Raw genomic sequence first — 72,089 nt, 5'->3', positions numbered from 1 at the left:
AAACTGACCATGTTGTTATGCCTAGTTTCTTGCAGACGGGTGTCTGATGTTCATGCATTGGATTTGGCAGGTCGCACTTTTACCCCTGAGGGTGTCTCTTTTCGTCTTTCCCGACGTACCAAAACAAATACTTCCTTGATTACCTATCCTTCTTTTCCTAACCATCCCAACCTTTGTGTGGTCCAATGCGTCAAGGATTATGAGGTATGTACTGCTCCTTTACGTTCAGATATGCAGGGTCAACTGTTGATTGCTTTGCAGAAGCCTTTTCGCCCTGTTACCCCAGCTACTTTAGCTCTTTGGGTTCGCTGGCTTATATCTGAAGCCGGCATTGATGTTTCCATTTTTGGTGCTCATTCTGCACGGGGAGCTATGGCTTCTAAAGCATTCTCGATGGGTGTTACTTTGTTTGACATTATGAAGGCCGCAGATTGGTCTTCTGATTCTATGTTGATCATGTTGCTTCTGTAGTGGTGGATAAGCTTTGAACAAGCATAATCGGAGCCTCCTGTCCTGACATAGAATTCAAAATTTGCGAACATACGTGACAAGAATTTTCAATTCTATTAAGGACAAGGAGGCGAGGATTATCCCACCCATTGTTTTCTGATGTACATGTTTTGCATTTATACTGTTGTTTTTCAATATGCATTATATTTCTGATAATTCATTGTTCTCTAATACCCCCCTTTTGTATTTTACTATATATTGGATGTGTATTACGGCAGTCTGTCTCTTTTCAGGTTCTGACCCGAAGTGACGGTGTTACTGTTCCATCTGGTTTCTTCTGCATCCGAGGTTCTTCTGTTTCCAGGGTCCTGTGGCCTTCCAGTGCTGCGTTTTTCCATATGGTCTTCTGTCGTTGCTGATGGTTGTTCTCCCTGATGGTCATCGTGGTTCTTGAACTTTTATTTTATTTTTGAACTGTTCTCCTCACCAAAGAAAGAGGATTTTGTACTTTCTACATGACCTTTTATACTATGGTCTCTATGGTTGTTCATGTCATACCCTTGTGCTTATGGGTATTGTCGTTTTTCTTTGCATATACTGTGTTTTTATTGGCTGCTGAGCATTTCTAGTAAAGAAATAAGAAAGCATAATCCTCGCCTCCTTGTCCTTAATAGAATTGAAAATTCTTGTCACGTATGTTCGCAAATTTTGAATTCTACGCCAATCCTGGGATGTTAAATTGTAGTCCTTCTTCTATTTTTACAAAATGTCCTGGTTTTTGAAGTTTCCACACATTGTTCCTCATTAATCTCTATCTTGCAGGAATGAAATTATTACCAACTTACGTGACAGCACTTGCCAAAACGATTGAGTTACTGTACAGGTCGACCTTCTCTTGATTGCTTCCATAATTAGCCCCAATATTTTGTTTCAGTAATCATCCAATGAAGCTTGCCCTTCATCTTTCAGGGTTTTTTGCCCTTTCGCAAGCATTCAACGGGTAAAATTGATCGAACCATATATTTTGCCTTATGTTTCAATTCCTTTCTTAAAAAGATTACAACATTAGCCCTAACTAAATGCTTGCTTATTCTGTATACAATCCATCATGATTCCCACAACACTTATGCATCCTTGTGTCTTTCTCTGTATCAGCAGTGTAAGTTGTTTGGTTACACATAGTTCCAACCACACTTCTTCCAACCCTCTATCTCATTCTCAATACTAGCATATTATTACATTGCAGAGAGGTAAATCTCCAGTGCTTCCTCCCAATGCCTACATTGATCAACAAAACAAGACTGAAGGGCTCTCTGTTAAGGGAGTTGGTAGAATTATTGCCAATTCCTAACCATGTCTAAACCTATGTGATAGGTTTTTTAGATAGATGGTTTTATTCACCTTTCTCTCCGATTTCCTAAAAAACATAAAGACGGATCTCCTCATGCACACTAGGTGGCACACTTCATCATTGTGCCTTTTTCATCAGCACTACGGTGGGGCAAGGTGGGTTCATCCTGAGCACTTGTTGGAGAAGGATGGTAATCTGTGATGAAGTATGGATGGAGGCATGTTGAAAGTTAAAAATTATATTAGGGCAGGACATTTTCAGTAACTTTATTTTATCACGCTTGTGCATACAAAGTTAAAAACAGAATAAGGTAGTGGAGTGAAATCTAACTGTTAGGGTTCCTCCCTCACCACCTGTTACAATAACATGTTTTCCTATTTTGTTGATTATCATCTTTCATGGTGAGTAAAGTGAAAGTCTCACTTTTTGGGTACCAATGACATGGGTGAGGCAATGAGATCCTAAAATTGTGAATAGTCAAATGACCTTTCCAAATTTTATTCCCACAATTCTGTCAAGAACTTATTTGCCAGCCATTATGGCCCTTCCCTTACGGACCAGAAATGTTGCGGACATCTCACTTTTCGGGAGCTCTAGCCATATCCTTGAAATAGACACCTCGTATGCAAAGCAATGAGCAATTTGATTATGTTCCCCTGTATATATCCCTTGAATGTCCTGCAGTGGAAAGCCATTGGCTGTTTAAGTTTGCAAACGCAGATGTCAAGGGATTCCAAATGACTGATGGGAGGTCTGGTACAAAAAAAGTGAAGAACAATTGGTAATGCATATTTGAGCAGGTACTGTCCCAGCTCAACAGTAGATAACTATAATAGTAGTCATAGGGAGGCTCTCAAAGTCAAGTTGCTTTGTATGTTGTTTATAGATGGAGTACTTTAATACTAAAGCTTGCCATCACTAAACAACTCACACTACAAACTGTGGTGTACATGTTTCACAAGCCGTGAGCTGAAATGAGGCATCAAATGAGGAGGAGCATGCATTCTGAATGCTGGAACTGACTACTGTAGACCAAACCCGCCGATAGAACCCCATCTAATGACACTCTCCAAGCTAGCTTGTATGAACCAATTGTACTCTCAGAGGAGCAACTGTACCTGCTTACCTGATAACCCTCTACACTTCATCAACAGTCTTGGTGTGCACCATTTCCCATTTTAGTTTTCCTACTGAACTGTCTATTTTGTTATGTAGAGGCCAGAACTTCCTTTGGAATACATCAGAAAGATTTGTATCGTAATAGGCTGGCGAATAGTATCTCTTGCTTTCGCTCATCTTTGCCACTGACTGATATGCAACCTACTATTGTGTCAGGGAGCTAAGGCAGGGATGCATAATTTCAGAGGTAAGACTCAGCAAGGTGAGTGGACAAGAAATATACCTGGCTACTCAAAGTATAACTGTGGTCACAGAACTACAGAGGAATGGAGACAGCTGTAAACAGGGACAAGGAAAGACAGGAGACAAGAAAGAGCAAGAAAAAGCAAGGTTTGATCTGAGACTGTGGACTGAGACTGACAACACTGAGACAGGTAAGACTCCAAAGGACTTGGGCACAACATCAGACATCTTTCCTTTAGCTGATCAGAATGGAGATTAAGCCAGAGGTCACGCTGTAAACTTTATAAGGACTTCAAAAGGCAGAGGGCCGAATTTGGAATGGGGCAGAAAACCAGAATTGAAATAATAACCAGAATACAGGATGGACAAGACTGCAAGGAGACAGGGAGAACACCAAGACAAAGGATTATGAACAGGGTTTTAAAAATCAAGGAGAGCAATACTGGGATCAACAGCAGGCTGTACCCAACAGGCACTGGGACAACTAATACCCTGTTGGTACAGGAAACTGGAACTAGGATTCAGAACAAGGAACTCTGGGATGCACCCAATAGGCACTGAACAAGTAAAGTCCTGGTGGTACATGGAATAACACAGGCATTCAGAAACGTGTCAAAACAGTAAAGTAGAACAAGTAAATAAAGGGAACCAGAGCCAGTTCAGTAAATACATAGTCAGAAGCCCAAGTGTGAAAACAGAAATTCGGAGTATGAGAGTGGAAAAGGAAAGCCAGAAATAAGCGGAGACTGAATCAAGGGAAAACAGGTAAAGCACAGTGTTGCACAGAGCAGCCACAGGAAAGCAGAACACTGCAAAAATCAGTAGCAGGACACAAGACAATTCAGCAGTACAGACAACTGAATAAGAAAGCAGGAGCTCCCAGTAATGGCAGTTGTAACACCAATTCTGAATGCAGAAGCAAGTCTTAAGTCCCTTCTCCCAGCTCGAGAGGGTGATTGGAACTGATAACTGGTGGGAGCTAGCTGCAGCACAGTTCAAGTGAGATGAGTTAAAGTCCCTCCTTCAGCTCTCTGCTCACTGAAGTTCCTGGATTCAAATAGTAGGCAGAATGAAACTTCAGAGTGGAATAATGATCAGATCTTGTTTGAACATAGCAGGAATTCATGCAGGGGATGGCATGGGCATGCTAGAAGTTTTCAAAGTATGATAAGATTCACAAAAAAACTTTTCTGCAGCTATCAGACTTGGGGAAGACTTGCAAGTGCATTAGGAGGAAATGGTAAGTAAACCTTGGAATGAAATTAACAATGGAAGCAGGCTCACAGAAGGTCTTCAAGTAGTGCCACCCGGTGGCAGGATCGAAGGATCATGACATCTTGTGTCTAACAAAGAACATGAGAAAGTATTGGCTTACCCAGGGACTGCAGGCATCTCGGTGGACTTCAGAGGGGAACAACAAGAGCATCTTCCTGCCACTGGAACCTTTTTGCCTGTTCTTGCCAAGGACCTAAGCCAAATATTCCATCCTTATTTATTGTTGGACTAACTAAAGTGGAAGATATTGTTTTTTTAAAGCCATCAATGCTGAAAATGTTGGTACCACTTCAAGCACAAGGTTATACTTAAGAAAAAAATCAAATACAACTAAAAGAGTTTAACTGAGGAGGTACAACTTTCTTCACCAAATTCAAAATTAGACCCTTAATCATTGCTGAAATCTGGGGACCCCCATTGAATCGTGATTTGAATCTGGGGACCCTTCACTGAGTCATTTGGCATGCAGAATCCCGGCCTAGGTAATATTTTATTTAGTTCACAAGGAAATAATTAAAAAATCACAGTTTTAATTTTAATGGGAAGGTTGAGACCTTGCTAAATTTGATTGAGGCAATCTGTCAGACATTAGATATTAAATTGTATTTAATGTACTTGCACTACTCCCACAAATAAATCTGAGGATGCAAACTTAAAGTTAAGCTTCAAATTTCTAATTCCTTTAAATTTACAGAACATATTAACATTTTCAATTTTATATTTTCTTCATTTAGATACACTTATTAATCTGTTAATATCATGTCATTTTCTAAGTAGTCGCAGACCCACTGAGTATGCATTGAAGACCCCTGGGGTCCCCAAACCACAGATTAAGAACTGCTGTTCTATGGCAATGAGGGTTATTAAGGTGTTCAGACAAAATATCAGAAATAAAATATCGTCAGACAGAAATATCGAGTATGAAATAACGTCAGACAGCAATATCGCATGCAAGAATATTGTTGTCAAGAATACTGATTTTAAGGTAAGTGATATCGATATTAAAGATATCGAAATCATCAACATAGTTTACAAAAATATAGTTGTTAAGTATAACATTTTAATTTACGTTATGTTTTTTAGTATGTATTTTAATTGTACATGTTATAAGATGTTTGTTTAATTATTTCTAATGTTTATTTAATCGATAATAATTATGTTAATTGTGTAATACGATTTTTATAATTACATTTCAGGTGCGGGTTGTGTGTTTTTTAGGGGTATAGGGTAGGAAGTAAATTAATTATACTTCATTAATTGTTAATTAATAATAATTGAATTGATAATTATGTAGATTGTGTAATACAATAATTAGATTTTTGTGGGTGTGTGTTGTTTTTGTATGGGTAAAGAGTGTGTAGTTAATTAATTATGATAATCAATAATGTGTATATATATAATTATTGAAATTATGAATAATTATTTAAAATAGGTAGTTAAGATATTATTAACGTTATAGATTAGGTGTGAGTTGTGGCATTGGTAGGAGTAAAGGGTGGGAAGTTAATTAAATATAATAAGAATTTTTATAGTTAATTATTAATATTAATTGTTTAATTGACAAGTAATCATGACAATCATGCACATAATATCTTCAATTTATATATTAGGTGTGGGTTGTTTGTTTTATATGCATAAAGGGTGAGGAGGTAATTAAAAATAATTAATTTAGTGATAGTTAATTATTATGAAATGTTTAGTAAATATTTAATTATGGAACATATGTAAATAATATCATTTAAAGAATTAATTTTAGATATGTATTGTGTACTGTGTGGAAATATAGGGCAGAAAGTTATTTAAGTAATAATACTTTTATAAATAGTAAACTAATATTTTCTAATGATGCTATTTATTAATGTATGTGTTAATTGTGTTGTGCTTTTTAAATGTAAATAACATTGTATTCTTTGGTTAATAATATTATGAGAATATAGTTTTGCATTTTAACTATAATAATATTTGTAGTAATTTAAAACATGTATTAAACATTGTAATACATATTTAGTTTATTCAAATTTATAAAAAAAATATTTTTTAATATTTATATATTTATATTTTTGTGATTTAGTATGTTTTTGAAATTATTTAATTTAATTTAACTTAATTAGTCTATTTCTAATGTTGCACTAACTGGAGTGGGAATAGTACATGTTACCCCTCCGTAATCCAACACTTTCCCTACTCTTGCACTGACTGGAGTAGGAATAGTAAATTTGACCCCTCTGCAATCCAACACTTTCGATAAACTTGCACTGGCTGGAGCGGGAATAGAAAATTTTAACCCCTTCATAATACAACACCTTCCCTAATGTGGCTAACTAACTGCAGTGGGAATAGGAATTGTAACCCCTCTGTAATCCAACACTTTCTCTACTGTTGCGCTGACTGGAGTGGGAATAATAAATCTCCACTCTCCCCCCGCAATTCAACACTTTCCCTTATCTTGCACTGGTTGGATTGGGAATAGGAAATATTTACCCCTCCACAATCCAACACTTTCTCTACTGTTGGACTGACTGGAGTGGGAATAGTACATTTTGCCCCTGTGCAATCAAACACTTTCCTATTGTTTAACAGACTGAAGTGTGAATAGTAAATATTACCCCTCATAATTCAACATTTTTCCTACTGTTGCACTGATTGGAGTGGGAAAAGTAAATTTTACCCCTCTTGAGTCCAACACTTTGTCTACTCATGTATAAATTGTAGTGGGAATAGTATATGTATTAATTGTAAAATGTTATTGTTTACTTTTATTGTTTAAATATATATTATTATGTTTTGTTTATTTAACCAATTATAATATTTATTAATATTAATGTTTTTAATATGTTATTTGTTTTTAGTAAGTTGCACACTCTGGTGTTTAGTTTGTAATTGAAATGGTTTGTTTTTTAACTTTTTTATGCTATTGAATGTATGTATATATTTAGTATATGTAACACCTTAATGCCAATTACATCGAGATGCATGAAGTATTTCTCTGCATTTGTAGAAGCTGATGGAGTAAAGTGGCCTTCACCCTACAATTTAAATCACGGAGGAAAAATACATATGTTGCCATTCGAAACATGAGAAATGAACATTGTGCCAACAGGGCGGATATCAAAACGGACATTCACAATAAGAAGTTGCATTTAATTGAGGAACATTGAAAAGGGCATCTCTGCTGAAACACATCCGTTTAATTTAAATCAGAACTCAACATGCCCGTGAGCTCCGTGTGTTCTTTGAGCAGTGTATATCTTGTGATTCTCAACCTCACATTATGGTAGCATTTACTGAGAGTTTGGCACCTTTGGTGTGTGTGTGTGTGTATGTATATATATATATATATACACATACATATGTATATATGTATATATATTTGTATATATATATATATATATACATAATTACATGTAAAAACATTAAATTATAATATTAATAAAGATTATTCATTTTATTATAATTGTAATTAGCAATATATATAATATATATATATATATATATATATATATATATATATATATATATATATATATATATATATATTCACTGAAAAAACCATAGGTTTCAGGGGTGTTATAGTTAGCTGGACTTTTCACTTGTACAAAACCATTGAAATTCCCCCGTTATAGTTAGTTCAGCTAACTATAACTCGCGCGCCCGCAATGCACTGCTGATGACGTCACATATTACATCACTCATGACATGGTCAGTGACATCACTCATGACATCACTGATGACATCTCAAATGACATCACTGATGACATCATCCAGTGAATGTGTGTTTTTCTGAAAATTAAATATGTTTTATATATGTATATCTCAAGGTCGATGGAAGAATAAATGGGTATATAAGTGTCTAAATGGATGATTTGTTTTTGAAAAATTGATTGTGTAACTGACTGATTAAGTGTATCATAGTGAATACATGGCTTAGTGTTTAAATATGTAAATATCTGTATCAGTCTCTCACTTTGTGTATAAGTGGCTGCATGGGTTGGTGAGTAGCTACATGGGTGTCTATATAGGTTATTAGTTGTTTTTTTGAGTATCAGTCTGAGTGTCTGCATGGTTCGGTGGGGGGTATTACGTAGTGCATAGGTGCATGAATGAGTGACTCACTGTTTGTATGTGTTGAACACAGCATGAGTGCAGGACTGTATGGGTGGATGAGTGTGTGTATGGGTGTGTTAGTGAGTGAATGACTGTCTCAATAGTGTCTTTATGAGTAACTACCTATGTTTTAAACTAGTATATGTGACTATTGGTGTATATATGTGAGTATATGTGAGAGTGAGAGATTGAAAGAGTTCCTGTATGAATAAGTATGTGTTTCTATAAGTGATTGTTTAAAAGACTAAGTATGTGTAAGTTTCCGTAGAAGTAAGTATGGTGGTGTGTGTATAACTGTATATGCAAGTAAATGTATGTTTGATTCTTTATTAGCATGAGTGACTATGTGTGTGAGTAACTCTATGGATGAGTGGCATTGTGTAACAGGATGTATAGGTGTATGAGTACATATGATGAGTGAGTACATGTATGAGTGACTGTATAGGACTGTTGGTGAATGAGTGGATGTGTATGTGGATCTTAGAATTACTGAAGAGGTTGTTGTAACTGGTATTGGTATGTCCATTGTTTTGAAAATTGTATTCTCTATTTTTGAATGTGTGTATCAAAGGTTATATTAGGGTGAGAGGAGGTCTGCCACCCTATCACAAGGATGATGTCATCAGTGATGTCATCAGTGATGTCATCAGTGATGTCATTTGAGATGTCATCAGTGATGTCATGAGTGATGTCACTGACCATGTCATGAGTGATGTAATATGTGACGTCATCAGCAGTGCATTGCGGGCGCGCGAGTTATAGTTAGCTGAACTAACTATAACGGGGGAATTTCAATGGTTTTGTACAAGTGAAAAGTCCAGCTAACTATAACACCCCTGAAACCTATGGTTTTTTCAGTGAATTTCTGAGGTTTTTTAAATGCTAATTCCTAACTATAACGTGCCTGAAACCTATGGTTTTTTCTGTGAATTTCAAAGGTTTTTTAAATGCTAATTTCTAACTATGCCTACAGAGATAGGACATGTGAAGAAAGAAGAAAAAATGCACAGAAAGAAACAAAAGAAGTGCAGAAAGAAGCAACAGAAGTCCTCATATACGAAGATAAGTGCAGGAAGAAGGATAACGTGCAGAAAGAACAAAAAGAAGAGCAGAAAGAAGCCTTGTTGCAAAATCATCCTGTACCCTCAACTTTTTCAGACGGATACTGGTGGTAACTGAGTCTGACTAACCAGTCCTAGAGCCAGTGCTATGTTAAAAGACACTTAGAATACAGTGAAAACACCTACATACACTAGGGAACATTATGCGTTGGGGTCCCCCTGTGATTAGCATGACCTCCTCTGTAAGCCCCTAGTGTATAATAGGGCATGGGGATTAAAACTACCTCTTAAAACAGGCCACAGGGCGTTTTTGCACACGTTAACTCAGGCCCCGTCCCCTCCCTTCACCACTGTGTAAACACGCCCTGTGTCCATTTTTAGTTGGGAGATTAAGTTCATTTGAATCCTGAGGGTCCCTAGGGTCCAACTAGCCCACTAGGTACCTCCAGTAAGTGCAACAGAGCTGCGTTGCAGAGAGGTGTAAAAAGTGGCACGGCCTGGACCACCTCTCTGCAATGCAGCTCAGTGGCGCTTACTGGAAGCACTTGGTGGGCTAGTTAGCCCCCAGGGGCCCTCAGTATTGAAGGGAAATTATATCCCCAATTTAAAACGTGCCATAGTGCGTGTTTGCACACGTCACCTCAGGCCCCGTCCCCTCCCTTCACCACTGTGTAAACGCGCCCTGTGGCTGTTCTAAGTTGAGAGATTAAGTCCCCCTGAATCCTAAGGGTCCCTAGGGTCAAACTAGACCACTAGGTACCTCCAGTAAGCGCCACAGAGCTGCGTTGCAGAGAGGTGTAAAAAGGGGCTTGGCCTCAGAACACCTGGCTGCAGCGCAGCTCCCTGGCGCATACTGGAGATGCCTGTTGGGGGCGCGTTTGCAGAGTGCTGCACGGAGGGGGCATGGCCTCCGGCACGATGCCAGTCTTTTATTTATTTTAGTTTTTTAAGAAGGGGGGCTGTTTGGTTCCCCTTCTTATTCTAATTTATTGGCCCTGATGACCCCATCCCCCAGGGCCAGTCTCCTAATTATATTTTTTTGACCCCAATCCCCAGGGCCGGCCACTGTTTTTTATTATTTTTAAAAAATATATATTTATAGACACACCTAGGACATGCTGGACAAACCGTACGTACCTATCACCATGACGATTTGCGTGATATTCATTAAAAGGCGACTATGCATGCAATGAATCCACGTGGAATGTATTTACACCACTAGTGAAGCTCTGACATGTCTGATGCCCTACCGTGCCTAATCCTGGTAGACACCCTTGTCGTTTATTTATACAAACATGGGTAGCTATTGACGGGCACATTTAATACACATGCACACCAAGCCATTCAAAGGGGATTCGACAAAAATTCGACCAAAACTATGCAAGAAACCCCCCTCACGGTTAATAAAACACACATCCACTGCCGGATGTGTAATACTTTTTATTTTACTCTCTGGAAAGGGGACGAACATCACTTGAGAGTCACAGCGTGCTCCTGACAGAGCCCAATGCTGTGTTACACCCACCATTGCCTGCCGAGTGCCACACACCTCTGTGTTGTATTCCACTAGCTAGTGCATATGCTATGACACTCTCTAGCCCATGTGCACTGTAACACCACCCCGTGAATATGTCATGCCACACTTGTCTTCGCACGGGTTATATTGCCCCATCTAACGTGCCTTTCTCGATGCCTATGTTATAACGCACAGTGCTATGCCATACATATTACAATCTGGGATCCATATCTTTGTCACAGTGCATATGCAACGTTACACTCCCCAGCACATATTTTATATTACAACTTTAGAGACTAGTTAGGTTACACAACACTGCCCTGTGCATATTACACTCCAAGGCGCATATCGCATAGCACGCGCTAGTGCCTGTGCTATCTCGCGCTCTCCAATGAATCTGTCATTGCGCACAATGTATTGCATATTATATTTCACGCCCGGTTCATCTTATATCACACTTTTTGGTGCATAGTTTATACCATACACTATATCTAGTTTTCATTTTCAATCGTGCTCTCAGGACTATGTTCTATATAACATTGTGTTCACCTACCCTTTTCACGGGCATTACATTTTGCGATAGGGGGTGGAGGGTCAGGGGGTGTTTCTGCCAAGTGAGCCCGGAGTCACAGTCACAAACGTCCTCTTCTTCCTGAATAAAAGTGAGATTATGCTGCATACTTGTTCATATTTTAAGTAGTTCGCACAGACACAATGTTTTAAAAACAATAAAGTTCCTAATACCCGCCTTCTCTGAACAGTTAGCTTGCTGCCCCATCCCCTTCCTCCCTATCCTCTGTTGTGTGAATCCATGGACTAGCCTCCTCCCTCCTGCCATGCATGGTCTGATGTGCTGCCACTGCCCTCAATTTAGTATGATGTACCAGTCCACTCCTCCTGCCCTCCATTGCCCAATTCTATGCCCCATCATTGACCTCCTGCTTAAACTCTGTGCTTAGCTTGCTGCCCCTATTCTCCTTCCCCCTGCCCTCCGATGTCTTTGTGCATGCCCCTGCTCCATCCTTTTTGCCCACCATGTCCCATGGACCTGCCACTCCTATCTACTCTGAGTGTTCTGTTGAGCTGCCACTCCCCTCCCACCTGCCTAGCATTGTCAGATGACTGTAACCTGTCCCTGCCACCTCCACCCTGCCTGTCCACATGCCATGCCCCTATCCTCTTCCTCCTGTCCTACATGGTCCATTGTACTGCCACACCCTTCTGCCCTCCCTGGTCTGTTGTGCTGCAACTGCTCCTCCTGCCTGCCCCGTGTGGTCTGTTGTGAGGTCCCTTCCCCTGAACTTTCTTGTCTGTGCACAGGTCCTGACCCTCCCTTCTATCCTCCATCGTCCTTTGTGCATGCCCCTCCACCCTCCTTCTTGCCCATCATAGCCATTGTGCTGCCACTAACCCTCCCACTTGCCATGCATGGTCTTCTGTGCTGCCATGGCCCCTCCCACCTTCCCTGTGTGGTCAGTTAGTTGCCCCTGACCCCCTCCCACCTTCCCTCCATGGTCTGTGTGTATGCCATCACAGTCTCACTGTTGCTCTTCATGGTGTGTCTTGCTTCTAGTGCCCATCCTGCCTGACCTCCATGGCTATCTTGCTGCTCCTGCCCTGCCCCCTTGCCCCCAGCCCTACTCCCTCCCTCCTGGCTTGTCTGTTCCATTGTAATGCCCCTGATCCGTCCCTCCTGCCCTTTATGGTCTGTTATGCTGCAGCTTTCTCTCCTGTCTGTCCATTATGGTCAGCTAGCTACCATTGCCTCTTGCCCCTCTGTTCTCTGTTGTCCATGTGCATGGTCCTGTCCCCTCCCTCTTGCTTTCTATGGATTGTTGTGCTGCACTCCCGTCCTGCATGCCCTGTGTGGTGTATTGTGCTGCTGCAAACCCTGATGCCTGCCCTGCAGGGTCAGTTTGGTGCACCTCTCCATGTCCCTCCTGTCCTCTGTTATCCAAGTCCATGTCCCTATCCCATTTCCTTCCATGATCCAATGTACCATACTTGCGAACATTTTGAACTTGGTAAGAGGGAGATTTTGAAAAAAAACTGGGGTATTGATTTTCCCCTTTGAGTTACATTGAAAAAGAGGATATTGTAGACAGGAGACAGATCAAATAAAGCCCATTTGAGCTTAAAAACATTGGACGTTTCCTGGCTGAATCGGGTCTGTTGGCATGTATGGTTGTACTACCATTGCCTCTTCCTTCTGCCCACAATGGTCTATTACATTGCCACAGCCTTGAAGGAGGGTAGATTTTGTATCACAGGGGGCCCCTGACCCGCTCTGTCCACACCTGAAGTATGAGACCCTTGTCCTTGCCCTGCCAGCTGCATTTGTAGGCCGTATTAAATTGACCAGCGGGTCCTGTGTTGCTATATAATTATCCTGAGACATCCTTACCACTCAGCCAGCATAAAACCCCTGTGTAGGCCCTTCTGTTCAATATGTAGGCCTCTTTGTTAAATTGACCATAGCTCTGCAATTTTAGTGTATAGCAGTCTGAAGGCAGGTCTGCGAGGCCTTCTGATCCAAACTAGTAGCCCCCACCCTACCCGAGTGCTCCGTGCTCGGTATCAAAGTTCAACATCCCCCTGAAGCTGTCGACATACAGTAGGCTGCATCCTGGACTGGTACTTGCTTCCTGGGCAGGTTTCCCGCTTTTAAGGAAGTGGCAACCGCAGAGCGTCAAGTTAGGAGAACTGAGGAGATTTTATACATGAATATATTGAATTCCCGTACAATACCCATTATTTTCTGCTTGCTCTATGGAACTTACGATAAGCGATTGGCCTGAGAGACTGACCTTTTCACCCAGTCCATTGTCAGCATTAAGTGGGTAAATGACGAAATGTCTGGTAAAATCTGCAGACGAAGCTTTTGGGTAGCATACGTAGGTAGATGTAGCGTGCAAAGGAGCCCACAAAATGATATAAAAAGGGAGCACCCACAGATATCGACGGACTACCTCGCCGTCTGTATGTAGGTTAACAGGCAGTGCAGGTTTTCCCCAAGAGCTGGGAGCTCTTGTCTTCCTTTGCTTAAAATGTCTTGCTCTGCTTTGCTTGAAGTATCTTATTCTATTTTACCTATATGAAATGTCATGTTATGTTTAACCATTGTTCTCTTTACTTTTGCATTTAAAAGATTTTGTATTGTAATTGCAGGAATGCTTGCTCTAAGAGTAAACGTGAGTGTTCCTAGGTAACATTTTCCTTGGTGTAACTTGTTTCTCATGATGCATTTATAGATGTGTTTTCTCTCTCTCTCTGTCAGTACATTAATTGAGATACAGAGAATATTATGACAGCTGTATGATTATCTGGATTCTGTATTTTGTACTTTATGTCTCTATTCTGCGGTTTCTTTGAAGTTGCATCTTCTCATTAAACTGCCATTGTATTCTGCCTCCAATTCCATGTCTCATATGTCTGTTTTCTTCATTTTTGGAGCAAGCGTTCCTAGGCACCCCGGCTCAAATTAAGGTGCCCCTTTTGTCCCTGACTCACTCTCCTGCTTAGTTCTGTGGTGGCTCCCGGGGATCTGGGGACCGCCCCTAGCTTCCTTGACCCGTAATAGATCTTCCCTCCAACAGCCTCTCTTGCAAGTCCTGTATTGTTGGTTTGTTGCCCCTGCCCCCCTTTCCACTGCCCTCCATAGTCTGTTGTGCTTCCACGGCCCTTCCTGCCTGCTCAGTGTGGTTAAATTGTTGCCTTTGCACCCTCCTACCTGCCTTCAATTTTCAGAGTCCGTGCCCCTGGCCTCTGCCTCTCAACAGTATCCTAATGAACAACTAGATTGCTAACATTCTATATTTATTACAAAAGTGTGGAACGCCTGACATCACCTTGATGTAATCAAAACTGTAATACCTAGAGCATTTCCTTTAGAAATTACATATATGAGAGGGTCTTATTGGCATCAAAATTATGGTTAGTGCTCTAAAAGACTAAAATAAGGACATATTTTCTGAGTTTTCAAATAGCGACAAAGCACTTTTAAATTATTTGTTATCTTTATGTTTTTTTATCCAGTTGACCACTTGATTAAATGTTGCACTTAGGGGAGAGGATGTGGTGTTACTTCCAGAACTGCAGACTTTGCAACTGGGGAACCAGGTTGAAGTTTCTGCTTCAGCTCGACATTCTGTGATTCTTGTCAAATCACTTAGTCTCCCCATGTCTACAACCAAAATGAATTTGTTCTTGTGTGATGTAATCAATGCTCATGTAAAGCACTCCAATACCTGACAAGTCTGCACTATATAACACTGCAAAAACACAAAATAATAAGTGTTTTGCACACTTCTGTCATTGGGCTATATTTGGGCTACATCTGGGTGATTTTGGGCTACATTTGGGCTCTTTTGTCTCCGGTGGCCATCTTGGGAGATTTATTTGTTATGAAGTTTCCTAATTTCCTCATGTACTGCAGTCTCCTCAGTAGGAAACGCTTTCAGTTTTTTACTTTGATTCCATCATGAAGGTATTCAGATATGTCACACATTTGCCATAAATTCTGAATGTTAGCACTCTAGTTGCTCATTAGATCACTGTAGTAAAACTACTGCACCATGGAAGTCTGCTCCTGGTATTAAAAGTGCATGTTTCAGTCTGCATGTCAGAATTTTTTAATGAAATAGAAGAGGATTTGAGAAGTCACTCAAAATGTGCTCTCATTTTCTTTCTTCAGCATTAATCATAATTTCTATGGCAAAATGAACCTCCTCATTGTGTTCCTTTTTAAATTAAATGTTTTAAGTGTTACCAGTTTCTTCCAATCAAGATGGCTTCAGGTGTGCCATACTTTTGTCATAATGAAGACAGTAAGCGCTCTAGTTGTTTTTAAGAACATTCTGGGACATTCTGTCATTGGGCTATACTTGGGCTACATCTGGGTGATATTTGGGCTACATTTGGGCTCTTTTGTCTCTGGTGGCCATCTTGGGAGACTTATTTGTTATGAAGTTTCTAATTTCCTCATTTACTGCAGTCTCCTCAGTAGGAAATACTTTCAGTTTTTTACTTTGATTCCATCAAGAAGGCATTCAGATGTGTCACACATTTGCCATAAATTCAGAATGTTAGAACTCTTTTTGCTCATTAGATCACTGTAGTAAAGCTACTGCTCACCAGGGAAAACTGCTGCTGGTATTGAAAGTGCATGTTTCAGTCTGCATGTCAGAATTTTTTAATGAAATAGAAGAGGATTTGAGAAGTCACTCAAAATGTGCCCTAATTTTTCTTTCTGCAGCACTAATCATACTTTTTATGGAAAAATGAACCCCCTCATTTTGTTCCTTTTTAAATTAAATGTTTTAAGAGTTACCACTTTAATCCAAGCAAGATGGCTTCAGGTGTGCCATACGTTTATCATAAGTAGGACTGTTAGCGCTCTAGTAGTTCTTTGGAACACTCTGGGAAGCTGCAGTAGAACACAAAGGAATCAACTGACAGTCTCTGCCCTTGTTGGATGTACATGTTTTACTGAGAATGTCAGACTTCATTCTCACATGACTGAGAAAGATAATGTGAATTTACAGAAAATTGGCTCTCAGTTTAGCCTATAGATCACCTTCCAAACCTCTGTGGTAAAAGCATGAGAAAATATTTTTCTCTCAATCATGATATCCCAGCAGAAGGCTTTTTCACATGGTGAAATCACCTTAGAACATACCACAATTCCTAAAATGAGTATGGTACCATCAACAAATGATTTATAATGTAACTAAAGTCTTAAAACCTTCTATTAACTGCAATGCTTTTTAATGAGGTGCTATCATGTATATTGGTCCCAAGATGGCTGCCAACACTTCTTGGATGAAGTGCTGACAGCCAATCAGATCTCAGGATGAGATGTGTGGTTAGGCTCCGCCCACATATATATATGCTTTTAAATGGTATTTTCTCAGGAAATACTGAACAGATTTACACCAGACCTGCAAAAGGCACTTCCTTGACCTTATGGCTACCTCTCTGCCAAATTTCAAGTAATTCTGTTCAGCCGTTCGGGCTGTAGCTGTGTCTAAAGGTCCTATGGAAAAATGCATGGGGAAAACGCGTTTTGGGACCCCCCTTTTTTCTCGGCCCCTGCTTGACGAATCCCCCCGAGACTTTCAGGGTAGGAGCGGAGCGTAGCGCCCCACCTATTTTGAAAATTTTGCGAGGATTCGTCGACCGGCGCCAAAGTTATTCCAAATAGAATGTTGCGGATTTCCTATGGAAACAGGGTCCTAACTATAACTACCTACTGGCGACTGCCAGTAGGTAATATATATATATATATATATATATTCACTGAAAAAACCATAGGTTTCACACATGTTATAGTTAGCTGGACATTTTACTGATAAAAAACCAATGAAATTCCCCCGTTATAGTTACTGCAGGCAACTATAACTCACGCGACCGCAATCCTCTGCTGATGCTAATACTGTATTTAGACACTTATTTGCCCATGTCTTCTTCCATTAAATTTTAGCTTTACATATATTACAAATATTTTTTTTTCATAAAGACACATATGTCATCAGCAGAAGATTGCGGTCGCGTGAGTTATAGTTGCCTGCAGTAACTATAACGGGGGAATTTCATTGGTTTTTTATCAGTAAAATGTCCAGCTAACTATAACATGTGTGAAACCTATGGTTTTTTCAGTGAATTTGCAAGGTTTTTTAAATGCTAAGTTACTTTACGCCATTCGTGGCGTGCGCGCCCAGTTAACGCAGTTCGTTCCATGCGCGCACGGTGCGCTTCGCGCACCGTGCGCGCACAGTGAGCACGCGGTGCGCTTCGCGCACCGCGCGCCCACTTTACGCAGTTAGTGCCGTGCATGCACAGTGGTCACGCGGTGCGCTGCGCGCACCGCGTGCCCACGTTAAGCGGGATGGGCCATGTACGCACGATGCGCTTCGCGCACCGTGCGCACATGGGTGGACATATTTTGCGCATCTTTGTGAAATGTATTCTTTGTTAACTTCTTAGATGTTATATGCCATGCACAAATGGTGCACTTCGGGCACCATTTGCACACGGGGTGGGGAGAATGTGGATAATTTTTTTTTTTTTACAATTTTTTAACGTACGCGTACTGTAAGCGTAATCGGCGATTTTCCGAAAAAATTTTGGGCTTGGGGGTGGTTTGGGGACCCCTGTATCAATGCTGGGTGGTTAGGATCTCATGAAACTGCCTCTTTACACATTTTTGGGGTTCGTTTTTGCTGCCCAACTCAGGAAGCGAGAGAGAAAATGGCGGCCGCCGCTTCCTGGTTTCGACCGATTCGAATGTTTACTAAGATCTAAGAGCCAATCAGAATCGCGCTCGCGCACGCCACCGTACGCGTACGGTAAGCTTACGGTAAGCGCACGGTAAGCGCACCGTAAGCTGCCACAGATATATATATTGATTTAAAGGCTATTTTCTCAGAATCTACTGAACAGATTTACACCAAACCTACAAAAGGCACTTCCTTGACCTGGGGACTACCTCTCTGCCAAATTTCATTAAATTCTGTTCAGCCGTTCGGGCTGTAGCCCTGTCTAAAGGTCCTATGGAAAAATGCATGGGAAAAACGCGTTTTGGGACCCTCCTTTTATCTCAGCCCCCGCTTGACGAATCCCCCCGAGACTTTCAGGGTAGGAGCGGAGCGTAGCGCGCCACCTATTTAGAAAAATTCGCGAGGATTCGTCGACCGGCGCCAAAGTTATTCCAAATAGAATGTTGCGGATTTCCTATGGAAACGTGGTCCTAACTATAACTACCTACTGGCGACCGCCAGTAGGTAATATATATATATATATATATATATATATATATATATATATATATATATATATATTTATATGTTAATACATATCAAACAAAGCAAAATACCCCTTTCGAAACGCTAGGCCCTCAGAGAGGTGGTGCGCTGTGCCGGCGGGCATGCCGGACATGGAAATCCAATCAACCAAGTCAAATGAGCACACACTCGGGAAGACTGTAAACAAGACTGTCCTCAGTTGAACCTCATACCAGGAACTATTAAAATTATTTCTAGATTGTCGATATTCCAGAGTGTGCGCTCATTTGACTTGGTTGGTTGGATGTTAATATATGTGTGTGTTTTACTTTTGGAAAATTATAATTTCAATATTTTTTTTAAAACCTTTAAATATATTTTACTTTAATATTTGTGTGTTATTATTTAATATATTTAGGGATTTATTACGATGCTGGTTGGAGTTTCCTCTGACCAACACCATCGCAGTCTCGGGATCGACCGACCTCCAGGCCGACTGCCTGATTACGATGCGACCAAACACTGTTCGGTCTTGTGTTACGGCCGTAAACCGGACATAATACAGGCTCCCATAATGAAATGGGGGTGTCTGTAAAACCCTGAATCCTGTGACAGGCACCCCCTCGGCCCCCAACCACGGAGGGAAGGGAGCCCTGCTAGTGCACCCAAAGTCGCTTTTCGAAAGCTTTCCCATATCCAAAGGCCGGCAGGGAAAGGCTGTCAGAAACGGTCATCGTAATCCCGACGGCAGAAACGCTGTCCATAGGGGATTACGGTGCGGGTCCAATGAGCAGGAAGGCTCCAAGAGCCGGTCAGAACCGCGTCAAAATGACCGCCAACATCATAATTCAGCGGACGGATCGCAAACCGACATCATAATCGGCCCCTAAAGTTTACTTTTTAAACTTATATTTTAAAAAACAATATTTTAGACAACTATATTAATGAGAAAGATATTTTTTGAAATATTTTTGTAATTTTTATAATAAGTATAGGATGACGATATTTTTGACATTGACATTTATGTCTTTTTGTATCTGAATATTTTGAGAATTGTTATTTTGTCAGTGAACCATTATAAACATAACCTCTTCTGTATAGCTATTCAAAATATAGTTCAAAGCTCTTCTGCTTGAAGGTCCCTCATTGTAGTGAAGTGACCCCTTGCCTGAAATACATTGTAATTTAACACTGTTATTTCTAAACTTAGGGCCCGATTACGACTTTGGCAGTGTAATGCCGGGTCCAACCTGCCGCTGCACTGCCAAAGCCATGGTCAGACCATCTGCCAGATTAGGAGTTTTCTCCTGTCTGGCAGGCTTTGTTTTTGACTTTCCCACAGCAGTGCCCTGAAAACGGGCATCGCAATGGAAATGCCAAAAACAGTTCTTGCACAGCATGGACCGCAAAGTCCATGCAGTGCAGGAACTGGTGTGCATGCACGCTGGAGGGCAAATGTTGTGCAAGAACTGTTTTTGGCATTTCCATTGCGATGCAGTGTGCATCCACAATGCATGAGACACCGGGGGACCCTGCTTCCTCTACACCACCGTTTTAATGATGGTGGATCTGCCATAAAAACTGTGGCAGAGAGGAAACTTGTAATATGCTTGGTGGGACCACAGTGGCCCCGCCAAGCATAATACTGCCTCCTGACCGCCGCAACACTGCCAGGGAATGGCGTTTCCCTGGCGACTGCGGCGGGGCTGTGGCAGTCCCACCACCTAACTCATAATAGAGCAGTCGGAGGCTGCCAATGCCGCGCCCCCATGAGTCTGGCGGTCCGTGGACCACCAGACTCGTAATTGGGGCCCTAATCTCTTACTTTACTGTCCAAAATCAGGCAGGCTATTACCACCCACAAATGCACCTTGCAGCTACACGGATATGAATCATCATGTTTGGAACTATATACAGAAACATACAAACTATGGGCCTGATTACGATGCTGGCCGGACGAGTGTCCAACCGGCATCGTTGTGGTAAAAGGACCAGCAGACAGGTAGTCGGTGGTTCCGACCACCAAATTAGGATCCATCCCCCGTGGAGGCAGTCGGAAACATGCCTCTTTGCATTGATGCTTGTCCTGCGACCCGGAAAAGGGTCGCAGCACAAGTACAAATGCCAAAAGGCATGTTTTTAAACATACCTGCAGCCTGTGTGCCACACAATGCAGGTACGTTTAAGGGGGCATCACAGGTACAGGGGGCCTGCTACGGGGCCCCATTACAGCCTTTCAACCTGCCTTTTTATGTCGAAAGAACCAACATGAAATGGCTGGCAAAAAGGTGGATTGTGATCCCCAAGGCCTCCATTGTGTGGAAGGCGATCTGACCCCCCGCCCAATGCAGATGTAGATGTCGATGGGACCAACAGCATGTCAGTCCTACTGACATCATGATCGGCCCCTTTGTGTTTGAGTTGCTAAATCAGAAAAAAATTACAAAGGTGAAATTAATTCAAAGTATTCTTCTGAAGTAATTGCTTGTAAAAATATGCAATATTTTCCTAACTCAGAACATCTTAAAAGAAAAGATGCAAGATATTTATGCTTTACAGCCTAACACAAAATCTAGATAACCTAATAGCTAATCAAGGGCTTATGTACTAATGTACAAAACACTGCTCAGAAATTATGACCTGTGTTTTTGTGACCAGTGTGGAGTTATATAAACTGACCTAGGTACTTTTATGTTGGATTGTAAAATTCCTATGTGATATGGGCCAAAATCCAACCTACCTCATGAATATTGATGAGGTAGGTCACAAATAATCACTTTTTCCAATTGGATGCCATCAAACGGATAGTGGCCTTCTAGGGTCATCAGACCACCATGCCTGTGATCGCACTTAACAGAAGTAAACATTTTAAATGTAACCAATATTCCTTAAAGGAAAGGGGAATGTGTTTAAAAACAATATTTACTTTATTTAAAAAAAGTTTATTTGAGAGTTGACAATGGTCCTCTGAACCACTAATATACCCCAACAATCTTTTCTTTAAATTCACAAAGGCGAAGTGTCAATTTTCCAAACTGCTTACCACCCCAATATGGGAGTCATTACACACACACATGTAAAAAATGGCAGTCATACATACACAGAACCGGATTTCGATCACAAAACTTTGGTACATCTTCAAAGAACTTGCTATTTGGAAGGGATGCCTACAACACTCCTCCTCCAAACAGTTATTCCTTATGGAGTCGCAAAACCATTTTAGGAGTTGTTAATAATTTACAGAGTCCTATAATTGATTTTGTACATATTAAAAAGTATTTAAACTGTTGCAAACAACGAAGATCGCTGTTTGCAACTGTAAAACATTTTTTTATCAGCCACCAGTTTCAGGCAAAAATCCAGTAGAGACTGCCTGACACGTGCAGTAATTATGTGTTAAGAACACATATGGGTTTTAAATAAAATGCTACTGTACGGTTACTGCTACACTTTGTCCACATTTTATATAATGAATGCCTGAAAAAGTACCAGATGTACAAAGGTTTTTTTAGGGTGCAAATGCCCCAATTCGCAGAATCGATCCATTTGCAGCAACAAAAAAGGTACTTAAATGTAGACAAGGCAAAATGAGATTCTGTAACTTGCATTAGCTATTCTGGATTTAGAAGGGGCATGTTCAGAGCGTCCCTTCCAAATACCGACTACCAGTAGTATGTATTAATGTTTTGCGACCAAATTCGAGTCTCAAAACATTAATACTCTACCACCAATTGAAAAGCAGTTATAACCCTTTCGCAACTGGGAAGGAGTCCCAAGGGGACCTTTTCCCTTTCAGAATGTTAAAAAATATACTTTTAAGAGTAGGCAGTGGTTCCATGGACCGGTGCCTACTCTTAAAAAATGAAAGCTACATTTTTTATTTTTACTTTTTGAACGTATCTCGTTGTCCTATTAGAAAAACAGGTTACATTTTTGGGAAGAAAATGATGACTTTATTTAAAAAGCAATCACAGACATGGTGGTCTGCTGACCTCAGCAGGCCACCATCGCAGCAAAGCTCCTCATTTCTACTGGGTCGCAAATTGCAACCTAGATCATCAATATTAATGAGGAAGGTTGATTTGTGACCCACTGGGAATACCTAAGAAATAAAACTTTCATACAATTAGAATAGCGATTACGATTACCAAAGAGCGATTCAGAAAAATTCGAAATCCCAGAGCTGGAAGGAAAGACAGCAGTTTTGTTATTTAGCTAGTTATTTATGCAACACATTCAGTGATACACAAACCCTTACGATAAAGTGCTGATATTCCTACTTTATCCACTCAAGCGTTAGTAGCACTTATGAGCCACAACTCGTACCAACGATTCATTATTGTATTTTATAGTAAAAAAATAAAACCCATTCGAGATGTATTGTTCTTAATACATCACCACATAGTACGTCCCTTTTTCTTGTATTGTGTCTGTTTAAAGTTCGATTTAATGTAAACAATTTCCTCTGATGTAAAATTAGTTGCTACTCGTTGTTGTTTCTTTGCCTGAAAGAACAAAGGGGCATATCACCAAGGGCCGGTGATAATTATCGCTAAGTGCACTTAGCGCGAGGATAATTATCGCCGGCCAACTCTGAATTTTATCGCGGAGATAGCATGCTATCAGCAACGCTTATCTCCAAAGCGATAAAATTCAGAGCGCAAGCTGCCAACTGTGCGATTATCGCTGGAAATCAAGCAATAATCGCACAACTTTTGGCGCAAGCTTGCTGATAGGGCAAGGCAGACTTAGCCATGATATCCACCTTCCATAGGATATCATGGCTAAGTCAGTTTCAAAGCAGGTGTAAGGAAAGTAGCGATAACAGAGGTTATCGCTACTTTTCTTGTCGCTATGCTTCTTTGCGTAAGGCTTGATAATAGGAGAAATGTCGCTTAGCGACATTTCTCCCGTTATTCTGGGGAGGAACGCCCACTTTGCATCTCATGCAAAGCTGAGCGTTAAGGGAAAGGGCAAAGAAGCATGGATTCACGCGTTAGCGTGTCCTTGCTGATAGGGGGCGTTAAAATTATTGCCGCTTTTCGTCCGAAAACGGACGCTAAAGCGGCGATACTTTTTGCTCAGGCCCTTGCTGATATGCCCCAAAAATATTATACATTGGCCTTAGCTGCCTGCAGGACCCAGTTGCCTTTCTTGGACTAACTACATTTTACTTACCAAAAATGGAAGTTGTGAGGTGTCGAAGGTAATGCACAGTACAGAGCATATTTTACATTGTTCTAAGTCAGATCAAGAAAAGGTATAACCGCGTGCCTAGGAGCATTTTTTTTTAGCTTTCTTGAAAGAAAGCAACACTGCATGCAGATCCGAAACGTTTTCTTGCGGATGAATTCATTTGTCATTTGAAAGTTGTGAAACTAATATACACAAGGCACTCTTAATCTCACTCTTATGTCAAAAAGGTAATAATGAAAGTCAAAGTCCCTTAAAATCACTTTCCAGCCCTTGCTGAATTTGAAATCAGAGAACCATCAAGTAGCCAAGCACAACAGATATGCCACGGTTTATATTATCTAGGGTGTGAGGCCTGTGACGGGAAATGCAAGCAGATTCAGTCTGCTTCATACAATATTGTTACAGATCCGAAGCAGAATCCTGAACTCAGTGTTCAGTAGAAAAATGTGTTGAAAGCCTTTTCTCGGGAAGTGGTGACACACTTCAAACATCTGCTCATTTTGTTTCAGTTTGTGAGGGAACTGCTAATTGCTTAAACATCCTTCCACGGGTGCAGCGAGGTCTTTGCCTGTGTTATCCCTTCCAATGACCCTCAGCAGCAGCCAGAACCAGAATGAGGCAAGGTCATGAGTCCAATCACAACATAGCAAGTGTGCCTGTTTGCACTTCACATTACAGGGGAGGGGCCTAGGGTGTTCCCAGTAGTGGGAGCGGATCATCTGGGGCCTTTTTAACTTTTTCAGCAGACAATATGATCTAAATTCTTTTTCACAGAACCTATGCACTTTTATTATATGTTGTGATTTTTGGATTTGTGCTTTTATGGATATTCTTCGTATCCGAAGAGAATTCCCAGAACATGGGCTTCTATTGGAATTCTCTGCGGCATATTATCAAACCCATTATCGCCGCTTTAGCGGCAGTTTTCTGCCGCTAAACTGGCGATAATGTTAACGCCGTCCTTGATAATATGCCCCCAAGTTTTTTTCTTGCGAAGTCTTCTAATTCTCACAAATATTACGATTACTATTTGGGAATTAGCTCAGTTTTCTGTGAGGTAGTTCCACATCAAAACTGGATGTCTGCACCCGTTTCAAGTTATTTTGAGAAAAAGAAAAAAATGGGCAACATCCATCCAGTTTCAGAAATCCAAGGAAATGGTTTACAAATGCGAGAAAGTCACATCCATTTTCATGGCCAAACAGCACTTGTGAGGAGCTGTTTCTAGTCCGCGGCGAAAATCAAAGCCAGGACATCAGAAAAGCAGGAAACTCCCCACAGCTACAGGTAGATCAAAAAACAGGTTCTGTGCAAGATTTTGCTTGCGTAATAAACACTTTGTACACCCCTACTTCAATGATTAGACCAAAAACAACTGGCACTTCATGTCTCGAGTCAAATTCAGTTTAGTATTAAGATGGTATCAACATAAACCTCATGTTTTGGTTTCCTTTAAATATTACTGTTCTTCGTTCCATGACCTAAAAAATATTTCTGGATGATTCTCAAACAAGAATTTCTTTATCACAAGCGATCTCGGGAATTCAAAGGCAGGTGAGAAGTGTTAGAGAATACAAATGTTTATTAAACTCCAAACAGGGTTTCTCCCCTATTCACCTATTCACAAACAGAGATAAACCATTCACTCTCTGTGGTACCCTTGACTTATCCCTTTGTATCTGGGCTATACTTAAGGACTAACCTTGTAAAGCATGGTTGTAGATTCAGAAAGCAAGCAAGCATATATCAAAACAGTTGCGAGTTAAGCACGTTAAAATCAGAGCCAATGTAAATATACTGATATTTATTTAAAAACAAGAATGTAGTCAGAGCTTAGATCCAGAAAACCAGTTGCTCGTTTCAATTTAGCTGCACAAATGACATAGATTATGATTCTAGAATTCACAAATATTCATGTACACTGGCAAACTGATTTTTTTTGCCATGTACAATGGTGTTTTTATGGTGTTTTTACTTAAGTAGATATGCCTCCAGCATATGGATGGTATCAAACGTTAATGAGAGAATGGTCTTGGTGCCCGCAAGATGGTGGCTCCTCTGAAAAGCTCAGGGAAGTCTATGGTCGTACAAGGATTTGTGGGTGTCCTACTGGGCGCCACATTCACCATGCTCAAGTGGAGTTTGTTGGGCAACCTGATCGAAACAGATAGTGGAATTCCAAATGGAGCTGTGGAGTGCATGAACTGAGATGGTGAGAAAAAAATGCATTGCAAATGTGTCACATCTCAGAACCAAGTGGGCATGATGTTGTGCTGCACCGAGAGGCGGAGTAAGTGATGCAGTGATTTCTTACTGACAAAGAGATGTGAGATCTCAGCAATACAGCTGAGCAGGATTTTTGTCCTGAAGGGACTGCATAAATCTCACATGGGTTCTGTTTGGACCAGGATAAAAACAGTACATGGGACTCGGTGCACCCACCTGCTGCTTCATCAGAGACATCTTTTCTCTTCTGCCTTTCAGCTGACCAGCAGCTGTCTCGGCACTGTGGTGGCTTTAGCCATCATGGTCCGTGTTCCTATTTGCTGCTGAGCACAATAGTTTCAAATGGTGAACAAAGAATACAAAATCAAAACTGAAACAAACAGGAAGTGTCTGTATTTGCAACTGGCATCCCTACCCAATTTAGGCTTCAGGCTTATCTACATACTGTGAGGTGGGGTTCCTGCTCAGCCAACAAACCAGGCCTTGCTATCAAAATGTGAGCTATACCCACCACTGGCGCAATATCAGAACTTAATTGTACTCGAGCGTCATATTCTATCTAGCAGTGCTCCCTGTCTTTGTACTCTGCATTAGAAGAAATTGCACTGTTGACAGCAATGTGTGGTAACCATAGCCACAATGTGAAAAGCTCAAGAGTGGTGAAAATTTAAAAACGTGTAATCTTTGCCTCAACGGGGTGCTGCGTAGTGTGGTTTCACAGGGTTAGCTTACCCTTCATATCTCACATGCAACAATGGACCACTTCCTGCATACGTCGGGGTGGGAAAAGATGATGGATGTGATAGTGAAAAAGCACACTAAATGCGACTTACTAGGAACTGAATCAACAAAGCTCAAAGACTCCTGTATCTGAAAAAAATGGTAGAAGATTGTATGTTATTAACCCATTTTAAATATATTAAACAACTATAAGTGGAGCTGCAAAGACTCAACTTACTTAGGTCAGCACATAGGTGTCTGATGTTATGCAGATTTGTAGAGTGCACTATCAGCCAGGAGGGTATCCTCACTCTGAGCAGGTGTGGGTCTAGGCACACCTAGGGCCTAATGGGACTACTCGAAAAGCCAGGTCTTCAGTTTATTACACAATTCAAGAAGTAAGGAGAAGTCTCTTATGTGAAGCAGCAGCTCGTTCCATGTTTTAGGAGCAATGTAGGAGAAGGCTCTACTGCTGGATCTGGTTTTCCGTATGCGTGGCATTTGTGCAAGTAGGAGTCCAGAAGAGTGGAGGTGACTATAAGGTTTGTGAAAGCAGATGTACTTGTTGAGGTATGATTGGCTGGTGTTATGTAGTGCCTTGAAAGTGTGGGTGAGGAGTTTGAATGTGCTTGTTTGTGAATGGGGAGCCAGTGGAGCTCCTTCAGGTGTGCTGTGATGTGAGTGCAGCATGAAAGGTCAAGAGGGATTCTGGCCAATGAGTTCTAAATGGTCTGTAGCCTTATGGTGAGCTTTTGTTAATCCCAGCATAGAGTGTGTTCTTGTAGTCCAGCTTGCTTGTGACCAGGGGGTGAGTGACGGTGTTCCAGGTGATGATTCGAAGGCATGTGAAAATCTTTCTCAGCATCTTCTGGCTATAGAAGCATGAGGCAGTGACAGCATTGAATTAGGCAGTCATTTTGAGTTTGCTGTTGATGATGATCCCAAGGTTCTTGGCATGAGTGGTGCTGATTGGTGACAGTCTTAGCTCTTTTTGCCACCAGGTAGAGTCCCACGCTGATGTGCTCTTCCTAAAGATCATGATTTCGGTCCTGTCTGTGTTCAGCTTTAGACAGTTGGTCTTCCTCCAGTCGGTGATTTCAGTCATACAGGCATAGAACTTGATTCAGGTACTGGGCATCTTGTCTGTGAGGGAGAAAATAAGTTGCATGTAGTCTGCATAGGAGAGGACGTTTATATTGTGGGAATGGATGATGCTAGCAAGAGAGATAATGTATGCATTGAAGACGGTCAGGCACAGTGAAGATTCTTGCAGAAGTCTATTGATGAGATCACGGGTGCCCGAGGTGTACGGTTTAGGCACTGGCTGGGTCCTTCCAGTCAGGAAAGTGCAAATCCTTTGGACTGCGTGTCCTTGGATTCCGGTGCTGTGTAGGCTTTGGACGGGGATAGGGAGAGAGACTGTTTTAAATGAATGCTGCAGAGAGATCCAGGAGAATGAGGCAGCCATATCTCCTCTGTATAGAGTCATGCAGATGCTGTGGCAGCCAAAAGGGCAGTTTCCATGCTGTGGTTGGGTCTGAAGCCAGACTGACTGGTGCTGAGAACTTGGTGGTCATGGAGGTATTTGGTGAGGTGCCTGTTGATGATTTTCTGTAAGACCTTGGCCAGGATGGCTGCATAAATACTTGGAGAGTAGAACTGTATCTGAGGTAGCAGAGAGGGCCAAATTAATTAGGAAGCCATTGAAATAAAACAAAATATGTTTCAAGGTATCAGAATGCCATGTATATGCAGGGGTGCACGTTAAATTGTTTGGTCTCAAGGAGACATTACTTACTGCTTGTGGCAGTGAACCTGATTGACTGCAGTGGAGCAATGAATCCCGCTGACAGCGCATCTAAGTCGTTTTGTTAGAAATGCAGAAATGGAGAGGTAAAAGAGAAATGTCAAGTGTGTGGGAGAGACTGAAAAAGAATACAGACTAAAACATTTGGAAGAATGGCTGACATCTTGGGACAGAGAGTGCCAGAGTAAAGTATTAATGGCACACAAACAGAACCCTTTGTGAAGTATATTTGTGAATGCATGGATAGTCATATACTTGATCACTAATCAATATGGTACAGGACTGTGCATTTAGGAGGGCAGGGTAAACACATGTACACATTGAGAATTCAGGTGGAATAAAAAAACAAACCAAATGTCAAGATGGCCACCATCTTGGAACAGAAAATCCCTTAGTAAAACAGTAACTGCACACAAATTAAATCTTATGTAAATTACAAGTATGAACAAATCATTTATCATACATATAATATGCAATCATTATGGCTTATGTGAATTATCAATAGGGATAAATCAATTATCATATTTATGATTAGCAGTCAATATAATTTAGGAAGGAGCATTATGAGTGGAAGAATGAACATATTTACAAATTGTGTTTAGTAAACAAACAATGCCCCAGAGACACATTAATGGAAACAGAACATGTCCATTCTTGTAATAATGCAAGTTATTAACTGGTGCACACATGTGTTAGCTCAATAAACATCTATAGACATAAGGGTGAGTAATGAAGACAGAAAGGGGTACATACGCGTGTATAGGAACATTCATGTAGGAGTTAGCTTAAAGTGTTCCATTCGTCCGAAGAATTGACACCAAGGGTGGTGGCAGTACATTTCATGATCCACTTGAGCTTACATATTTTTTAACAATCTTTGAATATTGCTGTCCTGGGTGGGGATGTTTGACATGAGCTATCACTTGCCAGGGTAATGATGTTTCTGAATGGGACATACTTGTAAAATGTTCAACCAAGGAAGCATTTTGAATAGGGGTAGGCGGAATTTGCGAAATCCACTTTCGCAAATTATCGCAAAAATGTTAAAAATCGCGAAAATGTTAAAAAATTATCGCAAACACGCGGAAATATTGCGAAGATGCGGAAGTTTTTTTCCCGCATGTTCGCGCGATTTTCTGCATGGTTGCGGCTCGCCAACTTACCCATGTGGTTGCTCGTGGGCGTGGCCATCTTGTTTTCAGTTGTCTCGCGGTGCATGATCGCGAGAAGAAAGACGTTATCGCGCGACGCATGATGTCACTGCGGGCGCGAACTGTCGCGAGATAGCGCAAATGGCTAAAAACAATACAACATCTCAAGGAGAACGCGACCGGATCAAGAAAACTTGTCGGCGAACACAGGGATTCAGGTAAGGCGATCGCGCGCGCGAGAATGTATTATTTTACAGTGCGAGCAAGAAACAAATTATCGCCAAGCTGTGGAATGCGGAAATTTTGACATTTTCGCGCTTTCCGCGGAACGCGAAAAAGTCAAATTATCGCAATTTCCGCGAACGGAACAAAATTTTCGCCCAGGCCTAATTTTGAACTGTCGCCTGATGCGGCTCTTATGTTGAATAGCAGCTCTTATTTTGAATAATTCTGTCCTTCAGTTTGACAGTGGTTTGTCCAATCTAAACTTGATTGCAGGGGCATTTGATTGCATAATCTACATTAGTGGAATTACAATTCATGAACTCTGTCAAAGTATGTGTAATATTGTTGTCTTGGAAAATGTTGTTCTCCATGGTTTTATTGCATACAGAGCAGTTGTGACTTTTAGAATGTCCAACTATAGGTGGTAAGCCCAATAAAGTGGCTGTGGTGGCATGTGTGAGTTTCCATGAGATAGCATTCACTAAGTGGTTATGTAACTACCTTACTCTGTGAAAGGAGAAAAGAGTTGCATTGTTGATTAAACCACTATTTGTAAGGATATTCCAGTGCTTCTTAGCAATCCTGTTAGAAGACGGACTTAACCTTGTGATACAAGCAATCCAACTATTTGTGTTGCAAGCTATAGGGGTAGGTCAAGTGTCCCTAGGACAGTGCCAGGTCCTTTTCATAACAGGTTTAACCAGACTTTTGGGATTGCCCCTTTCTCTTACTTTAGTAGTCAAGGTTGTGGCCTCCCTTAAGTAGTCACACCGCAATTTGCAATTCCTGCAAATTCTTAGGAACTGCCCATATGGGAAGGTTGTCTCAGAGCCCACAGGGATGATAGCTATCACAATATAAGGGAGTGTTACGTTACGTGGGTTTTCCATATAAATCAGTAGCTAGTTTACCTTTATTGACTCGAATAGTCAAGTCTAGAAATGACAAAGAGGTGGCACTGAATATTGTGGATGAAGTGTAAATTTCTGTAGCTGTTGCTAAGCCAGTCCATAAAGGCTGTCAATTCAATTACGCTGCTTCTCCAGTACATCAAGACAACATCTATGTAAAGTGTTCATAGCCCATTGTGGCGCTCATGAAGGACAGCTTGCTTTTCAAAACTGTCTACATAGTTGATAGCAAAATTAGGAGTAAAGAAAGCTTCCATTGAGACACCCTTACATTGCTGATAGAAATTGTTCTCAAATTGGAAAAAGTTTTGGTTTATTGCAATTTCTTAAAGTGATATCAGAAATTGTCAGGACTTGATATGGGCACGGTCTTATCTCCCATAGAGAACCAATGATATTGAGTCCCCTCCTCTGTGCCATATTTCTATAGTGGCACTCCATTTACACCCCTTCAAGCTGATCCTGTGTAGGGTCAAGTCTTTGATGAGTAGATCAATGTATTTACCTTTCTGTTCTAGTACTGACCCACCCCCTGAGACTACCTGTCTCCTGGGTGGGTGGGTAGTGCTTTTATGGATTTCTGGTAACATTTAAATCATCCTTGTGTGGGTTTTTTTCATGATTAGAAAAGTAAATTTGTTATGGCCAAGAAACCTAGTTTATTATCCAGTTTTGGTATATCAAGTATACTTTTTATATTCTTTTGGTGGGATCACCTTTCAGAGGAAAGGAATTATTTGAGTATGTTTTGCACAACATCACTAAAATGGAAGGACAAGCACTCAATTTCCTAAAGAAATGAAGTGCTAGCCATTCCATTTTAGTGATATTGTGCAGAACATACTCAAATGATACTTTGAGTTTATAAAAATTAGGGCAGATTTATGTTAACTGGCGCATCCCTGCATATCAGCAGGGATGCGCCAATTATTATGCGCCACAGCTGCACCACCATGGATGCGCCGCATTTATAATGCGGCGCACCATGGGGCAAAAACGGCACAGATGCGTGACGCATCTGTGCCGTAAAAGTGGCGCATTGCTGGAGTTGCGTCGCAAGCGCGACGCAGCTCCAGCAATGTTCTGGGGGGCCCTATCTGTACAATGCTGCGTCAATCCTTACGCCTGCTCCAAGCAGGCGCAGGGTTTTGACGCAGCATGGGCCTAAAAGTGACTGAGTGAAATCTTGTAGATTTCACTCAGCCACTTTTAGGAGGCATTCCTGCGCCGGAACGCCCCCACCTGCTCTGGAACGCCTACATGTGGCGCAGGGCTTTACAATGTGACGCATCTCCCAGATGCGTCACGTTGTAAATACCCCGCACCATGGCGCAGGATTTGCGCCGCTGCTGCGTCACAAAAGTGACGCAACGGCGGCGCAAAAGTGGCGCAAGTGCAACATAAATCTGAACCATTATTGAGAACCAATTTTTCTAAATTGACCACATCATTGGGTATAGACAGGGTGGGACGCTTAAAACTGGCATGTCTTTTTTACTGTAGTCAGGTTTATCCACAAAAAAGACTCACAAACTGATTTTTTGAAGAATCTGAGTAAGATCTTCTGATAGCTGAAATAAATCACTTCTTTCTGTAAGTGCAAAACTGAGGCCTTTGCATAAAAGGCTGATTTCTTCCAAAGATAAAGTATGTTTAGATACAATAAAAATTGAGATTTTTGCAGGGGCCAGGGTTGTCAATGCAGACCTGTGAGTGCCTATTGTGAGTGTGCCCATTGGTAATGAGTCTCCTTCGGCATTCGCCCAAAAACTCTCAGTATTGATGGCTATTACCTCCTCCCCTGCCCATTGGTTTTGGATGTTCTAAGAAGTTGTACTGCTGTTTGTATTTGCTGGAAATGAAGAACTAGACCCTTCTGATAGGTCCTTTGATAGAACTTTCTGAAGATTCTGAGAAGGTGACAGACCTCTGGTTTTTATATCTTCCCCAAGGAAGCTGTTGTATACTAGGCGGCGTGTGTGAGGAAAAGTCATCCCATAGATAGGGGTAAGCTTCCTCTTTGGAATAATTCTTTATATCTTACTGTATGTTGTTGATTTTTTTGTTTGGTTCAATTTGACTAAATTCTTTAATTGATTCTTCAAGTTTGTCCAATGCCCGGTTTGCTTCGTCAAGGGCGTCGGTTTTCCTTAGATTTTTTCCAACTCTGCTATTTCTTCTAGCTCTTGCTCAAGCATCATACCCATGCAAAGCATCATTAAATGGCATGCACATGTTGTGGCAAGGTGACAAAATCCAGTTCGGAATTTAGGGTTGTTTACAAAAATAGTTGGAGAGTTACAGATTTGTAAACCCAATGGTATCACTCCTGCTTTCAGGTAGTCAGTGAGCGTACGGAAATGCAGTACAGTCCTTATATGCTTCTTTTTAAGTTTTTATAATTTGTCTATTGATGGTTGAGAAGTGACAGCAGAAGTGGTTGTGGTTGATGTAGCAGTCAATTCCAGTAAGGATGGTTCACTGATTATGTTGTTGATAAAGAACAAGGTTTCCCTGTAACTCATATTTCTCCACTGTCTGAAAATATGAATCTGTCAGGGACACAAGTAATATTTTGAAAACAAAAGCTCTCGCAGTCAGCTGCCTGCACAAAAATTCTATAATACCTGCAGGAACTATGCTTAAACCTAAGAAGTACAGGGTAAGTAATGTTTAGAGACTAAAGAAGTTCATTAGGGTAATCAGTGACTGCTGTTGTTTATGATTTTGCATACAAAGGATTGCTGTTTACAATTTAGATCTCCTCACCATTTTTGTACATTTGTTGACTGATTGATTGGATTCTTATATAATCACTGACTTTCTTTAACATTCCCTAATGTTTAATGACAACTAGAAGGACTTCTGTTGTCTCTAAACAGCTCCACAGTTAAAGGCATTCTAACATCTTGGACTTGCATTTACAAAAATGAAGAGCTATGTAGGTTCATGAAAGCTAATGCCTTAAGAGGGCATAATGCAGGTCTTCTGAGTGGGAACTCTATATTTTATTTAGTGAAATGCATCTCTAGGGGCTTATTTGCTATATATGACCTGTTACAAGATGGAAACCTGAAATCAGGTGTTGATTTATGTTTTGAATTTGCCTCCGCTTCTCTCAGCAGGCCACCAACATAGCCTTTGCTTAGAAATATAGTGAAATGGGAGAGAGATCGGGAAGTGATAGATGCTAGGGGCCATATTAGTGAGAGGCTTGTGTCACGTTTGCACCAAACAAAATGGCACATGTGTGATGCAAGACTCTGAGTCAGATTTACGAAGCAACGCAAAGCCACAATGCAGGTTTTAAGAGGCCTCATAAATCTTGAGTAAGGCAACGCAGAGCAAATTGCTGCAGGCCTTACTCTGCGCAAGGGAGGCCTTCCATGGGCATTGTAGTGGGTGTTCCCATGCAACTTCCATGCTTTTAGATGCATTCCAAGATTTATAAGGATTTGTAAACGTGGGAATGTCTACAAATCTTAAGCCCACTGAAGTGAGGCGTAACGAGGAGAAATATGTTTTGATCTCTCCTTGTTTTTTTCCTCTTTCTATGGGTGCTGCATTGTGCAGCACCCATAGAAAGAGGAGATCACCTCTCTGGATTGTTTTTGTGCAGGAAGGTGCTCTTTCCTGCACAAAATCAATCCTGTCAACAACATAGGCACCCTTGCACCATGCAAGGTTCTCTGCACTGGCGCTAGTTTGCCGAAACGGCACCAGCGCAGGGGAAAAGGACAGGAATGCACCGTATTTGGATAAATACGATGCATTCCTGCCATTTCACTTTGGTGTACAGCAGTGCAGCAAGGTGACTTGCTGTTCTGCCCTATGCCAAATCCCCATAAATTAGGGCCCTGGTGTATATACCATGCTCTTTACTGAACTATATCCAAGCGGGTTGTGGTTGTTCTCTGATGCCACCTGCTGGAGGTGTGGCACCTGAGAGTAAGATGTAATCCATATTCGTTGGGCATGCCCATGTTGACTCGGCACTGGTTGGAAATTTGGGAAAATCTGTCAAATACTGCCTATGCTTTGCAACCCCTGGTCAGACTGGGTATCAACAGACGCAGATAGGACCCTATCACACTGGCACAGACTGTTGGCCACTTCCCTGTCTTCCCTAGCGAAAGGTCTTCTTGTGTTAAGTTGGATCTGGTTGACTCTAGAATTAAGGAAAATTCTATGGTCCTGGACAATCTGAACTGGGATACCCAAATCAACCATCACACTCTATGTGTCTGACTCAGAAAGCAAACACAACAAACAACACAACCAAGGCTAGGTACACATCTGGCCTTCTGCGAATAGTACAAGACTTGCTGACGTCACTCAGATTTGTTCAACTCTGGGCTTTCCACAAAATGTATCTGGCGTCATGTGATATAGGCAAATGAAAACACGCGTCTGCTAAGGTATTTCCCACGTGATTTTGAAATACATAAAAATGTCTTTTTTGTTAAACACCAATTGCTAAGTAGTTGTGTCAATGCAGTCCTTTTCAGGGCACTGGCAGCTTGCAGCGCCGCGTCTATTTCACGCATGCTATGGACTGATTTAGTAGCTTTCTGATTTCGAATAGATGAACTCATAAAGTGTATTAGGCCCACACCTGCAAGAGCCCTCGGAGGGCTCGAATTCCACCTGGAACAATAAAAATGGCTTATCTTTAATTTTGAATTTGGTAAACCTATTTCTTATAATGACAACTAGTGCATCTTGGTTGAGCAATTGGGTTCGACCGCTGGAGCAGGCAATGCATGTCAGGTGTCACTGGAGCGTGGGAACCCTGACCTCATAAACAAAGCCTCGTGATGGACTCCCAACTAGAGCCTGCGCCTCATAAATCTGCCACGAGCCCCCTGCACCACGGAGAAACATTCCTCCAGCTCCGATAAGTTGGAAAGGAGGCCAGAAATATTCAAGTGAATAACAAATGCACAATGTTCTTAAATTCTACGGGTAGTAAACCAATGCTAGCTAGATGGCAAGGTTACATTCGGCTTTGCATCGATGGTGACTGCTTCATCGCACATTTTTTACAAACTTTATTGAATTGCTTTTCTTATATGCCCTTTGTAAAGATGATATGCATGCGTTTTGTACAAACTTCAGCCTTAGATATTTATTTTAAAGGTAAATTTGACACTTCATTGTTTTCATGAAAAATATGTTTTTATTTCGTCTGATGTGTTTGAAACTTATGGTTAAGAAAAGAAAAAGAAAAAAATCACTACATGGTTCCCAGAGAGATTTATCAAGCTGTCATAGGAAATTGATAGTTTCCACCTTAGTAACACTGCTGGCTATATATTCGATTTTCAATAGGAAAGGCCAAGCTATTCATTACTAATTGACTAGCGGCCCCGTACCGTGGATAGTTTGTTTCAAACCTGCGACTTTTCAGCTGTGCTGGCCGGCATCCACATATGGGTGGGTGTGTGCGTTGATAACTTGACAAGGCTTCCACTGAAAGGCTTTGACATTATTAGCAGGGCTAGTTGACACAGGATCGTACTAGCCAGAGACTGAAACAGAGTGATGTAAGAATGGAAAGCACAACCCCATGTTCAGCTATTTCTCGCTCTCCTTAGTTACACTCCACATATGGTTGCAGCTCGACTGTCTGTCACAGCAACACAGTATCAACAGCTTTTTCAATGCATGCATGACACCGAAATACTTCCTGTGAAGCCACGCTGCATTCATGCCCTTTTTCTCCATCTATGCACTAGCATCTTATTAACTTAAGTGTCCTGTCTTTAATCACTGAGTCAATCAATCAATCAGGGTTCTTATAAAGCGCAGCTAATCACCCGTTAGGGTATCATGGCGCTTCCACTCCATTCTCTTCTCTACATGCCAATGCAAACTGATAAAACACAATACAAACACAGCTCCTGTCCTCACCCAGGACATCGAACCTCTATGCACATAGGCCACATGAAAAACGCACACTCTTCCACCCAATCACTCTCACGGTGTCGTGTGCGACACATCCGCAAATGGGCTTTGATGCTAAATCAGGCGTATGAAGAGGTATATAGTTAAATCATGATTAGTAAAAGCTGGGTTGCGTAGTATGGTCTAATTGGGTGTGGATTACTGCCTCCTCCAGAACTGGGAGAAGGGCAGACTGGGCAGACCAGGCAGGAAGCAAAGGTAAATATCTCAAGGCTTGGATTTGGGAAGCCCTGGATACATTTTCTTCTGTGTTCTGTGGGAGCTACATTTCCATCACTTCCAATGCAGGCAGTCTGAGAGGTTATCTGTTTGCTGGCCCAACCCATCCCCCACATAGTTGACTCAGACTACACACTCATAAAATGGTCCAGAACAAACATGATCCATCATTTTAATGTAGATACATATAATAATATATTCTTCTCTGATCACCCCAAAAAATTCAGTAAAATAGTTGTCTCCAATATCCTTTCACAGACTACATTCCATCAATACATTCCATTCATTCATTCAAAACACTTTATTTCGGCCACCAGGACCATAAAAGTACAATTCATCACACTATACGACATACATCACAGAATAAAAATACATCTATTATTGGCTAAAAACATAAAAGCATACATATGTTCACATAATTATAAAAATGAGACAATGTCATTAAAACCAAAATCTTGATAAAATATTTGAATCAGCTGTATAAGGATGTGGGACATCAAACAAGGGAGCCATGCAGAGCTTTTCTGCGAAGCACCCACATTGCACCCATGAAATTAGCGATAGAAATAATCATTATTGTGCAAGAATCTGATTTGAGAATACGGAGGGCTTCCTCATGGTTCTGTAGACCTATTGACCGCCAAATCTGTACCAGCCAATTATTAAGAGGGGATGAATAGCCAGGGCAGGTGAAGAAGACAAGAGAAACACTTTCCTTCCAGTGGGCACAAATGGGACAAGAGGTGCCTCCTACGCCCTTCCAACATTATGTAAAGATTCTGAGTGGCAAAGTGCGAATGCGAAACTGAAAATAGAGTTTTCTATGCAGTGGGACAGTAGCCACATCCCAAAATAACTCCCGACCCCGAAGGAGCGTGATATCCATATAATCACTGGATAACTTAGCGGTGGCTGACTTCTGAGCATCCTCAGCCTCCACAAGTGACCAGTATTTCATTTTCATCTCAGCCTTGGATGGAAATTCAGTAGTGTTTGGTTGGTCCCATAAATCATGAAGCCCTAATGAGTACAGGACTGACTTTCTTATTTGTAAGCCATAAGATTTTGTTAAAGTCTTCATGACATCCTTTAAACTGTCAATGTATGGGGCCAGTTCTGAAGTGGTCCACAGGTGCCTTCAGTACAACAAGGGCTGTAGACAAATTTTGCCTGTGGCCCTAGTGATGCCTAGGTCACAAAATAATGGATATAATGAAGAACTAATTGGCAGAGATGTCAAGTTCCTAAGAAATGTATTCTCAGATTTTATAATGTCAACGTGTTTTGAAAAGCCCCCCAAGTCAGCCCCTTACAAAGCTAACCTCAGACTCATCACTCCATAGATTTCAAGTGCTGGAGATGGGTTTGAAGTAGGATGTCGAAAACTCCTTGAGTGTTACAACAGAAATCTGCTTTAACCTAGTATTGGCCTTACTAAGATGTGGTTGCCATGACATACGCTCTGCCAAGGTAACCCCCAGATATGCAAAGGCATCAACTTATTCTAAAGCAACTGCTCCCAAGAATAATTTACTCTTAAAAGATCAATGCTGGTTAAAAGACATCAGAGACATCAAGAGTTTCTAGGGGCCTGACAGGGTCTTTGAAATCAACAAGGTGTCGTCAGCGTATAAGAGAATCGGGGTTTTGAAGCCCGCCAAGGATGGAGTACCAGTAGGGTAACAATGTCATTGATAAAAAGTGAAAATAAGGTAAGTGCCAGCATGCAGCCCTGGCGCACACCATTACAGGTCGATACTCTTTCTGTCAGCTGGGTCTGATCCCCTCCCCATCGTATGTGTGCGTAATTATCTTCATACAAACAAATTAAGAGAGCTAAGATCTTAGGGAGCAATCCCAAATCAGCCAGGATACTCCAAAGTTTGGGCCTTGAAATCAAGTCGAAAGCTGATTTTAGGTCGACAATCATGACATAAAGACTGCCTCCACGAATCAGCCCAGTTCTCCAGTAAATTAACATAAATCAGAAAGCCTGGTAAATGGTTGAAACCCTAGCATGGAATCCTGCTTAAAATGAGCTAAGGATATTGTTCTCATCTATTCAATTGTGTGTCGTGCTAAGTAGGCACCGTCCAAAAATGTTCTGTATACAATCTATAAGGCTTATTGGCCTGTAGTTGGATGGTAAGGAAAAGTCAGCTTTTTAAAATATGGGTAAAACTATAGCACCTTTCCATGAATTGGGAATGAGGGCCTTTACTGCAATTGCATTGGCCAATGCTGGGAGTAGAGAGTCCAGGGCTCTATGTTAGTTAAAAGAATTTCGGCTGGGATACCATCCGAGTCCGCTGCCCGCCCACGTGAGACAGAATTCAGGGCCTGTAAGATATCTGCAATTTCAAACATCGGCGTGGTACTGAATTTTGACTGGGGTACTATGGAATCCATTGGTGCTAAAGGGTTGGCAGGATTGCTAGTATATAGATTACCAAAATATTTTACCCACTCAGAGACGGCCACATTATTGGCCAGAGACTGTGTAGCTACTGAGCAATCTAGAGCCACCAAAACCCAAAATTTGGAAAAATCACCGTTGGAACATGTGTCCATAAGGGCCCTCCATCTCTGATCGTCCCACTCTTTTTTAGCATGCAGGATAGCCTTTTTATATGCTTTCCTTAGAGTTGGTATACAAACAATGTTTTTGGTTTTTACAACCTTAACTAACAGGCGACTGATGACACGGCATTCATTATTATACCACGAGTGGTGTCTACTTTGTTTTGTTCCTCCTAAATGATACATTGGGGGTTATAAAGAGAGATAAAACTTTTATAAAAATACCTCATGGATCGTGATCATTTGGTCATCTGCACTATGCAGTCCTCTTCACTCTGCGTAAGGACTGTGTTGAGGTCGTCTTGAATCACAGCCAGACTTTGAGGGCGAACAACAATCTGGGACCATTTCAAATGGTGTTTGCCCCCTGCAAAGGTGACCTCCCAAGTATGTGTGGGTGGTTCACAGTCTAAAATTGATTAATTCACAAAAGGCCATAAAGGTTGCAGATATGGGATTGTGGTCACTATCAGTTCTTTCGAGGACTGTCATATCAATGACTATTGACCACAACCTCAAATCGACCAAAATGTAGTCTATATGGCTTGAATTGGATGGCTTATTATATGTTTGGGCACCTTGGGTGTCAGATTTTGTACGACCATTAAGTGCTTTCAAGCCATGCTCAACAGTAAGTGCCTTTAAGTAGACTGGAGAATGAGCCCAGGTACGAATGGGTGGAATTTTGAGGAGAGAAACTGCCCAGCCTGTATCCTCATCCTCTGCTATAGACACATCTTGGTCATCCAATGGCTCAAATGTAGTGTTAAAGTCACCCCCTATGAGAAGGTAATGTTTTTGAGAGAATGAGTCAAGAGCATGAGCAAGAGCTTGAAGAGTACTTGAAACTGAGCCCTTACTAGCCCCCATTGCATAAACTTTAAGAATGGTTACATTAGTATGATTACCTATAACTAATTGGATGCCCAGTAAGTCAGGAGAATTGATCCTGAGTTGATGCACCGTACAATTTAAGGAATTTCTGGTTCAGATTACCAAACCCCCTGCTGCCCGACCCATCGGACTAGGAATGGCAGGCACAGAAAAATTAAGATAAGCTTGTCTATAGACAGGATCGACGGACCAGGTTTCTCCTAAAAGACAAATATCTTATTTATCCATAAGGAAATTCCTTTCCAGAAGCGATATTTTAGATCTAAGACCTGCTATATTCCACAAAATGAACTGCAAATTATTATAATGAATGCTTTCTTTGGCATGACTAAACATTATGGATTCAGAGAGAGAGGACAGGGGCTTCTTACTGGATCAATGGACCTGATATCACTGGGATCAAAGATAGGCATGTTACAGAGCGAGGAGTCATAGATAGCTGAACACAAAGGTTGGTTAGAGAGGTCAGAAGGAGCAATTCTCATGGACTGTTCCACTGGGAACCTTGGTTGGTTGGAATCATTGGGCCCACCACTACCTTCAAGCAAAGATGTTACAAATAAGATTTCCAGTTGCTGACAGGGCGGGGAAGAAAGGGGTACAATCTCTCTATCGAGTCAATCTACATCGCTAAGCCTTCGAGGGAGAGGGCCTGCCGTCCTTTTATACATCTGGCGCTGATATTTAAATTGATTGTTAGAAGAGCCAGGAATAGTGATTCTAGCATCCAAGGCCACCAGATTGTCAACCATGCCCTTTGATGTAAGTGTTAATTCCAATATGTCAAATTTGGAAGTAGAAGAAGTTAGTCTGCTTACTTTAATAATGTCATCACAAATAAAAGAACGACAGCCCCTAACGTGACATATCCAGTGAGTTACTTTATTCTTTAATGACTCACCCCACTCAAGCTGCCCTATACTGCTTAGTATGAGCACATTAGTCATCAGGATACGACTATCTCTCAAGAACCCACTTTGCTGTTCAAAGTGATCATTGTGTATGGGCATGCATGTGAGCTCACTATCTAGAGTGAGAGGGTTGCGACATGGTTCAAAGTTATTTTCAATGACACCCTGGAGACCTGGAAGACCTTGTCCACCACCACAAAAATATGGCGTGTTTGAAACTGCATGATGCGGTTTAAAGTCTGCATGGTTAAAAGGGTAATGTGCACAATAATTAGATTCCAATCCACCCAGTGACTCAGGGGCTCCCTCCAACGGTAAATCTTGGACTTTACTAGCCTGCATTACAATGAGCTGTTTGTTAGAAGCTAAAAGCTGGTTCATAGCGTCCCTCATTGTTAAAACGATCAATTTGAGAGCCCCAACTTTTGCTTTTACCCTAGACATGAGACTATCAAGCGTTTCCTGATCAGTTTGGGTTGTTATAGAAACGTCTGATGATAGAGAAAATGTTTGGGATCAGTACTACTAGCCAGTTGGCCCGTGTCTTCCTCTGGGAGCAAAGCAAATTGATTGCTACGCAGTAAGGAGCTAGCAAATAAAGGATCCTGGTCCTTTGCTGAATCAACTGAAGCTAGGCTGTGGGCGCATGCCAAAGTGCTATGATCCTCAGTCAGTGCACGCTTGTTATAGTCATTCAATAAACTTGGTATATTAGTTTGTTTTAATAAGTGGTTTAATTGATGTGTATACTACAGCACAAGTAAAGGAAGGGCATACATTGCCTGGTGTGGGTGTAAGAATCGCTTGGCATTCGCCCACTAAATTCTCAATGCAATTTAACACGCAGTTCTTCACCGCGTTTTCCTTGCTTTTTTGTCTTCTTCTGAAACAGCCCAGCACCCCATAGCCTTGCGTTTCCCTATTCGAACAAAGTAAAATAGTTACGCTATAGGTGGGATATGACAAATTCCAGATGAAAAAAACATTACTATTAGGTCAGGGGATAGTAAAGAATAATAAAGACGCTCCCCTACATACGGTCATGCAGTTCAATACACTTGTATGAACCAGGAAGCAAATATAAAATAACTTTGTCCTAAATATTATCCAATACCCGACAGAGGGGTGGCCCAGCCCAGACTCTACTGGGCTAAGATGGGCACGGATGGGCCCACCCTTGGTCCGAGCTTTGCCCGGGAGCAGTCCCGAGTGCATCCCGTGCTACGGGGAAACTTCTGCACTTATGCAGCGCCAATGACGTGGATGACCCCTTCTCCCGGGCCACGGTGGGCACATGAGCAAGGAGGCAAGTCCTTAAAAGAAAGAATACATCCCACGCCATGGGGAAAGTCCTGCGCTTATGTAGCACTGATGACGTGGATGACCCCTCCTTTCGGGTCCCGGTGGGTAAATGAGCAAGCAGGCAAGTCCTGAAAAGAAAGAATACGTCCTGCGCTGCAGAAAAAGTTCTGTGCTTATGTAGTGACAATGACATGGATGACCCCTCCTCCCGGAACCACATGGCACGAGCACAGAACCCCAAGGCATAAGCACATGACCCAACACCTACAAGACCTACACTGGCTCCCCATCGAGAAGAGAGTAACTTTCAGGCTACTCACCCACACCTACATATCCCTCTGAGACATCAGACCCAAATACCTCAACGAAAGAGTCTCCTTCCACGTACCCAAAAAGAAACTCTGCTCCACCGACCTTGCCCTGGCAGAGACCCCACACATCCACAGAACCAAAGCAGGCAGAAGGGTCTTCTCCTACCTCGCAGCAAAGACCTGGAATGAGCTCCCTGTCAACATCAGACGCTCCCCCACTCTGCACACCTTCAGGAAGAGCCTCAAGACCTGGCTCTTCGAATGATCCGGAGCTGTACCCCCTGCGCCTTGAGACCCTCATGAGTGAGTAGCACGCTCTACAAACCCCTGATTGATTGATTGATTGATTGATTGATGGTGGGCAAATGAGCAAGCAGGTAAGTCCTGAAAAGAAAGAATACGTTCCCTCCAGAAAGAATACATTCTGTCCTCCTGATGTTTAGGACTTCATCAGGGCTGGAATGAAATATGTAAAAAATGATAATTATGTACATACTTGTATATAGTCACTACATCAGACCATCTGTAATGATTTTGGTCTCAGTTAATACAGGAGAAACAGTTATCTCATAATGTCAACACTATAATTACATAATTATAAGTGCAGGTCAATTCATGAAACATCTAGTACATGATTATTTCTTGCATATGTGCTAAACCACAGCATACTAAATTCCATAATTGGAACATTAAAAAAATCAAATTAAAATAATGATTACACTAATAGCCTTCATATGATGGCTATTAACATCTCAAGATGTTTCAACTAATATGTTATTACCAAAATAGTGGTCACATGTACTAAATTAAACAACATGCGAATACCGGATGAGTAACATATTACATACAAAGTATGAAATAGTCAGTTCTTAAGGGCAATAGCCTCTGATGCAACATACAAATATCTTCAAAAAACGTTTAATATAAAGTACCTGATAGTAAAACAAACCAAATATAATTAATGTAGCTTATCGTCCTCGCATACATGTGTCTCCTGTGAATTACCCACGGGTTCAGAAGCATGCCTCATAATGACTTTTCATGTTCTAATTAATATCAATTCTTGTTATGACCTTGATAAGCCTAACATCTAAACATTCTGTGAGAACAAATAACCCAAGTTATATCGAGGCAGTCACATAACACCAAAATAACAGGGGTAGCAGAAGTGACATCACACACCCTTTGACCGTAATGACATCACAGGAAGTGACATCATCTGACTTTTAACCCTGATTAATTCCAGGCGGTAATGTCATGTGACCTTGGTCCTGAGGACATCACAGTAATTGACATCACTGACTTTCCATAATAACTGCATAATAATTTTGAAAATACAACAAAAACAAATTTCTGTTTTAGATACTACCTATATTATGGTGCTGGCATGCTCTTCGAAAGTGGTGGAAAACAATACTTGCTCTGAATTGTAGCAAGTGAAGCAAATGAGCCAGACCTCCTCTAAGTAGTGTGCAGAGGGGTTCAGAAACTGAAAAAATGTTTTTAAATATTGGGTCAAATGGTACATTGTAAAGCACATTTTTCACATAGTTATAGGCTCTGAATGGGCTCTCATTAAATATTCATGTCTTTTCATGGTTAGCTAAGCCAATCAACTCTATTGTTTTAAAATGTGCTCTGGAGCCCCCATATGCTAAAAACCTTCCCATATGTCAGTGTTGTCCTCCCATAAGCCAGGTATTAACGTCAATATGTTAACGTCAGCATTTTTCCATAGCTTCCTTTTATGCCAATACTTTCCTCAAATATTCCAGCACCAGGATTTTCCAAGGGTGCCCCATATGTCAAGAATTACTTGTAGTATGCCAACAACAGTATTTCTTCATGGACCAATTATGCCAAGGTTTACCTCTAATATGCCAGTACAAGAATTTTATCAAAGGTGTCTATAGTGATCAGAATTGATTTCAGTACACCTCCACAAGTATTTTGCATGGGTGCCTCTCTAAACCAAGAATTTCTTGGGGAAAATCTAAGACTCACAAGCATAACACTACAATCTCAGTCTCCCTCATTTACATTCACTCACTCACACTCATTCTCACTCATTGGCACTTGCTCTCACTCATTTGCACTCATTCATTCTCACTTTCTTGCATTCCTTACTTGTACTCATTTCCACTCACTCTCACCTATTCTTAGTCTGACTCATTCATACTCACACTCCCATTCTCTTTTACTATCAATCCCTTATTCTAAGTAAGCCTGGACGGAGCTGGCGGAGTGGCACTACGCAGAGGTCCACAGAGTTGGGGACTAACTCCGCAAACACTCCTCTCCGCTGCCCGCCTCCACCCCCCTCCCCCCCAGGAGAATAACATTAAATATTCTTTAGTGCGCATGCGCAAATCATTGTGAAACCAAGGAAGAGGAGGACGGCAGCCCGGGGATGCCGCAGTTAAGGTAACTGTTGATTTTATTAACCTTTAGACTTATATTTAATGTAATTCTCCTGGGGGGGTGGAGGCAGAGGCTGGGCAACTCCGCTCCGCCGTGGAGTGTGCCGAGTTGTGCCTACTCCGCGTTCTCCGCAGAAAGCGAAGTAGGCACAACTCTGCACACTCCGCGGGCGGAGCAGAGCTCTCCGCTCACGGTTAATTCTAAGTCACTTTCACTTATTGTCTCCTACAGATTCACTCATTCTCACAGGTGGTTACACTCACTCACTGTCACTCACTAATTTTCACTCATAATCTCTAACACTCCCTCACATGTATTCTTGCTAATACATTCTCACTCACCCACTCTCACTCACCTGCAGTCACTGTTACTCTCACTCATGCTCTCTCACTATCTGTCGGTGAGTCTCACTCACACATACACAGGCTGGGACACACAGACACAAATGCCCACACATCCACAAGTTTTTTTTAAAACACACAAAAATGTAGAGTGGCACCATGATGCCCAAACGGGAAAACTACACCTGTGTTCTTGGCACTAAATGTTCCACCTCTGAGGCCAGTCAAGGCTGGACTAGGAAGCCAAAGCAGCTCTGGCAAATGATGACATAGCCACCATAATGTGCTGAGTGAGCAAAGGGAGTTATCCCAACAACTACAAGGGGAGATCAGGGAGAGTTCTCAGCAAAGAAATTTTGAAACAAAAATGGGGAAAAGGTGCATTATTGTGAGATGGATTAAGCCACGCCCTATTTACAACACTAAGTTAGCATAAACGAGATCATGGTTAGCAAGCAAGCTTGTCGTTTCTGCTGCGCTGCACACGACACTGTTGTTATGTGTTATTCGTTTTAGAAATGCTGACTCGACTTTGCCTTACAGGATAACAAACTGTTGTTTCACATTCTTAACCGTGAAATGTGCCCTTGGTCTGTACATCATGCAAAGAACGCGTCTGGGTCACTAGAAGGTACAGAGTGTTGTGTTTAGATTGATCGTACCACTTGTTAGACATATCATGCATACAGCTGCCAATATCTGAAGGACAAGCGTCTTTAATATTGCAGAACAGTTTGGTTTTACATTCATTCGAACAGAAGAGCTGATGCATGCGAGAGCTGATCCTTTGATGTGATTCTACTAAGCTGATCTATACGGTATGGGGTCCCCCCTGTTAGCCTAAGAGACCTTCTAATAGTCTAATAATAATAATGTATTAGATTCTAGTGAAAGGAGTGTGGCTGTATACCACTGTCATTATTAGTATGATTGCTCCTTTCATTTTATATGGTATTGTAATAATGCTTATGGTTTTGATCTGTACTGTTAGTCTGCTAGTGTTAGCCAAAGTACTGCATCTTAGGATAAATAAACTCTTTAAACTTTACCGTGTCTGTATTATTATGTTGTGGACTAACAAATAGATACGAACAGGTATTTTGGATTCCCACCACTCCTGAGAAATATCTAAGTCGCTTGTTCTGGTTTGTCTATACATTGGGACCACCTAGCTAGATCTAGGTTAACGAATGGGACTCTAAGCTAGTCGGATAAGGGGTTCTGGGTTCTGAGGGGAGTTTTCTGGTACACCACAATTCTCTGAGGTCCTGGTCTCCTGCGCATAGTTCTGTGCAAAAGCAGAATCCCTGCAACATGGCGCACCTAACGTTTGGTCTTAAGATCTGAGACGCTTTAGTAGTACTAGTGTTTAGTCCACAACTACCCTCACTCTCGTTTCCGGAAAACTTGAGTGACGGTTTAACCTACCTAGGTTTAGACTAAAGGTTCTATCAAGCTTGAAAATTAAAAAGGTTATAATTTTTTAGCCCAAGTGCTACTGTGAATATCGTTGTTACTCTTTAAGGTGTCCTTATGGCGGTTAATATTCCCGCTCATAGTAGGGTTCCTCTGCGCGCTCATTTGAGGGCGTATGGGGTACCTGATGACGGGATGGCCGTAGTCTTTGTGGTCAGTGCTGATACCACCTACCCATATGAGTTGTTTTACTCATGGGTGACCTTTGAGGAGGTGGATACGGACGATAATTTGTTCCACGAATATACAGCCTCGGCTGTACCTGCGGCTTATGCCCCATATCGGACTCTGGAAATTCCTATTTCTGCCTGGCAGCATACAATTTGGTTTAATGGCGCCCTCCCCCATGAGGTCGTATCGGCGAGAATGGGCCCGTTGTCAATTGCAGGGGCCACATGGCCGGTACTGGCCGGATATACTCCACACCCACGCTACATGACTGTGGGAGTGGGTGATTTACGAACACTACACACAGCCCTGATTACGGTCCATAGGGCTTTAGTGCAGTATGTGTCACGCACAGTTCAGGTGGGAGCACCTGTGGTTGCTGGACACGGGGCGGATCACCATCACGCGGTGGTGATTAGCCCTGTTATGGTTAACGCGGTCGTCGGCAAGCGCCCCCTCAGTAAGGATGAATTTCCTTACTGGCTTGCGGAAAAATTTGATCAATTAGAAGCCATGTTTCCAAACACTACACCTGTGGATAAGCACAGGATACTCACCATTACTTTGCCGAAGGACCTGGTCCCTGAACTTGTTGATTGTGACAATTGGGGCAAGGTCTTTGCTGCGACATATTCGAAGTGCTACGGCACTCCGTCTATGGCTGTACTGCCTTCCGTCATCAAGAAAGTTCAAGAAAGTCATGGTGCGGAGGCAGCTATTGAGTTGGGATGACGGCTTGTCGACAGTTTCGATGTGGTTTGTTCCATGGTAATGGGCAACCTCAAAGGAGATGCCATGCAGTTCCAAGTTGGTAATATGCTGGAGCTTGTGGCTGATGCCGATAAGCCAAGGGAGTTCGCCAAAATTATTGCGAAAGCCTATAGGATGGTTGGACATAGTGCCTTAGGCGTAAAACCCACCATCAAAATTCCTGATGTAGTGCAGCAAACTAAGGTGAGTTCGTCTACAAAAGACGAAAAGCCCAACTTTCCTAAACAAAGTTGGCGAGCCAAAAAACAAGAGAAGCAGCAACAGAAACAGGTTTCTCGTCCTGCCTCACCCGTACAGTCGTATAGTGAACGCACTTATGATTTGCGTGATCGTACTCGTATTAAGTCACCTGATAGATTTCAGGTTTCTGAACAACGCTCTCCTCGTTCTTCACAGGAAACATCGACTTCGCACTCTGGTGGTGGAGACCGTGGGAGAGGACGGGGTGCTCAAGGTCGAGACCAGCCCCGCCAGACTGACGGTAAAGGCAAGCAGGAAGACGCTGCCAGACCACGTCCACCGTTTCAGAAAAATAAAGTTGCTGCTATCTCAGCGAGATATGCCTCAGATGGTCAGGACACAGCTTCGGAACCTGACATGGGCACTAACGCTGCTAGACAGCGCGGCGGTAGTTACAGTAGGGCGGGAAGCATTGCGTCCATTTCTGGAGGCGACAGCAACTGACATTTATGTGACAGTTGAAACTGCTGATACTCGCGTAGCCCCCCCGGAAAGATTATTTGAAATAGTCCTTAATATTGAGGGTGACATACAACGCAAAATTAAAGTGGTTTTTTGGGATAATCTTACCACCACATATGATATTCTTTTGGCGGAGAAAGATTGGCCTCCGGCTTTCATTTTGGACACCCCTAGGGGAGAGGAAGTTATACTTCCTTCCTTTGGGCACGCAGTGCCCACGGAGGAGTCTACTAGGTTAGCCGGGGAGTGGGCGCAGGTGCTTGCGCCTGCGTTATATCGTAATCAGGTTGGTTGGGACAAATGTTCTCCCAATCACAAGATTCCATTGCGATCCGATCCCCAGCCTCAACCCCAATATCCCATGCGTCGCGAGGCAAGACCTCACGTCGCGTCCATCCTTGAACAATTGGAATATCAAGGATTGATTGAGACATGTGTGTCACCCATGAATAATCCTTTATTCACTGTAACGAAGCCTGACGGGTCATACCGCCTAGTTTTGGATTACCGGCATTTAAACTCGCATTGCCGGACGTGTGCGGTACAAAATACTCATAGTTCGGCTCTCGTAGATAGTCTTGTGAGAAAACGTTTCAAAACTACGCTTGACTTATCAAATGGCTTTTATTGCCATAACCTGGCCCGTCTAAGTTATGAGTGGACAGCTTTTACCTCGGGTGGCAAACAAAAATTGTTCAAAAGGCTCCCGATGGGCTATAAAAACAGCCCTGGAGTTTTTGCCGCTCGCGTGGTCTCTCTCTTGGAGATGGTAGACCCGGAAGCATACTCGTATGTTGATGACATCTGTCTGACTGACGACGAGTTGCTTCCACACCTTGCTCGTGTGGATAACATAGTGACTATGTTTGCGGACTTCGGTTACAAGTTTAACTTTAAGAAGTCCCACATTGCAGAATTTACAGTGTTGTTCTTGGGGTACGAACTCAATAATGAAGGTCGAGGCTTGGCACCGCAATTCCTTGAGAAATGCGCAAACCTTCGTATCCCTACGACACTGAAAAAACTACAATCCTTGCTGGGTTTTCTGAATTTCGGTCGATCCTACATTCCTGATTATGCCCAGCGTATCAAGACGCTTTATGCCTTGATACAACCAACTTTTACCAGATCTTGCTGGCTGCCAGAGCACTCGTTGACATTGTATACTTTGCAAACTGATCTTCTTACAGCTAAATATCTAAAGACTCGTGACAACCACACCAACCTGGTCATTAGAATTGTTCCAGGCGTGGAAGGTTTCATGTACTTAACGTTCAATGAGGGCGACACAGTCCCCATTGCTTACAAATCTCATCTGTACACTTCAGCTGAGCTGCGATTTTCCACTGTTGAAAAAGTCTTGACAGCAGTTCAGATGGCGATCCTGAAAGAACGAGCGCTATCACAGTGAAAGCGCATGCTGGTGGTAACACCGTTTCCTGCTCTAGAAGCAGTCACTAAAGCTAGTGTACCAAATTCTAAGGCTTTGCATCCGAGGTGGATACAATGGGCGACCTCCTTAGCCTCGCCTGACGTCGAATACATCTTTGACGCGGCGTTGCAGACTCAAGAGAGTTTGGAGTATGAATTCGTTCATCCGACTCCTCTGTCATTGCTCCCCATCGAGGAATACCATTGTGTCATATACACTGACGGGTCGGCGCAACCCGCAACTGGATCAAGGCACGCTTATTCAGCGGCTTGCGCAATTGTAGTGGATACTTTCGTGAATGGAGAGTTCCAATCTGATGCAGTGCATACGCAGTCATTGGGTGATTGTACTGCGCAGTTGGCGGAGCTTCATGCTCTAGTGCTTGAACTTGAGTTTGCTGATCACAGAGTCACTACTCTTATAGTGAGTGATTCTTACTATTGTGTTCAATCTTACAACGACAATTTGCTGTTTTGGATTATGAATGGTTTTCGTGATTCCAAAGGTAGCGCAGTGAAGCATAAAACGCTTTGGGCTCGAGTGGCGGAACTAAAAGGGAGTCTACCACTTGTGAATGTAATTCACACTCTTGGTCACCAACGAGTTGGTGTCCATGCTGTCGGTAACAGTTTGGCTGACGAGGCAGCTAAAACAGCAGTGGCGACATATTTAGTAGCAGCAGTTACAAGATCAAAATCTAAGATAGATGCTGACATCTTGGCAGCTATTGCTGCCTCTGAGACAGGGACAAACTTCCCTAGAGGTTTCCCTTCTCGATACCATTATCACTTAAGTCCTGATAACGTCCCATTAGTGAAGATTAACGACGTTGGTGATAGATTGATTCCCAACGCGGACTGCAGACCAAATTTTCTGCCCACGAAGGTGTTGCGTCTGCGCATGCTGGAGTGTCAGCAACTGTGTCTCTTTTGCAGCAACGTTACTGGTGGTACGGTTTGTATAAACAAGCGCGGGCTTATGTACTTAATTGTGACATTTGCCAGCAGATCAAACCTTCTTCTGTTGCGCGTCCACCTCCAACGCAGCTGCATATATCTAATCAACCATTTGCGTGTGTTTATTTAGATCACTGCGGTCCTTTTACCTCTGATACTGCGTACAAGTACATCTTGGTTGCAGTGGATTCGTGCACACGTTTTCTGTGGGTGTGGCCACAAAGGAGTGCTGATGCCAGGACTGTCATCAAAGCATTGCGTGTCTTTATAGGGAGTTTTGCGTGTGGTACCCTCCACTCTGATCAGGGCCCGGCGTTCGCCTCTAAGGCGTACAAAGAGGCAATGAGAAGTTTGGGGGTCCAAGTCAAATTATCGTCTCCATACCGGCCTGAGGGCAATAGTGTTGTGGAACGGATGAACCGTGACCTAAAGCAATCGTTGACAGCCAAGGTGTTAGGTACAGGCCGGAACTGGCTTGCCCACTTGTATGACATCCAACGTGCACTTAATACCCTCCCTAGAAGGTCTCTGGGTGGGCGTACCCCGTACATGATGCTCTTTGGAGTGAGAATGTTTGTTCCGGACCTTGATGGTCTAGACATGGCGGCGGCTGCCGCGCCTTTTGACCTAGATGACCACTGTGCTGTATTACAGAATCTACAAGAAGCAAGAGACACTCTAGCAAAGGAACACGTGCCCTCTACATCTGAAGAAGCGCTCCTGATTCCGGTGGTCGGCTGGCTGCCTCGGGTTGGTGACCTGGTCCGTGAGAAGGTGGAGAACAAGAAGGAGTTTGGCCCCTCTTATCGTGCACCAGTCCCGGTGCTTGGAGTATTGGGTACACGTACAGTTGTTTTACCACCACTTCCTGGTCGCAAGGAAAACAGGTACATTTCAATTGAAAATGCCAAGCTACACAGGGTGGCCGATTCTCCATAGTATGACACCTTCGGTTTCCTGCCCTTCAATGCTGAGAAACTCTGTTGTGTTGCCACCCTCTATCATCGTGCCTGAGGTTTCCATTGAGATGCTTACAGTTTCAGACCTGCCTGTGCCACCTTCTGCTGGTGGTTTGCCTGGTGATCCGGAGTATGCTTATCCTACAGAAGTCGCTTTGCCTCTATTAAATACGACAACACTCACCCAGTCATATTCTTCCTTTGAAACTGAATGATTGACTTCCACTGTCCCTTCCAAAATTTCTATATTTTTTGCCTGGTTCAAGAGACATTTTTTGGTTGGTGCTAATTTGTATTTTTTTATTCATGACAATTGGCTTTGTGGTAGTGTTTTTTAGACTTATCAATGGACACTACCTGAATGAGCGTTCTACAATTCAATTAATTGATGGAACTTTGGCCCCCCATTCCTCATCACACATCATGAAAAGAGACCAGATGTTTGTGAACATCACCGCCTGGCCTGTACGTGATGGGATTGCTTGGGATGCGGTGAACTTTCAAATTCATGGTCCCACCGAAGTTATTAATGTGCCAACTGTTTTTCGTGTTTCTATGGGTTATGTAGTTAAACAAAACATCCGCTCAGATGATTGGGATGTACAAGCAATAGAAGCACTGTTTTCTGATTTAAAATATTATGCTGCATTTGATGCTGAAGATCTGTAAACTGCAAACTACGATGAGCAATTTTGTTTTCAACATTATGGCACACATTTTCTACACAGAGCAAATACTTTTCGAAAGTTTGTTAATTTCACTCAATGGGAACATTGACCTGTCCCTATGCCCGGCAGCTCTGCCACTTTATTGAAAAAATTCACATACTTTTCGGATTTTAGTGTGTCAAACCCTGATTCTTTTTATTTTAAGGTGGCGGTAGAACCCACTTCTAAGGTCAGACTGACACACACAAAATTATTGTATTCCAAATCCTTTATGGATGAATTGGCTATTGGAGGTTATGACGTATGGAAAGCTACTATCGATCTTAAATCGGTTTGGGGAACTAAACCGTGGCAAGTACAAGGAACAGAAGCTTTGCATCGTGCCTGTCTTATCCCAAACCATATCTTATTTTTGAATTCGTCTATTTTTCAGACCACCTGTTTTGGATTGGCTATATCTAAAAAATTAATTTCCCCCTCGATCCCTGATCTGGGTGCTTATCCTGGTTGGGAAAATCACTCAGATCTGTCCCTTACTATGTTGCAGTCCCTTGTTTCCAATGGCACCTTCAATATTTCAACATTGAATCCTGAGGGTTGGTTGGTGTGGCAAACAAGCTCAGATTCCTGTCAACGTCGGTTTCTAGATTTGGCTCCAGGGTATACACAACTTAGGGTTGACCCTCGTTTCACATCTTCACACACGGTGACTACCTACTCTGTAGGTAAGTTATGTCAGTCATGGCTGCAACATTCCACGTTAACTTCAGTTAAGCTTCATTTGTCACGCTTAAATGAAAAAATAGATTTGAATGATTTTCTTAAGGGACCTGTAAATGGTAGATCTAAACAATGGGCTTATGCTATTTACAATGAACTTTGGAAATTGTCGCAAATTGAGGCTGCTTCTAGATTACGTGCTATTGACCAGGCCAATATGGAAAAAGTATTGGCTGTGATAGATAATAGTATTAATACTTTGTCTTCTAGAATTTATACTTTAGATAATATTGTTTCTTCTGTTGTAGACATTGTGCAAGATGATGTGTCTGTGTTGTATCATGGTCAAAATCAGTTGCGTTCAATTATGCAGTTTGCATGGACATTACAAACGTTAAAGGCAGGGAAAGTCCCTTGGGATTACATGAATATTTCATCATTCTTCCTTCCGTTTAATTTGACAGAAAAACAACAGTTCATGTCCATGAAAGATGCAACTTATGCATTGATGCACATTGAAAAATTAGAACCTTTACCTTTTTCTGTAGCTGAGTTAAATTCGGCCGTGTGGCTTATTCACGGATTAGTAACTTTACCGTTCAGTTTGTTCAAATTTAGTTCGTGCATGAAGCATTATGCCATTGGCAGATATGAGCAACTTGGTGATGCTTTCCTACACGAAGTTTGGTCGCTTCCGTTCACTTACAGATGCGTAAGGGATGGCAAGGAGGTTTACTTAAAAGGTGAAGAATGCACTTCCGCTCCTGATCACTCTGTGGTGTGTAGGCATATACAATTACATGGCGCTTGCAATATACACGCTCCTAATTTAGCTTGTGTCCTAAAGGGGATTCCAATGCCAGTTATAACGCCTTCTTTTAAGCTGCTTGCCAACGGTAGTTATTTGCTTTTAAATAGTGAAGCTTGCTGTGGGATGCTAGTGGGTATTCCTTACATAGTCACTGTTTCGCAAAAAGTGGTTTGCTGTAATAACGTCCTTTTCCCACCCCCGCAAGGCCGACTGGATATATCCATCTGGCCAGCGATTCCAACCTTGAACGCAGAGTTCAATAGGATGAGCAGAATAAGGGCTCTTTTGTCTAAAAAAGAGGTTGCGTTGACTTCGTCCCGTGAAACATTTCTTCTTAATGTGGCGAACACACGCACTGAGGTACAAGCTCTTTTAAATACCGACCTCCCCCTCCATTTTGGAACCTTGATACAAACTATCTTTAATGCTTCGTCTACGACTGGCCTTGTTCATTTTTTTAAAATTGTGGGCTCGGGCCTCGTGACATCTTTCCAGACTGTTTTTGGTGTGATCCCCGCATTTTTACATTCTATTTTTTCGAGTGTCTTCGGAGGGTTCCCCTTGCTCCTCGCTTTGGTGGCTGGGATCCTCTTGTTGATTTGCGCACTTCGGTATGGCTGCACACCGGGAGTTGCAAGACAGAATGCTGCGCTTGCTCCATCTTTGTAGCCGGATGCTTGATTTCTACGGCACCTTACCACTGGCGGTGTTAAGCGTCAAGTATGGATTGTCTTTCCGGTTTCCCTTTTTTACGTGTGTGCAACCTGTTTTTCATTGCCTAGATTGTCCCTTCCAATGGGCTCTGGACTTGTGCCTGTCAAACTTGGCGTCACCTGACCCGGATTTTGATGAACTAATGTGTCCCTTAGTGGCTCATGAATTTGATTGTTCTGGTGTCGGGTTTATGGCTTTGGGTGCTGCACACGGAGTCCTTGGAAACTGGGATATCGGAGAGGCAGCTATTGAATTCCTTGAAAGGAGTCATATTGAGGAGACTGACAGTTGTCTTATCATGGTGCTGGATGCTCCGATACTTGAACATGTGTGTTCCTTTCCCTTGCTGAATTGGATGGCAAAAACTTTTGCGGAACGCTCCAATGATTTCCTCTTGGAAGCAGTCGCAACTTACAGTGCGTATACCTTCATGGATTGACTGAATGACATTGTCAAAGCAGGGTGCATCCAGGATTGTTGATTTTCTACGAAAGTTTTGCTTATTTTTTAACACATAATTTTTCATTTTTTAAACGAACATTTTTTTATTCTCGGACTTTACACTTAACTTATATGGACTTATAGTTCATGCCCTTGGTTCCGTTCTGAATCACTTGAACTCTGCGTTCTTGATAAGTGTATCCCTATTGGTTAGTGCTCCGATCATGGGGGGGTGTGAGATGGATTAAGCCACGCCCTATTTACAACACTAAGTTAGCATAAACAAGATCATTGTTAGCAAGCAAGCTTGTCGTTTCTGCTGCGCTGCACACGACACTGTTGTTATGTGTTATTCATTTTAGAAATGCTGACTCGACTTTGCCTTACAGGATAACAAACTTTTGTTTCACATTCTTAACCGTGAAATGTGCCCTTGGTCTGTACATCATTTTCTCTCTTGTGCACAGGTGCTCTTGCTCCATCCTTTCTTTCTCTTCCTCTGGATACTTTCCCCCTCTCATCCTCCCTTCACATCCCTCCTCATCTCCATTTCTGATTTTACCTCCGCTTTGCCTTTAACTTTCTGTTCCTGTCTCCCATTGCTTCTTTCTGCTTTCTAAACCTTTAAAAGTACAGGTAATTAGCAACAGAGGTAGTGTTTGTCAGACCTGTTCTCCAGTACGGAAGGGTGGATTTGATACCCATATAGAGTTTGACAATGTGGCAAACTGGACAGTGGATGGCCATAATTCACATGGGATGAATTGTGTTGGTAAAATGCAAGGGAAATCAGGTGACAACATAACATTGGCGAGTAAATAATGGGAATGGATAGAGAGATGAGCCATAATAACTGTTACAATTTTTTTATGGCAGGCTGGAAAATATAAAACAAGTTCTGCTTTCTAAATGGAAATAGCAACTTGAAACCAATAAATGCCAGCAGACACCAACAAAACAAGTTGTATTAGGAACAAGTTTTGAAGTGACTGGAATTCAATAAATATTCCTCAGGAGATTAGTAGCTATCAAAATCCATGTACCAGCAACTCTACATTGAACATCATGTGTGGGTTAATATGCAGAAAATCTTGAGGCAAGGGATATAAAGGTGGACTGCAGCAACTGCTGTTTATATAGATACCTTCCTTTTTGCCTCAATGTCCTTTACTTTCTTGAGGGCTTACAATTGTGTGTGCTTCCTAAAGCCTGTGCTTTCAATACACAGGTGGTGTCCGAGCTTCTCAGGAATGGCCTTTACAAGCGCTTGTCAACAATGCTATCCAATGGGGACGTATTGCTACTCGCCTACAGTGATGCTACATTTTCCACAGACATACTTCAGACTTGTCTTGCAATGCTCCTGCAGCTTTAATTAATTGGTCACTATATACAATTGTCATATTTGTTGTTATTTAAAGGGGCAGCAACAGTACCTGTTATCAGTGTTTCTACATTCGGCAGGACAGTATCTGCACTGGTTAGCTATTATGCTACATTATAATGGGACTGTGCCTTCAATTTTGTGCTTCAATTCTGCTGCAAAGTGTATGAACATCTTAGTAGAATTGTTATAATTGGCTAGTGTATGCATTGTCAGAAATGCTTTGATATTGCACATATCCTGTAATAGATAACTAACTACACTGTATGCATTGGCTTTAGGTAGCATACTGTTGGAAAACGAGGCAGCATCTGTGAGGCCTGCACAAATAACATGACTACATTTGTCCTTCACTGGGAACCAAACACCCAATTGTAGTGCCAGACTCTCAGAGGGTAGCGTTGCAGAGCAGTCTGAGGCTTACTCAAGGGAGGTGGTGTGAGCAAGTAATCGCCATTTGCAGGTGCACAAAAATAACACTCAATAATTGATTGTCCAGTCTGCACTTTGCTTTATAAAAGTAAGAGTACATTCATTAAACACACACACCACTCAATACTATGCACCAATTTACAAATATACATAAGCTGTTGGAATTACTTTGTGACATTGCATAACATCTCCACCCCTCCCACGGGGGGGGGGTGGGGTCTAGTACCACCACTCCCATGTATGCACATCAACTTGCCCCCAATGCAGTTAGTTGAACATAACCTGGAGCGAGGGCCCTGCGCACTGGCACCATCCCAGTGGCGACCCACCCCATTACCTCAATAAGCATTAAAGAGGGGTAAACCTGCCTTGGTGACACATGACCCTGACTGAGCATCTCCTACTGACCATAAAGTATGCACCTCTATATCTTAAGGGCTAGCAATCTGGGGTCTTCACCTAAGCGCAGCAGCAAGAATCCATGTTTACGCACACTTTAGAATGAGGAGTACTCATCACCTTGGTTGATCATTTGAATTCATTGCAATTACAGCCCCTAAGGGCATCACAGATGAAATCACAGGATTCCGCATATACAGCCAGACACCCTAGCAGGACTGTCTGGCAACATAGCCCCACTTGGCTTATGACATCTCCTTACACATGTGACTGACAGTCCCTTCAAAAGAAGTACTCCTGGCAACTACACTTCTCCTGCCGTGCGCCTCTTCACTTTAAAAGGAATCACAGGTAAAAGCATGGGATTATGTAAATACAGCCAGACCCCCTAGCAGGAGGGTCCAGCAACATAACTCCATTTAGCTTAACATCACCTTACACAGGCACTTCACTTTACACATGTGACTTTCAGTCCACCTAAAAAGAAATAACCAATAGTAAATACATTTCGGTGCAATTACACCACTTCACCTCCAGGGGATGCCCTTCTCCAGACATCCCCAACTCAGCCCTTCACTCCATGATGCACTTCATAGTACACCCTCTGCTGCAGAACATAAGTTCCAGCCTAGAAGGTGTTAAAGGCTGGCTGAGCCCTTGAGGGGTTATTCTTTCAGATGCCCCGTGAAACTTAGGGGTGGACTGTTCTTCTTTATGCTGGGGGAGACTTCGGTGCTCCTGCAGCTCCCCTGCACCCCTTTTCACACGTGAGGGTGACCCCCCTCCTCTGGGGGCCACAAAGCACCAAAACGGCAGATTTCCAAATGCCTGGCGAGGCATTATGGGGCGCTTCATGCTCCTCTTTACCAGCCCCAGCCACTGGGAACACTCTCCTCTGCCCTCTGGGTCTCTGAGAGGGTAGATTCAGCAGTGTGCTGTCTTCACTGGCTCCCTGCGCCAGCCTTTCGCCAGGCTCGCCTTCTGGGCCTCTCTCCCTGCGCAGAGGCCCCTGCTTCTGTGCACCAGTCCTGGGCTCTTCTTCGGGTGCTGATAGGGTCCTGGAGGCAGTCAGGGGGTCTCTCCTTCCAACTGCCCATTGCGCCAGGCTCCAGCACCTTCACCCTCAGCAGACCACACCCAGAGAGACCTTCTCTTCCTGTGCAAGCACTTTTTAAAAGTTGAGTAGGGGGCTGGCAGGAAGTCTCTGTTGGTCCTATCAAACAGCGACACATCACATCCCTGCCCCTGCTCCCTCCTTCTTGTCCAGCCTCTGAGCTTGTTCAAAATGGCGTCGTCCAGGGTTTCTACCACATGTCTCGGAAGCACCTTCCCCCCAAGCTGCCTTCCCTCCTTGGTGCAGCCTGGTGCCTGGCACCCAGCGACAGCGGTTGATGGATTGGCCTGTAGCCCCACCCATCTTCTCTTCGTGGAGAGGAGGCCCTCGCTTGTGGAAGAAAGGTTATCAATCCATCCAGCTGAGGTCAGCCCTCAGCGTGGGTCTGGTCATGGCTGGCTCAGAGAAATATGACAGTTCTGGATGACCCAAAAGCAGTACAAATATGACTTTGGACTCTGCAGAATACTTCTTTTCACATTTGCTACAGTGGACTTAAGTGCGTGTCTGGAATCTGTAGGCCTAATTGAACTTAATCTAGCCCCTGGCTCCACATTCCCATAGGGGAATAAGGAAGTGAAAACACAGTAAAACACACTGACTTTCCCTGGCATGTCTCTTCCATCCTGAGTTCACTGTGGGTGAGTCCCAACTTATGAGGCTCTCCCACCGTAAAAGCTCAACAATGAGGTGCTCAAAAAGCGAAAAATCCAGGCGGCCCATAGTGTCAGAACCACCTTCTAACACATACACAATGCACATTCCAAAATTCAGAACACGCCAAGGAGTGGACAAGCAAGCCAACAGAGTCACACGTGAAGCCCACATTCAGACTTGCCAACATTCTGTATTGACCAAAAAAAAGAGGTACCATATTCCATGCCTACAACTGCCAGGGCCAGTGGTGATAAACCAGGTGTGGGCATCCTTTTTCCCTGGCATGGATTTTTACAATATGGCAAGGCTCATAATCATTATTGCCAGTGCTGGAAGTGTTTCCCTGGTGTACAATAACACTGTGTCAATGTCCGCTAATGATGAGTAAATAAAGTAGATAAATCACTAATGTTTACATTTTAGTAATTGGCAAAAAAGGTATTACCATCTGTTCCCTTCAGCACTTTTCTCAACTGAGCTGGCTTAAGACAGTGATCCCCATTTTCTAGCATCTTTTTATGTAGTTGAGGTTTCACAGTTGGTCATATATAATATCCCCTTTGTTTCCTTGTCAGCTAAGGTCACCCAGAGCCCTTCTTTCCCCTTTACCTGGCTTGTGTTTGTGCTCAGGTCTGCCAGGGTAATTTGTGCCCCCAGTCTTTAGTATCTGTTTTGGCTGCATTCTATTGGGGCGCTGCCGGGAGTTTAAAAAGGGACAAAGCGGCGCACAGGACTCAAATGAAAGCAAAGCTGGGCCTTGCTTTGGACTGAGGGAGCAGAAGATAAGTCTGAGCAGGCCTTCTGCGGAAGCATCAGGCAGGGTTTGATATGGAAGGCCGCCCTGTGTTCTGCAAGCAAAATGGTGGTGCTCCAGACAGGATGGGCTGTTGATTGCTTGGCACTGCTAGGTGGTGTGCAAAACCGGCTGGACAGCATCACTATCAGGTAATATAAATGTAAAATAAATAATGCATGCTAAAACGTTACCGGAATATTTAGATGCAAGAGGCACAACCAGGCGTCCTGCAATCGGAGCAGCTAGCTTATTGACTGAAGTGAGGATCCAACTGCAGTGTAATAATAAGGTGCATTAACTCTTCATGACCACTGTTCTTTGCTTCCACTCGCATAGAATGACTTCACATGCATTCTGAAATGATTTCCCCCCTCAAAAGCAGGGCCTTTCTTTTCTGTATACTTTTTAAGAAGGGCCCTTGCGGAAAGCTCAATGCAAGCCATGGCCAGTCTGTCTATAGCCCAGGGGTTGCAGTGACAGTGCCAGGGGTTTCAGGGTGCAGGGGTCCCAACTGCAACCGCTGGTAACCCCTAAATGATGCCCATGATAACATCAACCCAATTTACTTTCATAAACTTACCTTCTCAAATGATGATAGTTGAGTTAAAATGTGTGAGTCTAATTCTTTCATCCAAAGTGGGAAAGGAGGAGATGTGGCCTAACGGCCAGAGCTACCTACATTGGAGCTGAAGGACCAGTTTTGAGTCCCCTCTTGGCTCAGTGTTGGACCTGGACCTTTTCGCAGGGTTATCCCCTGACTTTTTGCCTTCCTCCTGACTTCGTTATTGCTGGTCTTAGAACTCTAGACACCTTACCACTGCTGACCAGTGATAAAGTGCAAGTGCTCCCTGTGTAAATTGTAATGCTGATGGGTTTATCCATCATTGGCATATTTGATTTACTAGTAAGTCCATACTAAAATGCACCAGGTGTTCCCAGGGCCTGTAAATCAAATGTTACTGGTGGGCCTGCAGCACTGATTGTGCCACCCACATGAGTAGACATGCACACATGTCTCAGACTTGTCACTGCAGTGTCTGTTTGCGCAGTTGTAAACTGCCATTTCGACCTGGCAGTGGCAAGTGCCCCCACTTGCCAGGACCAAACCTTCCCTTTTAGTACATGTATGTCACCCCTAAGGTAGGCCCAAGCTAGCCCCATGGGCAGGGTGCATTGTACTTAAAAGCTTGTACATGTACTGGTGTGTTTTCATGTCCTAATAGTGAAATACTGCTAATTTCATTTTTCACTATTGAAAGGACTATCTCCCCCATGGGGTAACACTGGGATTTCCTTGAAATATCTTTTTGATGTCATTTCAAATTGGAAGCTGACAGAGATTTGTAGTTTGTGGTCTCTGAACTCACAATTTAAAAGTGCATCTTTTGGTGAAGTTGGTTTATAAATTTCGTGTTTGAAAATGCCACTTTTAGAAAGTGGGCATTTTCTTGCTTAACCATTCTGTGCCTCTGCCTGTCTGTATAATCTGTGTCTGGGTTAGGATGACAGTTGGTCTCTTGTGCCTTTACTCTACACAATCACACAAAGGGAGCTGAGGTGTGCCTTGCATATCCTGATGGGCCATCACCTGACTGATGGGCCTTCCTGAGCTAGAGTGGTGGGAGGAGTTGTCACTAATACCTGAATAGGGCTGTGCTTGTCCTCACACAAAGCTGTCTCAAACCCCACTGTAGTCTGTCTGGAGCCAGGCCAGGGAAAGGCAGGGTCTTGTGCACTACAAAGACTTTCCTTTGAAGTCTGCCTGCTTCAAAGGCAGAAACTGGTATAAGTACTGGAGCTGTGACACCCTAACTTCAGAACACTTCTTGCCTAAAGGACATTCTGCCAGGTAGAAGAGCTGAATGCTGTAGGAGGGATTGCCATTCTGTTGGTTGCTTTGTTGTGCTGGCCTGCTACTTTCTGCTTCTGTCCTGGGAGTGAAAGGGCTGGACTTTGCTTACTGTACCCTGCTTCTAACGTTCTCCAAACTTGTGTGTACTTGCCTGCTGTAAAGAGGCCTCAGGGCCATCAAAGACTTCACCTACCAGTGCCTGGGTTCTTCTGCTAAGAGTCCTGACTTGCTAAGTGGTGCCAAATCCAGTTCCTCTGCTCTTGGAAGTAGAATCTAGTGAACTGAAGGAGAAAATCCATGCATTGAATCCCAGTATCTGTTTTTACCAACGCATCGCTACAAACTTCAACACATTGCCGTTGCCAGCACCGGAAATTGGTTCCCGCTGGGTGCATCGGCCACGGCTTTTACAGCAGTCCCCAACTTTCTGTTGCAGCATGTCAGAAGAACTTCTGCAGCGTCAGTTTTGAGCACTGCATCTCTGAAGTCTGTGATGCAGCGTTCCAACTCCTACAAAGCGCTTGCTTCATTACTGTGGAATCGGCGCAGGTCTTCTGGATTTTAGACATATCATCATTTCTTCATTGACGTTGCCCAGGAGTCAGGAACCAAGGCTGCGTGTCCGGAGATCGATGCACCTCCCCTTAGAGTTAGGGACTGATGCATCACCACCCCTGACAGGAAGGAACGAACGCATCGCACCCCCCCTGCGTAGCAGTAAGGAGCCAACGCATCACCTCCCCTGAGAGTAAGGAACCAAAGCATCACTTTGTTTTTCCGGAGCCTCAACTCACCTACCCTGCTTTCATCTTTGAATTTTGAGGCATCCCAGGTACCTTGTACTAAAGGTGAGGCATCCATAGATTTCTATTGACTACATTTGCTTAACCTTTGAAAAGTGATATCTTCACTAATGTATGTTGGATTTGTGTCGAATTGGTCTTGTTTTATTCAGATAAATATTGGCTATGTTTCCTAAACTGATTTGTGCTCATTTTGTAGTGTTTCACTGTGTTGCTGTGTGTCAATGTACAAATGAGTTACACATTGCCTCTGAGATAAGCCTGACTGCTCGAGCCAAGCTACCAAGGGGATGACAGGGGTTATTTTAGCTGTGTGACTCCCTTAACCTGACTAGAGTGAGGGTCCCTACTTGAACAGGGTGCAAACACCTGTCACCTAAAAACCCCATTTCTAACACTCAGCATCCTGTGATTCAGAGAAAATCACTTAATGTACCCATGCCTAAAAAAGAAAAATGTGTAATTTAATTTGGTGCTCATGTAAAGTGTTCTAAGAAACTTAGCACTATATATATATAAGAAAAAAAAGTGAATCATGGTTGCATTCTATGAAGGTAAATAGTTGCTGTATTTTAAACTTCCCGAACCCTTCTCATCCCCATAAAATGTATCCTACTAAGTTGCACTTAAGTTCTATTATGAATAAACGACCATGCAATATTACTCTGCATGATTGCATGAAGTGTGGCTGTTGTTTACATGCACTTCCTCATTTGGAGAAGTACTACTGTTAAGCGTTTTAAATGTAGATAGTTTTCGCCCCGAATGCCTACATAAATATGTATGTTTTAACTCCGTTTACAGAGTACCTTCTTCTTTTTTGTGTTTTACATCCTATTCAGAAAGGTTTTACCCTTCTTTTTGGGCATTTTAATCTGATTCCGCATTATACTCCGGCTGGAGTACCTTGCGCTCCTTGCCTCTGACATTCCTATGTAGAAGATCTGAACAACCAATCGATACTCCAACACAGTAGGTGTTTTGATCAATAATAACTTCTTATGAAACTTCACTGTGGGAATTAGGGAAAAGTTTTAATGTGCACACAAGTTTATTGAGTATACTGTTTCTTTTGTGTTGGAAGACATCGGTATTGCACCTGATCTGGTTTATGTAAGCTGGATTTTATTTTATTATCTGCTCTCTTCACCTCACTCTACTGTCTTTTTTAAAGCAAATACACTAAAGGATTTACTTTTTCTCATTTTCCCTTTATGTCACTGGGTGTTCCTTGTGGTATGATCTCAGTCTTCCATTGCTGATGGAAAACACACTTTGATTAACATAGCATTGTATATTTTTATGTATTTATCCATGGTATATTTTCATGTTTCAGACCCTACCCAAATTGGAATCGGGCTCCCTGAATGTTCTGGTCTTTTCGCTTGGATGACTCTGGCCACGACTTAAGTATTATGTTCAGCGCCCTGATGAAGGTGGCATAACTAATCTTGAGTTTCTTCTCACTGAAACGCGCGTCAGTGTAACCTCCTTTACAAACCTGTTAGCAATAAAGTATTGATGACATTGATACATGAATAGGATATGTATTAAAGGATATTAATATAGACATACACTGTATTCATTGTGAGATATGTCAACAGATGTCTAGGCTAGCATACAGTTGGCTAAATAATTCATAGTAATGCCAATATGGGATTCTGAGCCTTGCATTTAATGTATGGATTTGATGCTTCTTTTGTACTATGTTTGTGTGTGATTGCTTTAATGTATGAGTATGGTTTCTAGTTTGGTTAAATTTGATAGGGAGCCTGAGATAAACTAAAGCTAAGGTGCTGGTTAATAAAATTAAGTATGTAACAAGTAATAAAATATGTTTCGATCAGGTCTCTTTCGTGATATTGATTATTTATTGAGTTATACCTTTAGAAAATTAAATGGATAAGCTTGATTTCCTCTATGTAGTTAGATTTCTAGTTTTCCCCTGGTGTTGTCTTGTGAGACCGGCCTCACGGCGTTGCCCTCTCCATCACCCAGCCAACCTGCAACCACCCTCAAGACACGACATCTCCGACTCCGGCCGCCCCAGCCACCCCCGATCCGCGGGCCGGCCAGAGGCCTGACAGACTCAACACCCTACCACGCATGTCCAACCGAGGGAGCGGGAACCCTCGAGCCAGACCCAGAGGCGCCAGCCCAGTCACACCTCGGGTCGCCTTCCCCGGGGGGACTTGATCGGCCACCAGGCCCCTGGGGAGCAGGCGCCTCCCCTGCCGAGCGTCTGGGGTCCCTCCCAGACCCACCTGAAAAGACCAAAGAAGTGAGCGGCAGGAAATCCCGCCGAACCCCCTCCGTCACCCCAGTCCCCCCTCTGCGAGCACTCTGGACTTCAAAGAACCAGCGGAGTATAACAAGGGGTGCCGGAGAAACGAGTGCAGAGAAGACCTGGAACCATCCGAGCCTGCAGACGCTGTCGCGGCTCCTGAATGCTGAAGTTACCTGGGCCTGCTGAGTGACTCGCGGCCTCTTGCTATTGAACCATCTGAGCCCTGCGGACGAGGTCGCGGCTCCCGAACACTGAACCACCTAGGCCTGCTGAGTGACTCGCGGCCCCCAGCTATTGAACCATCTAGGCCTGCTGAGTAACTCGCGGCCCCCAGCTATTGAACCATCGGAGCCTGCTGACGGAATCGCGGCTCCCGAACTCCGACCACCTGTGCCTGCTGAGAGACTCGCGGCGCTCCCCCTTGAGGACGACTCAGTAAGAGATCGCCCAGAGACACGACACCCTCCAGCTCGAGGATTGTGAGCTTTCCGCAGGGTATTTCACAGAGACACTATCTTGAAAGACTGTCCCGCTACCCCCATTCCCCCCGACCGATTTGTGCTACGTTGTGCCACTGCTGTACTGCTTGCATCTTGGATCATAAAGATCCCTTGAAATCATCGATAAAAGAACCTATCGTCCTACTAAGAACACGTGTGGTGTCCCTCTGTTCGTAGTGTATCTCAGGGTGTGCGCGCCTGGTTCGGCCTACTTGGGAGAGGTGGGTCAAAGGGGTGGGCAGGACGTGTATCGAACCCCCCTCCGGCGAACGCCTTTCCAACATTTGGTGGCAGCGGTGGGATCCGAGCCGACACCGAAAGAGAGCGTGCAGTGAACGACTGACGCACTACCAAACAGAGATGGAAGGAGAAACCTCCCTGGGTGCCGCAGGTACCGAAATAAGCTCACCGTTCCGAGAGGATCAATTGGACTATTACACGCATAGAGAATTAAAACAGTTTTGCAAAGACCTTGGCATCGCTACCACCGGACTAAGCACAAAGGAAGACTTCCAGAAAGTACTGAAAACCTGGGTCGAGACGGGGGCGCCCCCGACCCAAACGGAAGGAGACCCTACCCATGAACCACCAAGCATCCCGGCGAGAAACAACGGGCCAGAGGGGAACCTGTCCCCCGAGGAACTAGCGGACCGAGAGAGAAGCCGCAACCATGAACTTGAACTGGCAAAACTAAAAATCGAGGGAGAAATAAAACTGGCAGAGAAGAAGTTGGCCGTCGAGCAGTTACGGCTACAAGGGGAACTCGAAGAGAAGAGACTCCAAAGGGAGCACGACGAAAATAAACTCCAGCTAGAACATGAACGCGGCCTGAAGGAGATTGAGTGGCGGGCTAGAAGCGAAAAGTCACAGCCACCCGGGAATCCACCGTCCGCTCCCACCGGGGAAACCAAAGTTCACATCCCCAAGGATGTGGTAAAGGAGTATTACAAGAACGATGATATCCAGCAGTGGTTTAAGGCCTACGAAGTCGCCATGACCTCTCACTGAGTCCCGCAGAAGGATTGGGGGGCTGGCCTATGGGGCCGGTTCTTAAGCGAAGGAAGAGACACTCTGCTAGATCTGCCCTCCACGGTCATGAACTCCTACAGCCACATGAAGGAAGCCCTCGTGGGCTGGTACGGACTCACCCCCGAAATGTACCGACAACGGTTCCGAGATTGCAAGAAGATACCGGGCACCACGTGGGTAGAATACGTGAACTTTTACAGCCGAGTCTTGGACGGGTGGATCAAGGGCAGCAAGGTCTCCACCTTCGAAGAACTGTTCGATCTGATTGCCTGCGAACATTTAGCGGCCAATTGCTTTATAGAACTGCGCCAGCATCTCCTGGACAGTAAACTCACTGACCCTCGGAAGCTGGCCGCTGAGGCTGATCGTTGGGTGAACACCCGGGCCACCCGGGGCCCCGTGGGGGACTACGGCCGCCACAGTCAAGGCCCCCCCCGCCAGAGGGGCGGTGGGAACCACGGCCGACCAAGAGACTTCCCCGGGGGGTCCTCAACCAGCCCCCCAGCAGCCCACCAGCGGCGGGTTCGGCACCGTCCCCAGCAAGCACCGGAGCCCCAGGACGACCAGGTCCACGAGCTAGGATCACCTGCTTCCGCTGCCAACAGCCCGGACACTACGCCAATGACCCACAGTGTCCCCAGTATCAGCGAACCACAACGACCAACCCCACGGCCCGGCAGATGGCCTCCGTGGCTCTGGGGGAAGAGATTGAAGACTCCGAGGAATGGGAACCGGCGGCCATGGCCCTGGTCTCCCTTGGTGATCGAGAAATGGTCCCCGGGACACCCTTGCCCGCCAACACAGAAAAATACCGACAGCAGGTGACCATCAACGGCCACCGAGTCGAGGGCCTTCGCGACACCGGGGCGAGTGTCACCGCGGTCCACCGCAGCCTAATTTCAGAAGACCAGATCCTAACCGGGGCCCTCTGTCCGGTCGTATCCTCCGAGCCTCTGCCAGATGGCGCTGGTGCCCTTCGAGTGGGGAGGGGTCTCCGGAGAACTGAAGGTAGCGGTCCGGACGTCGCAGCCCATAGACTGCCTCCTGGGCAACGACCTGGAGAGTTCCCCGTGGGGGCAAGTAGAACGAAGAGCCCACCTGGAGATGATGGGCCTACCAGAATGGGTCTGCGCCACCACGCGCTCCATGACTGCACGATTGCCTCTCTCCGAGGGTGGTGAAGCCCTCTTACCGAACACTATCCCCGAGAGCCGGGACACCCTACCAGAAGCAGACAACCCTCCTTCAGAGGGAGAAGAAGACACTAACCCGGGGGAAGGACCGGAACCTTCCGCCCCAGAGGCCCTGACGGAGCTCGAAGAACTGCCCAAGATGGCCCAGTGGCGCTGTGAGGGGGGGCCCTCCCGTGAAGAGTTCTGCCAGGAACAGGCCACCTGCCCCTCCCTCGGGGGACTTAGACAACAAGCCGAAGCCCAGGCCGCCGGTGACCGAACCGGAACCCATTGGATCTATTGGGACAATGGCCTCTTATACAGCGAGCAAAAGTCCGCCGAGCTAGGCGCAGCACGGGTACTGGTGGTACCCCTGCGGTTCCGGAGCCTCCTCCTGGGCCTGGCCCACGATGTACCCTTGGCAGGACACTTAGGCCAAGACAAGACATATCAGCGATTGGTTACCCACTTCTATTGGCCCAAGATGCGAGCGAATGTAGAAGTACACTGCAAATCCTGCCTCACGTGCCAGGGCAGTGGGAAGAGTGGCGGAAAACGCAAAGCTCCCTTACAACCGTTCCCCGTTGTGAGTACCCCGTTCGAGCGGGTCGGCATCGACATCGTGAGACCCCTGGATCCGAAGACCGCCCAGGGCCACAGATTCATCCTTGTCCTGGTGGACCATGCCACCCGCTACCCCGAGGCCATCCCCCTCCGCACCGTGACGGCTCCCGTGGTGGGCCGGGCTCTCATGGGGATCTTGTCCCGTGTCGGATTTCCCCGCGAGGTTGTGAGTGATCGCGGCACTAACTTTATATCCCGCTACATGAAGTCCCTGTGGCAGCAGTGCGGAGTCACGTATAAGTTCACGACCCCCTACCACCCCCAGGGCAACGGCCTAGTGGAACGCTTCAACCGAACCCTGAAGGAAATGATCCTGGGCCTCGAAGAGCCCCTGCGCCGGAAATGGGACGTCCTCCTCCCTTGCCTCCTGTTCGCATACCGAGAAGTCCCCCAAAAGTCTCTGGGGTTCAGCCCCTTCGAACTGCTGTACAGACATCCCGTCCGAGGGCCCCTGAGCCTGGTCAAAGAGGGCTGAGAGACAAGCCCCCGGGGGACACCCCCTGATGTGTTCCGCTACATCCTGGCGCTCCGCAACCAGACGAGGAAGTTCAGAGAACTCGCAGAGGCTAACCTCGAGGCCAGCCAAGAAGAAATGAAGCGCTGGTATGACCAGAACGCAACCCTGGTCGAGTTCCAGCCGGGCCAGCAGGTTTGGGTCATGGCCCCGGTGAAACCCTGCGCCCTACAAGACAAATGGACTGGTCCCTTCAAGGTGGTCGAGCGGAAGAGCCAGGTCACGTATCTGGTCGACGTACAGTCCCCACGGAACCCCCTCCGGGTCCTCCACGTGAACCGTCTCAAGCCCCACTTTGTGAGGACGGAATTAAGTTTGCTACTGGCCACCGATGATGGGGCGGAAGAAGACACCGAGACCCTGCCCGACCCCCTGTGCGCTAAAGACCTGGATGGTTCCGTGGAGGGAGTGAGACTTTCGACCACCCTCACTCCCCAGCAGTCCGACGACTGCCGCCAGCTGCTCAGACAATTCGCAGACCTCTTCTCCCTCATTCCAAGAGTCACCGACTGGTGTATCCACGACGTGGACACCGGCGACAGCCCGCCTGTGAGACACCGAGCCTACTGGGTGCCTGACCGGGTCCGCACCTGCATCAAGACCGAGGTACAGAAGATGCTCACCCTGGGAGTAATCGAACCCTCTGACAGCCCCTGGGCCAGCCCGGTGGTTCTGGTCCCGAAGGCGGCTTCCCCAGGGGTCGCCCCCAAACTAAGATTCTGTGTGGACTATCGGGGGCTCAATGCGGTCACCCGAGCAGACGCTCACCCTATTCCCCGCGCCGACGAGCTCATCGACCGCCTGGGGGCCGCCCGGTTCCTCAGCACTTTCGACCTGACCTGCGGATACTGGCAGATTGCTCTCACGGAGGGAGCGAAAGAACGCTCTGCCTTCTCCACGCCAGATGGCCACTACCGCTTCAGGGTCATGCCGTTCGGGATGAAAAACGCCCCAGCCACGTTCCAGCGGTTGGTGAACAAGGTCCTGGCCGGACTCGAGGAGTTCAGTGCAGCGTACCTTGACGACATCGCCGTATTCAGCTCTCAATGGCACGAGCATCTCCAGCACCTCCGACAAGTACTAATGGCCCTGCGCCAAGCAGGCCTAACAGTGAAAGCCAGCAAATGCCAGCTCGGGCAAGGCTCCGTGGTCTACCTGGGGCATCAGGTGGGCAGCGGCCAGGTCGCCCACCTCCAGCCGAAGATCGACGCCATCAAGTCCTGGGAGCCCCCCACCACGCAGACGGAGGTCCGGGCCTTCCTGGGCCTTACGGGGTACTACCGGAGGTTCATTAAAAATTATGGTAGTATCGTGGGGCCCCTCACGGAGTTGACCTCCAAAAAGCTCCCGAAGAAGGTGCAGTGGACCACCCCGTGCCAGCAGGCGTTCGACGCCTTGAAAACCGCCATGTGCACCGCCCCCGTACTCAAGGCCCCCGACTACTCCCAAGAGTTTGTGGTCCAGACCGACGCATCTGAACACGGCATCGGGGCCGTGCTCTCGCAGTTCGACGACAAGGGCATTGATCAGCCCATAGCCTTCATCAGCCGAAGGCTGCTGCGGCGAGAGCAGCGTTGGAGTACCATAGAACAAGAGACCTTTGCCGTAGTCTGGGCCCTCAAGAAACTACGGCCCTACTTGTTCGGAACCCATTTCCGAGTACAGACGGACCACCGGCCCTTGCGGTGGCTAATGCAGATGAGGGGGGAGAACCCCAAGCTACTACGATGGTCCATCTCTCTCCAAGGGATGGACTTCACTGTCGAACATCGCCCCGGGACGGATCATACCAACGCCGACGGCCTGTCCCGGTTCTTCCGCTTCGGCGAGGAGAACCCCCCAGTGGATGGGTAGTTCTCCACGCCTTTCAGCTGGCCTCACGGCGTTGCCCTCTCCATCACCCAGCCAACCTGCAACCACCCTCAAGACACGACATCTCCGACTCCGGCCGCCCCAGCCACCCCCGATCCGCGGGCCGGCCAGAGGCCTGACAGACTCAACACCCTACCACGCATGTCCAACCGAGGGAGCGGGAACCCTCGAGCCAGACCCAGAGGCGCCAGCCCAGTCACACCTCGGGTCGCCTTCCCCGGGAGGACTTGATCGGCCACCAGGCCCCTGGGGAGCAGGCGCCTCCCCTGCCGAGCGTCTGGGGTCCCTCCCAGACCCACCTGAAAAGACCAAAGAAGTGAGCGGCAGGAAATCCCGCCGAACCCCCTCCGTCACCCCAGTCCCCCCTCTGCGAGCACTCTGGACTTCAAAGAACCAGCGGAGTATAACAAGGGGTGCCGGAGAAACGAGTGCAGAGAAGACCTGGAACCATCCGAGCCTGCAGACGCTGTCGCGGCTCCTGAATGCTGAAGTTACCTGGGCCTGCTGAGTGACTCGCGGCCTCTTGCTATTGAACCATCTGAGCCCTGCGGACGAGGTCGCGGCTCCCGAACACTGAACCACCTAGGCCTGCTGAGTGACTCGCGGCCCCCAGCTATTGAACCATCTAGGCCTGCTGAGTAACTCGCGGCCCCCATCTATTGAACCATCGGAGCCTGCTGACGGAATTGCGGCTCCCGAACTCCGACCACCTGTGCCTGCTGAGAGACTCGCGGCGCTCCCCCTTGAGGACGAC

Source organism: Triturus cristatus, chromosome 6, assembly GCF_964204655.1.
Source record: "Triturus cristatus chromosome 6, aTriCri1.1, whole genome shotgun sequence".
Classification (NCBI taxonomy): domain Eukaryota; kingdom Metazoa; phylum Chordata; class Amphibia; order Caudata; family Salamandridae; genus Triturus; species Triturus cristatus.
The sequence above is the reverse complement of the archived record's forward strand: the minus strand, read 5'-3'. Positions refer to the sequence as shown.